A 70,863-nucleotide genomic window follows, 5' to 3' on the forward strand; every position below is an offset into this window, starting at 1 on the left:
GTTAGTGAGATTATGAGCTAGAATTTGTAGCAATTAACCAATAGACGCCGGGAAAGCATTGCGGCATTTCTACCGTAGACGCCGGTAAAGAGGATACGTCAATTTTCGGGGGGTATAAGGGTTCCTCGCGACATTGTTTTGAAATTACTTTGAGCAAACGGAGGAGTTTGACAGCGGAGAGATTTCTGAACGCAGTGATTTTGAGGAGTTTCGTCTTCGATGACGTCATCGCTGATAACTTCGAATGCACTGAACAAATCGACCGGGATTTATGGTTAAAACATAATTATGTTTGAAGACGACGAGGTCGGCGATAACGACGATAAATACCACCGTAATCGACGGAGTGTTTACAACCGTGCAAAAAGTGGATTTACCTGCAGATGCCACAGCGATGTAAGCATCATCACCGTCACATGTGAAGCAGACTGTTACAGTAATTCCATACTGTTCTTGTTCTTCACACTCCATCAGGACTAAATCAAGGCACTGACACAAGTTGATATTACTTTATTTTCTTACTGTTTTTTAATTGAAAATTGTTATTTACTATAATTTTTTTACATTTTTGTATCTAAATAAACTAAATTTCACAGGAGAGCCACAGGTGTAAGCTCTCAAATACTTTTTGAATTGTGTTCCTATATCTGCTACAGAGGCTGAGAAATCAGTTTAGTAGCCATTGAAGCTCAGGTTTTAGAGGCATTTTTTCCAGGCGCTTCAGGCCGTAATGGGTTAATCAACCAGAGCCATAGGTATACTTTGCACACTCATGCCACAACAAACAGGTTGTATATATGTTTGTTTTTTTTGTTTTTTTACTTCTGGAAAGGCTTTGGATGAAGACAATCTGAGAAAAGGCAAAACTACAGACGTCCATATGAAGAGGCATGGAGTCTGTGGTGACGGCTTCAATCAGCTTTACACACTGTACTGTGATGAGCATGGCAGTGTAAGACAGGTCACTGATTACTGAATATTCTTTTTGTAAAGCAGTGTTATGCTCAGAGGTTAATTTAAACATCAGAAGGTTCCACAGCACAATTTCATGAAACTTACAAAGATAAAAGTTGTAATGTGCATCTTTTACAGTGGGTGTGCTAAAACTGACCACACCCACTGTAAAAGATGCACATTAAAATGTAATTAACCCCTAAATCACCAGTATATGGGTATCTAGTATTGTTAGTCGTTGAACCAGGTGCAAATATTCACAGTTTAGTGTACAGTATTGAAATTATACATGTGATAAAAAATTATTTTTATCAAAATAATTGTTACTCTAAAATAAAACATAAAACACACACACGTATGTGTGTGTGTGTGTGTGTGTGTGTGTGTGTTCTTGTACTTGCGGCATACTGAGGACCAGTGAGGGTTTTTAACTAACAAATTGAGGTCATTTTTACGGAGTGAGGACATTTTGGCCGGTCCTCACTTTTTCATTGAAATCACTTCCTTAGGTTGCTATAACATGCTATACTCAATTCGTCAAAAAACGGGACGACATGATATAGTATGACTTTTTTTTGTGAAATTTTTTTTTCAAATTTTGGACCAATTTTTTTTTTTTCAAATTTTGGACCAATTTTTTTTTTCAAATTTTGGTCCACATTTTTTTTTCAAATTTTGGACCCAATTTTTTTTTTTCACATTTTGGACCAACAATTATTTTCCAAATTTTGGACCAACAATTTTTTCCAAATTTTGGACCAACAATTTTTTTCCAAATTTTGGACCAACAATTTTTTTCCAAATTTTGGACCAACAATTTTTTTTAGTAGCGTAACATAGTATAGCATGACGGGGTTTTTTTCACATTTTGGACGACAAAAAAACAAACATCGAAAAAGTTTTCGAGCCCTTTTTGCTCTGGCGCTCCACCTGCAGACATTTTATGGTACTGCAGCCAGTAGTTCTTTGTAGATATCATTCATGAAGTAGATATTTGTAATTGTGTTGATTTATAAAGTGGAAATGCTGGTCCTCAGTATGTGGCAAGTACAAGAATGTGTGTGTGTGTGTGTGTGTGTGTGTGTGTGTGTGTGTGTGTGTGTGTGTGTGTGTGTGTGTGTGTGTGTGTGTGTGTGTGTAAAAGTCACCTGCCTTTCAATTTTATGTGGACAGGGTGATGAATTTTACAGATTGGAGAGCATATCAGTTGCACCTTAAATTAAGGTATTAAATGTTGGGGACATGGAAAGGTTTTGGCATCTGTTTTTTTTTTTTCTATCAGTGTGCAGTTTGTGATTCTTATGTCTATTATCAGGCATCAGCTAATGGATGCCACTGTAAGACCTTGCTGAAGAGACTGAGGGGTCAAGTTAATGACTCACAGGAGGAGATGAGGCTGCACATCCTCTCTGTCCAGGAGCAGGTCAACAGCAGAATGGACATAATGGACCAGAGGACCAGACAACAGGTCTTGCCTCACTTTAATTTACACTTATATATTACACTAATATTACTATTGTTTTGGGATATTTGTCTGATGTTCTACTCTTTGGTTTGGACAGATTAAAGTTTTATGTGTCCTAAATCAGGAAAGAGCAGCAGCAGAGAGGAAGAACATGATTTACTGGATTGAGCAGAGAGCTGCTCAGGACAGGGAGAAGGCTCTGCAAACTCAGGTATCACTTGGAACTCAAAAGCTGACTCTGGATGTCTTATCATGCATGGGACTTGGGAGGATCTGATAGTTAGAGAGAATAAAGCACCAGCCTGGCAAACACCAGACTGCATCTAAATCTAATTTGAGAATGAGTATGAGTCTTTTAAAGGGTGTAGTCAACTAATGAACATAGATGTAGATGTCTCTGTGCTTAATTGGATATATCCAATCAGACCAATTATCCAGATGACATGCAGGGTCACAGAAAGTGCGCTGGCAACAACAACAACATGCTTGTTGTTGTTTCGTAGCAATCGCTGTCTAGTAATGGCATCTAGCGACTTTTGCCCGGGGGACCACCCGTGGAGCAAATCGCTTAAAATGGCCGAACAGTAAGACAACTGCTCTTTGGTGGCCACATGTTGGATGTATATAAAAGCTGCAAGATGTCCCTTTTAGCTTTTTATATATTTAAAATGAATAAATAGTGTAATGTTAAATTAAATTTTTCTGTCTCAGAGCTACATTTGCCCATCACCCCATACCTGCCGAACACAGAATACCAGGTCCTTTGTGTATAGTGTATTGTACACCGGTATGCAAAAGTTTGGGCACCCCTGTAAATTTTCATGATTTTCCTTTATAAATCATTTGTTGTTTGAATAAGAAATTTCAGTTAAATATTTCATATAGGAGACAAACGCAGTGATATTTGAGATGTGAAATAAAGTTGATAAGATTTACAAAAAGTGTGCAATAATTATTTAAACAAAATTAGGCATGTGCATAAGTTTAGAAAAAAAATAGTGCATCCTCCTTTAGCAGAAATAACAGCCTCTTAATGCTTCCTATAGCTTCCAATTAGAGTCTGAATTCTGGCGGAAGGTATTTTGGACCATTCTTCTTTACAAATATCTCCAGTTCAGTCAGGTTTGATGGTTTCCGAGCATGGACAGCCAGCTTTAAATCACACCACAGATTAAAAAAAATATTCAGGTCTGGGGACTGAGATGGCCATTCCAGAACGTTGTATTTGTTCCTCTGCATGAATGCTTTAGTAGATTTTGAGCAGTGTTTAGGGTCGTTGTCTTGTTGAAAGATCCAGCCCCGACACAACTTCACCTTTGTCACTGATTCCTGGAAATTGTTCTCCACAATCTGCTGATATTGAGTGGAATCCATGCAACCCCAACTTTAACAAGATTCCCAGTCCCTGCACTGGCCACACAGCCCCACGGCATGATGGAACACCACCAAATTTTACTGTAGGTAGCAAGTGTTTTTCTTGGAATTCTGTGTTTTTTCCGCCATGCATAATGCCCCTAGTTTTGCCCAAATAACTATATTTTAGTTTCATCAGCTGGCTTGTCCAAATGTGCTTTAGCATACCTCAAGCGAATCTGTTTCTGGCGCATGCAGAGAAAAGGCTTTTTCTGCATTACTCTTCCATACAGCATCTCTTTGTGTAAAGTGTGCTGAATAGTTTAACGATGCAGTGACACCATCTGCAGCAGGATGATGTTGTAGGTCTTTGGAGCTGGTCTGTGGGTTGACTGTGACTGTTCTCACCATCCTTACCCTCTGCTTATCTGAGATTTTTCTTGGTCTGCCACTTCAGGCCTTAACTAGAACTGTGCCTGTGGTCTTCCAATTCCTCACAATGTTCTTCACAGTTGAAACTGAGAGCTTAAATCACTGAGATAGCTTTCTGTATTCTTCCCCTAAACCATGATATTGAATAATCATTGTTTTCAGGTCATTTGAGAGTTGTTTTGAGGCTCCCATGTTGCCACTCTTCAGAGAAGATGCAAAGGAGGAGAAACACAATTTACAATTGACCTCCTTAAATACCCTTTCTCATGATTGGATTCACCTGTGTATGGAGGTCAAGGGTCACTGAGGTTACCAAACCAATTTTGAGTTCCAATAATGAGCGCTAATTGTATTGAAATCAATAAAACGACATATGCACATGCTTAATTTTGTTTAAATAATTCTTGCACACTTTCTGTAAATCATATAAACTTCTGAAATATCACTGCGTTTGTCTCTTATATGATATATTTAACTGAAATTTCTGGTCCAAACAACCAATGATTTATAAAGGAAAATCACAAACATTTACAGGGGTGCCCAATTCTTCATCAGCAGCAGAGAAATTTCCACAACAATAGTCGGGGAATGTAAATATCATATTTGGTGTCACTATCAAGCATACAATAGCTGTGTTTCTCATCTCAAGCAGGCAGCAGTGAGTCATGACCTGAAGAGTTGGTGGATGTCTCACCAAAAGGATATAGATGTCCACATCCCAACCAACAGCAAGTATTACAAACTCCTCCCCTCACCATCTGTGGAGCAGTCTGATGCTGATCTGGAGGCTGATCTGGAATCGCTCCCCTTGCTCTCTGTAAAATCTGGAGATAGCAGCACTTCAGTGGCAAACTATGTTAACATCCTGCCATCCACCAACAGCCTGGAGAGCATTAAGCAGGGGCAAATGGAGAGGAGGACATACTCTGAGATGAGAGTAGAAAGATCACCACCTAGACACTGGATGCAATAAACTGCAGCAACCAGAACTCTTCTCATAGCTCCAATGTAAGAATTTGTGATATTAGCCTGAAGTATGTATGGTTCTGCTCATGTATCCCTTTCCAAAGTTACCTGTACATACCATCACAGTCATCACAAGTGAAGTCAAATATTTATGGTAATCGTCTCTGGAAAATCACACGTGATATGTGTGTGTGAGAGAATGTGTTGTGTTCCAAGCCTGGAACGGCAGCGGCGCGGTCGCCGTTGCAAATCACTTCCATTCCAAACAATGAGAGCATTTCCACCAGACGCACTGCGGAGCGTCTCAGCAGCGTCCCAGAAGCGGCTCACCGCAGCGCTATTTTTGCCGTTGCCACTGCTGAACCTCGTAAATTCCAACAGAGTAGTTCGCACCAGACAGGAAAAGCGACACAGAATCAAAGTAAAACATTTCCGCCCCCCTTTCAAAATAAAACACAATACGCAGGTCATATATCCTGTCACAATTTCACATCAACATTACGTCGTGACCGGTGCTACCAGGTAAACAGTCAATTCCTCAGAGCGTCTCGGAGAGTCATAATGTACGACGAGAGACTGATTGTTGAAGTGGAGAAACATAAAATCATTTATGACACCAGATCAACAGTTCTGCCACGTCGGAGAATGAAAAGAAGCTGTGTTGTTGTCCTTTATACACAAAGTCTATCGCTGGATCTCGTGAACTCGCATCCGTTCGAGATTATCGCGCGATCTTCCGTGAATACTGCTGGCTCCCAAGGCTCCGCGCCGTTCCCGTAATGCGCCCGGTGGGGATTGACGCCGGGCAGAGGACGAAGCAGAACCGCGCCACTGCCGTTCCGCGTCCAGTGGAAATCCAGGGTTAGCCCTGGAGGTAATATCTCCCCCATAGTAAATTAAAATAATGATAGTAATAAAAACAAAAACTAACCGATGAACTTGCACTGCCGCACAACTTGCAAAAATTTAAAGAGTGTCCTTAATAGAGGACTGTGTTGCGGTGGCGCTGACTGACGAACTTTATCGCCTGTTCATAGACACTTTATGGCTGAACTTTATGTGATTGAATAAGTTGGTCATGTTGCCTTGAGGAGCAGACACGACAGCACCAGAAACTTTGCTAACAATTTCCTTTTGATCGACGTCCATCAAATTGAAGCCGAAATGTTTCCAGTTAACTGATATTTTCCTACCTTTGTTGCCTTTCTGTTGTGTTTTCAAATGTTCGCTCCTCATATTATTGATCCACACACGTCACTCGCTAGCTGCATCTGCACGTAACACTGGTGCATTCAAGGTGTTTTTGTAGCATAGGAATTTACATACACGCATCTTTTTATGATAGAAGAAGCCAAAACCAAAATCATGAATAAAATTCAATTTATCGTCCAGCCCTAGTTAAGACCCCCCTCAAATGTTGCATTTGAGGCTTTCAGGGGGTCTCGAGTGTTAACCAGGGGGGTCTAACCACCCCAGACCCCCCTGTATTTCGCACAGTGATCAGTGAGACCAGCACTTCAGTTTTGCAGCTGAGATAGGCAGAGCACCCCCCACGACCCTCTGGTGGAGGACAAATCGGTAGATGTTGGATGATGGATGGTTGATGATCTTTAATGGCATATAATGGTAATTTTATGACTAGTGCAATACCTGTTCTATATGTGTCAATATGTGTTTGTGAATTTTAGTGTTTGCATTTTTGTTTGTTTGTTTTTGTTAAGTGTATTCTTTGATGTGTTTGAAAGGTGACTGACAGACAGATGTGCAGGACCCTGTGTGAAAGGGGTGGAAGTGGCTCTTTTAGCAGTATACTCTGTCATACTCTGTTTTAGCAGTAAATCTGTTGCTTTTCTAATGATATCCCTTGCATTAGTTATCCAAACAAGGTCTGTATCAGCACTGGTGCCCTTAGCAAGTCACCTGGCATGTTTAAAACCTGTCAAGCAAACCATACAACAGTTATGTGATTAACAGTCAGACAGACATTCGGTGTATTTATAGATTAATGCATTTGATGCAATGCTACTTTGTTACATTACATCACTGAGTGCCTCATGTTTTTTCAATCTATTAGCAGTCTATTTTGTGTTTTTTCAATTTTTTTTCCCCTCTATCCTCTTTTCTGACAGATGATTATGAGAACACAGCCCTGTTTCCTCTGCCAGCCCACTGCACCTCAAACAGCCAGCTGGACTATACTGACCCCTTCTGGCAATGTGCAGGAGTGCAGGGCAGTCCCTTAGCAGCAGTGGTGCCTCTCTGTGGGGACAGCATCTCAAGTAACAGCAGTCAGTCCAGCATCACTGACCAGGGGCCTACAATGATCCCTCAACAGGACCACAGATATAAATGGCACCAGGGGAAACATTTCAGAGTGCTGATGAATTCCCAGAGGAATGACAGCAGCAGAACAGTGGCACGCTTCACTGACTGCACTCAGCCCTCATTCCACCAGGAGAAGAACAGACTGCATGCGATGGAAGTGAGTGCACTGATGGGTAGGATGAGGAACTATCCACTGTAGTATGTCAGCTAATAAAGACACAAGACAAGTAAACACATCACAATAACATGTCACAAGAGCTTAATTTTATATTACATGTCCAATATACAGTATGTGGGGATTGTTTCATTGGAAGCTATTGCCAAAATTACAGTATGTCATATACAGTCTCTTCGGTACATTAAGTTATGTTTCACGATCCAGACTTTTACTTGAATGGAAAGTTTAGGATGTTTTCATACTGTAGTTGTATGAGCTACTGACACATTATCACTCTAATATCACCAAAGTCCAGGGGTTTTTAATGTACTACAGCCTCCATCTGTGAGAAAAAAAAATTAATTTAAAAAAAGACTGGAGATACATTTAGACTAAAATAACCTAAACATCAGCTACATCTCTTTTCTTTCTCTCTTTTTACTTCTCACCTGCACAGACTCATTCAGACACACACAAATTACACTTAGGACAGACATATTTGTACATTCACACTGAAAAAACACATCATATGGTTGAATGTTAATAATGTTTGAAAACAAAATCAGATTTTAAACTAATCCCAACGCCTGTTCCCTTCCTGTCAGGTGACTCATCATTTCTTTGACACAATGTCGACTCACTTAGAGCATTGGTATGAAAGGAAACTTGTGGACATGGAGCAGCAAATGGAGGTGAAAGCCCAGCAGGACAGGAAGCAGCTGCTCCAGCGAATCAGCACACTGGAGGAGGAGCTTCAGAGGCTGAAGACCAGTGACACTGCAGAAATGTGACATTGACACTGACAGACACTAATACAAAGATGATGATGTTAGAAAGCCTTTCCTGTACTCTCCCGGTTACCCGACCCCTGCTCACTCCTCGGTCGAGTTGGGGGCTGGCTGTTTGGGTGGGGGGCAGCTACGGCGACTTAGGGGGTATCTTTGGATGTGGGGGGACCGGGTCGCCTACGCTCGGCTGGGGGGGGACTGGGGGGCATTGCTGCTGTCCATCACGGCGCACCTACTGGAAGGTGCGGTGGTGGGTGGCTGACTGCTTACCCAGCGGGGGCTGGCGCTGGGCATCGGCACTCTTGGATGTTTGGTGGGGCCCCTGGCTGGGGTGCCGCGGGGTCGGGCATGGCGGTTCCTCGGACCTCTGCCCCCGCCTATGCTTGGGAGCTCTGCCCTCGACTGGCTTGGGGGCCTTCCCGTCTTCCGTCTTCGGGGACCCCCTGGCTGGGGGTCCTGTGTGGGCCTCTACATGCCCCTCCTGGGGATGGGGGACGTGCGGTCGGTCTCTGGTGGGTGGGGGGGGTGGTTGTGGCAGGCTCTGCCCGCGCTGGTGTTGGGCCGGCCCGCCCCGGGGCGTTAGTGGGCTTTGGGTGCGGGAGGCCTGGACCACTTCAATCTACCTGGGTGTGGGGTGGCTGGGCCTCTGTCCGTAGCCTTGCCGCCGTCTGCCCTTGTGGGCTGACCCTGCGTGGGGGGGGGGCTTCCACCCCGCACCCCTCTGGCTGGTCTCCTGCGGGGTGGATGCGCGGCTATTCTGGGGGGCGGTGGCCGCAGGCTCCTCCTGCCCTGCACGACCGCTGGGTGTCCTTGGGGTCCTTACTCGCTCGCTGCTGGGGGTTGGTCGGACAATGACTCTGTCCCCCACTCAGATTCCAACCACATCGAATGACAACACCTGCACATTTACACACGCTTATGCTTTCTCACACACACACACACGCATCCCACTACACTATAAGATGAAACTGAACTGATATAGCTGTTGTAAACCTGGATACCCTCTCTTGATATGGTCGTTAACGATTACTAGGAACCATACCTGTTATGCAAATGAATGTCAATCAAATGTTCTGTGAAGTATGTTCAGTATTAATTTAATTGTTTAATGTTGTTTATGTTCTGTCCTGTGAAGCATGTTCTGTCTGTTTTGTATTACCTCAATTGTTTAGTGTTGTTTATGTTCTGTGAAGTATGTTCTGTCTGCATTGTACTGCTTTAACCATTTAATGCTACACAGCTAGACCCTGTCACTGTTAATGTTGTCTGCGCATCTCTCTCTCTCTCTCTTCCTCCTTATTTCTTTGTTTATTTTAACATTTCACAAAAAACTTTTTGTTGCTCCCCCTTTCCCCTCTAAAATGTGAGATACTCCAGTAACATTACTGAGTTACTGAGTTAATTAGAAGACCTCACAAGAATGTCAGGGGTTTGTGCTGATGTTCAACAACACAACAGACACTGTCCTGCTCTCAAAGCACAGTCCATCAGATGGAGCAGCTGCTGGTTGTGTAATCCAATGATCCTGGAATGACATCTGGCATTCAGCCTCAGTGACCACAGCAGAAGCTTCTGAAGGGAAAATCAAATCAATGCCACATTGACTTTCTCGAAGCATGATGGAAATATAATTAAAGCCCCTCCATACACAGCCAGACTTTTTATGCACTCGAGCACCATAGCTCTGAAATTAAGACACTGATATGTATTATTGCGGTTCTCTGAACACTAAGGGAGGGGCATGTTCTCGATTGACTTTTGTGTGGTAAAGTGAGTGGTTTACATATTCAATTGTCAGAAAAGCCTGTTGAACTGTGAGATTGTCAAAATATTTGTAAGATATTACGAAAATCATATTTTCCTTGTCTCCTTTGGTAGCCATGTTTTCACTGAGAGCTAATGCTGACTGTGTCTACAAAAGAAGATTAAGAGTAACATATGAAAATTTCATTGAAATATAAGTCAGATAAATTAGTTTACCACTTAAAAAAAACAAAAAAAAACTGAGCTTTCACTTTCATACATGAATGAAACTATATGATAATTCCAATATGATCCTGATGTGGGAAGAATTTTACAGCATCCCTGTACAGATTTTGCTGGATTACAGTCAGGCAGCAGGGCTGTTAGGCTTGACAATGCCCATCCTACACTAAAAAAGACGGCATGACATAATTTTACCTTTTTTTTGGTGTGACACCCATTAACATCCTCATGTTAATGACTCTAGCAACAGGATTTATGATAGCAGCAGTCACAAACATACTGTCAGAGAGGCTGATATTGATGGCACTGGTCGGAGATAGTACTGGCACTGGAGAGATGGGAGGGGGATGGAGGACATTGTCCTGTCAGGAGGTGATCGATGGTCACATCCTGTGAACCCTGCATGTAACACGGGAGAGCATTCCCAATACAGGCTGCTCCCACACACACTAACACATACACACAGAGGGACGACCGCGTCACAGCAGCAAAGGAATGCGGAGGTTTGGAGCAACACAAGAAGAAAACCTCCAAAAACCTCCATGGGGTAACACACAACATCATGGTCAGTTGTTGCAAACTGATGAAGTGCATCAAGGGACAAAGAGGAAACCTGTACCAGTGAAATGTAAGTGCTGCTAAAATGGTTGATTCCACTGACAGGAGTCATTTGGTGTTATGTCAAATGTGTACAGGAATAACTTCTCACATGTCCTACGCAGGAATTATGCATTTTGTACATTTACAGTATTGTAATTGTAAAATGATGAGGGAAAAAAATTATTTGCTGAGTGTATCAAAAAGAGTAACTCATGTTCAGTTTATTGTGGAGTTTTTCTTTTCTTATGGCATGTAATTTATACTGAAGCATTTTTTCTAGTGGAGGCAAAGCAGACAAAAATATAAGTTGCTGGCCCTGGCAGTGGCACACAGCTCCAGAGGGATGTTTAGCTTACTGATGTTTCTATCCACCACATAAATATATTGCTGTATACATCACCGCTAGGCTGACATTATATTATATATTACTTTGCCATTGCCATTACTATTATTATATATATTACTTTCTCTGTCCATATGTGGAGATACACTGTAGGTTTAAAAAAAAAAAAAATGAAGCAACCATAGTAAAACTTATATTTAACTTATATATTTTTAGCAACGTGTTCATAAATATTTATTACTGACCACTTTATTAGGTACACCGGACACATAATAGAGTGACAGGTGTGGACCTCTTCTGATGCTGTCTATTTGCTTTGAGCTTGGAAATACAGTGGTATGCAAAAGTTTGTATATTTTCATGATTTTCCTTTATAAATCATTGGTTGTTTGGATAAGAAATGCTAGTTAAATATATCATATAGGAGACAAACACAGAGATATTTGAGAAATCATATAAAGTTTATATGATTTACAGAAAGTGTGCAAGAATTATTTAAACAAAATTAGGCATGTGCATAAATTTAGGCACCCTTGTCATTTTATTGATTTCAATACTTTTAGCACTAATTATTGGAACTCAAAATTGGTTTGGTAACCTCAGTGACCCTTGACCTCCATACACAGGTGAATCCAATCATGAGAAAGGGTATTTAAGGAGGCCAATTGTAGTGTGTAGAGTGTTTCTCCTCTTTGCATCTTCTCTGAAGAGTGGCAACATAGGAGCCTCAAAACAACTCTCAAATGACCTGAATACAATGTTCAACGTTATGGTTGCCGGTAAGTTCTCTGCTTCAACCAGCTCTGTGTCCCCTCTGACTTATTATCTGCAAACACGAAGCTTCTCACTCTCATGCGAGAACTTGCGCAGCCAGACAGGATTGCTGCAAAGTTGAACGCAGGTGGAAAAAGCACAAGCTGCAGGTTTCTCGCTAAATCCTAAAAGACTGCTAGCGCTGCTACCAGAGCACTGTCAAAGCCCGCTTTGCTCCGCTGTCATATAGGGTTACACAGGGTTAAATTTTAGGAAAAAACCCTTATAACAGGGAAAAAATGTAGAAACCTTAGGGAGAACCACAGGTGAGGGATCCACTCCCTGGACGGACAGACGTGCAGTAGATGTTACCCAAAACATACAATACACAATTACAAAGATTTGTTGACATAAGTAACTTGACATTATGTTAAAGCACATTTGGACAAGCAGTTTCATTTTGGAATAAGGTGCTGTGGACTGATGAAACTAAAACAGAGTTATTTGGGCAAAACAAGGGGCGTTATGCATGGAGGAAAAAGAACCCAGCATTCCAACAAAAACACTTGCTACCTACATTAAAATTTGGTGTTCTTTTTCCTCCATGCATAACGCCCCTTGTTTTGCCCAAGTAACTTTATTTTAGTTTCATCATTTCACAGCACCTTATTCCAAAATGAAGCTGGCTTGTCCAAATGTGATTTAGCATACCTGTGACTCTGTTTGTGGCAGGTGCAGAGAAAAGGCTTTTTCTGCATTATTCTTCCATACAGCATCTCCTTGTGAAAAGTGAGCTGAATAGTTGAACGATGCACAGTGACACCATCTGCAGCAGATGACGTTGTAGGTCTTTGGAGCTGGTCTGTGGGTTGACTGTGACTGTTCTCACCATCCTTCACCTCTGCTTATCTGAGATTTTTCTAGGTCTGCCACTTCAGGCCGTACTTTATTTATTGTTATTTATACTTTCTAAACTTTTTTTCACTCCTTAAAAATCACTCTATTAGTCTCCTATTTGATATATTTAACTGAAATTTTTAAGTAAAATCATGAAAATTTACAGGGTTGCCCCATATTTTGCATACCACTGTATTGTGTGTTTAGGTATAGTCGTCTTAATGCCTTGGTTGTAATGAATAATTATAATTGTTACTGTCTTCCAATCTTCTTGAACCTGGTCCTTCTCCTCTGACCTCTGACATCAACAAGCATTTTCTTCCAGAGAACACCTCCGGGTGCAGACGTAGCCCAGACTAGAGCCGGGTGGTAGAGATCTTAATCACTTTCTGTTGTGCACTTAAAATTACCTGATAATTCAAGGTATTATTCAGCCTATGTTTGTTTTGTTTGTTTGTTTGAGAATGTATGCTGATTCTTTTCTCTTTTTTTGAAAGTGCACTTTACTATATTAACTGGTAATGTTACAGAAAACTTAAATAAAAGTTGCTCATTGTTGTACAACGTGTCAATGTGATGACGTCATCAAACCACTTGTTGACTTTTCCGTCAATAAAGTCAAAGTGGATCTGAAAAATTAGAAGTAATTCATTCCCTAATAGACACATATAACTGGCAGTGTATATATCTGGCAATTTACCAGGCAACTGGCATATGGTGGACAGATCGTGTGAACCAGAATGATGAAATCAGTCAGTGACAGGCAAATAGTAGAACTTTTTACTGGATCACCAAAGATCCTGGGGATGGCAGAGGTTGATCACTACTATAAATCACACTCAAGTAAGTGTAGAAGACAACAGATTCTGCTTGAAGAGTAATCACATCAATGAGGTACTATTGTTACAACAATCACACTTACTGGTGTCTGATGTCAAGTGTATGTATTTTAAGCCTTACTGTATTTTGAGACACACTATGGCAATCAATAAAATCTTGATTTCAAGTTCGGGGCATGATCATTGTAAGTTAAGTTTCTCCTTAACTGAAGCTGTGAATCTAGATGCCAACTTCAGCATTGTTACAGACTCTGCATTATCTTGTTTATTGTGTTATTATGATGTGTAAGTGTTCTCTTGAGTAGAATATGGCAAAGATTATCAGAAAGTTGAAGAAGTAATGCTGCAGGTCTGGAATAATGTCTGCTCCAGGTGTTTCCATACTTAAGGATCAGATATATTCATTCTGTCAGGTTCTGTATATTGCTCGATCTCTGTGGCTTTAAAGTGCGCAGTGAATTCTTTAAGCTTTAAAGAAGCTTTGCCCTCAACAGGGCACTATAGATATGTTCACCAGTGTTGGAAATGTTACTTTGAAAAGTAATTAGTTACATCTACTTCTCTCAAAAAGTAACTTAATTAGTTTCTGAGTTACAAATTATAAAAGTAACTTGGCTGGAATTGCTTGACACCGATGTGGAGAAGCATGTTTGTCCAGGGCATAATGTGTATTTAACATAATATACATTCTTTCCTTGTTGCTGGTTTACTCACTTGTGTCGATGTGTGTGCGCGACTACGCTTTGTGTGTCAACATCCGCCCATGCTAATACAAAGATAATGCTTTGTATCAGCATTATCATATGATACAAAACATCTACAAAGTACCACTAACTATGAGTACCTATCTCTGCTTTAATGCATGCTTTGTCTCCACAGTCTGAGAACATGTGGCAGTGAAGTCGAAAGAAGCTGACCATGGGTGACTGGAACCTGCTGGGCAGCATCCTAGAGGAGGTCCACATTCACTCCACCATCGTGGGCAAGATATGGCTCACTATACTCTTCATCTTCCGCATGCTGATCCTGGGAGCCGCTGCTGAAGACGTGTGGGACGATGAGCAGTCCGAGTTTGTTTGCAACACCGACCAGCCGGGCTGCAAAGCAGTCTGCTATGACCGTGCCTTCCCCATCTCCCTCATTCACTTCTGGGTCCTGCAGGTCATCTTTGTATCTGCACCTTCACTGGTCTACATGGGCCACGCCCTCTACTGCATCCGAACTCTGGAGAAAGAACGCCACCGCAAACGAGCCCAATTGAGGGAGGAGCTGGATGAAGCTGAGTTGGCATTGGATGACCATAAGCGCATGGAGAGGGAGCTGAGGAGGTTAGATGAGCAAAGGAAGGTGAAGAGGGCTCCTCTCCGAGGTTCTCTGCTGAGAACCTATATCATCCATATCCTTACACGCTCTATGCTGGAGGTCTGCTTCATCCTGGGCCAGTATGTAATTTATGGCTTCCAATTGGAGCCGCTCTATAAGTGTGAGAGGCTGCCTTGCCCCAATAGTGTGGACTGTTACATCTCCAGGCCCACAGAGAAGACCATTTTCATGGTCTTCATGATAGCAATTGCAAGTGTGTCTCTTTTTCTTAACATTTTGGAAATATCTCACTTGGGCTTCAGAAAAATCAAGCAGATTCTGTATGGAGAGAGGTACACAGAAGATGACAGTTTGATTTTCAAGTCCAAGAAGATGGCATCCATACCACATCTTTGTGTCGTGAGCAACTTATCACCCCACAACGGGCCTTTGACTCAGACATTCAAAGTGATTCCAGAGGTTGACATGAAGCCTCCTAATTACTGCAGTGGGTTCAAAGTCAACCAGGATGGACAGAGGCACAACAGTTTGGCTCACATGGGACACAGTCCGACCGGCTATATCTGCCCACAACCCAGGTTGCCGTCGAGGTTTGGCCGAAACTGTATAATGCAAGCCACTCAGCCCCATGAACGTCCAGAGAGCTACATAGCCATGGTGGACCACCACTCGCCCTGGACCTCAGCTATGTCCAATGCAGATGGCAGTGCAACACACAACCTAGAGGACATCAATGAGCGAGAGCACACTCAGTCCAGCCTAATTTCTCACAGCACCTTCAGACCCAGCACTATCAGAGACCATGATGAGAACCAGCGTAGAGAATCAGTAGGGAGTTTTAGTCATGAAGTCCTGATCCCCAGCCACAGAAAGACCAGCTTCATGATCAGACCTCCCTCTGAGAGCTTGTCCTCTATCAGTGACTCCATGAGCCCGTCCTTACATTCCTCAGAGGAGTCAGATGAACTGGGTTCGCTGCAGGGGGACATGGCCATGATGCCGCCTACTGGAGGCCGCAGAATGTCCATGGCAAGTAAAGAGGAAATAGTGTCACGTGTGTCAAAGGCTACATCCATACTATGACGCCATCATTTGAGAAAAGCCATTTTCAGACAAAATCAATCTTCAGAAAGAAAGAAAGAAATAGAGCTTGTGTATGTCCATTCAGTTTCACAGCATGGCTATATTGAGTATTTTAAATTTGGAAGTATAAAAGTAAAAGTATATTGACGGTTTTTCAGACAATGATATTCAGAATACATTTACCTGTGAGATTATATGAGCATATAATCAAAACAACTAATTACGGAAGCCCATAGCCAAGTGGAAAAGGAACTTGTCTTGTAACTGGAAGGTTTAAGTCCCAGCAGACTCCCATTGCTCCCTGGGCGCTGCTCAGTGGCTGCCCACTGCTCCTAATTCCAGGAGCGTTCCTAGATGGCATAAATTTGGAGAGGGATTTTACTATGGGATTAATAAAGTACCAATATTCTAAATCTAAAAACAGGGGAACAACAACTAAAATAGAGAGGTCAAATATAACTGACAAACCTTGTTTTTCATCTTGGTATTTGAAATCAGTTTTAAATATGGTACAGGACACAATTTCTGACTATCAGTGCACATTTGAATATATTCAAAAATTCAAGACTCTAAGTCAAGTATGTTTTGCAGTGCACTGACATAATCAGCAGTGACTGCATGTCAGTGCCTCATATAAGTACAGTTGCAATCAGAATTATTCAACCCCCTCACCTTAAAAGACATTATAGTGACGTGGATGAAAGATAATGACAATAAATGACCAAAAAACCTATTAATCATCAATAACAAAAATGTTTATTGATACATTATTTTGTTAACTTTTGACAACAGAAGTTGACTTAACTTTGAAGTTAAATGTAACTCTTTTAACACGTGCATGTGCAGTATTATTCAGCCCCCAGCGTCAGTATTTTGTGGTCCACCATTTAGCTTTTATAACTTCTTTTATAATGGTTTCTATAAGTGCTGAAAAGCCTTTTACACCTCTCAATTGGAATTATTGCCTAGCTAAATGATGTTCGATGGCTTCCTTGCTGTCTTCTTTATATCCTACCAAAGATTTTCAATTTAATTTAAATCTGGTGAATGAGAAAGACATTCCAGGCTCTCTTACTCAATCAAGCTTTGGCTGACTTGGAGGTGTGCTTGGGATCATTGTCTTGCTGGGCATTGATCAGGTTCAATTTGTTAAAAGAAGGCATCACATTCCTCTTTAAAAAGGCCTGGTATTTCTGGGATTCCATGATGCCAGGTACACGATCAAGGTTACCAGTTCCTGCCACAGAGAAACAGCCCCACATCATCAATGACTCACCTCCATGCTTAACCTTGGGCCTTTTGCACGCCAGACATACCGCTGATCCATATGTCCAAACAGTTCCAGTTTGGTTTCATCAGTCCAAGGAAGCTCTCCCAAAGCTCTGTAGTTTTAATCAAATTCCTCCTGGCATATTCTAGTCGAGATCTGATGTTCCTTGTGGTTAAGAGTGGAGTGCGTTATGAAGTCCTTGTTTATTCAGTGCACATCTTATAGTTGCTACTGTTGCACATGTACAAGTCATCCTGTAGGTGTCTTGCAGTCACACAGATTTCAAATTCAAATTAACTTTATTTATATAGCACCTTTCACACATATAAAAATGTAGCACAAAGGACCCTTGATGAAATGCGCCCCGCTGCCCACGGCCAGGCAGGTTCGCAGCTGTTCCATAAGTCTTAAACTTCCTTATCATGCTCCCAATGGTGTCTCTTGGAATATCACATTTTTTGGAAATTTTCTTATACCCAAGGCCTTTCAGGTGCCATGAAATAATCTCCTCTCTCAGCATTTGTGTCAGCTCCTTCGTCTTCAATTCACCTTGAATACCTTCATGGGTGGGGTTTTATGTATGCATCGCAGCTGAAGCAAATGAAGGATCATAATAGAGTTCCCAAAGTATTAATTATGCTTCAACTGCACTTTAGGCCATAAAAACTGTCAGGCAGCTTTAAAAACAAGAATATTATACAGGGGTTGAATAATTGTGACATGGCTTTACTACAATATACTGTTAAACACAAATACTACATTATGCTCTGTTGATTTTATGTATCACTCAACTCATAAGGTAGTATTTCAAGTATAGTAATAATTTCAAATAAAATCTTTGGGGGGTTGTATATTTCTGATTGCAAATGTACATCTGACTGGGTCACAAACCCAAGTCTTTTTGCTGCATTGGTAACAGCCCTAACCACTTTATTAACCATGTGGCCCCTGATTATTGATATATTAATAAATCAATTAATCAATTAATCTGCAACTGCTCTTATAATGGTGATGTTTTCTTCCTGCTACTAGCCAGGCTGAGACAATCTAGTTTTTATCTTTAAAAAAACCCAAAACAATACATTATATTGTTAGTTGAAAAGTGATGGTATGTGTTAATTATCATCCAAATAGTTCAGCAAAATATGTTTTTACTGTTGTGTCACTTTACTCCAATCACATTGATCACACTGAAGGATCATTTTACACATTTTGTGACACAATGTGAGCAATGGACACAAGTCACCATATTTTAAACAGAAGTACCATGCATTTCTTTTCACCATCAAACAATGTATTGTTGCACTCGCTGTTGTGAAAACATCTACACAGAAGACACCGCCATCTTGTGTGATTCCACAACACCATCAGTAGTTGGAAACAACTTGGCGAGTTTCACCCTTTACTTTGGAAGCCCCGTATGATTGAGGACTGCTTCCAGGGATACTTTCAAATGACACCAATGTAACACCCTGCCGGAAGCTTGAAATTATGAATTTGAAGTGTCAGCAACACTGACATTATTGAAGTAACTGAATGGTTACTGTTGGCCACAACCAAGCCAAAACAATACAGAAACAAGGCAATCAGAGATGGCAGATTTCACCCCATTCATGCAACAAGCCTTTGGCAACCTCTGTTAGACATATTGGCAACTGCATGTGTGGAAGCACAAACAAACAGACAGAACAGACAGAACTTCTGCTCTCATCCCAGCCACAGCTACGCACACACACAGCCATCTGCACCTCATACTCGATCAATACTCATCAATTTAGTTATATAGTCACAAACACAATTTGCCACGAAGGGCTTTACAGTCTGTTCATCAGGTGACACCCTCTGTCCTTAGACCCTCACAAAAAAAGGGAGAAACCTTAGGTAGAGCCAGAGACGAAGGACCGAGAGCCCCTTTTCCACCTATGTTCCTATCTCGCCTTGCCTTGGCACTGCACTGCACAGTTTAGGTTGGTTTTCCACCACAAAATAGTACCCATTCAACATGGGCGGCGACATCATTACACGGCTGCATGAAACTGCATGCCGTGACTTTGTTTTTACACGCGACACACACAAACGAGTGAGTAGTGACTTGTAAAGCAGTTGTTTTTAGTAACTGAATCATGAGAATCAGTTAATTAGAAATATTTGTTCAGTACTTCCTCCATGACTGGAGCACAGACACGTCTGACACAGTCACTGGACTGAAATACAGCGGCAGGATTTGGGATGCCGCTCGCGATTGTGAGCAGCAGTTGCTGTTGCTAAATACACCAGTCTCCTCTGTTAAATATTGAGATTTTAAACATTTTCCTGGATACCGGCGGAGAATTGGAAGGATTGTTAAGCCTTTTTAAGCCATCTACAATTCGTCAATGTTCGGCTTGATTCTTGTGTAGGATGTCTCTTCCTGTGACGGCACTCTGACCAATCAGTGGCTGGCAGTCTGGCGACGTCACACATAGTATCGAATCAGCTCGCTTGGAACCTCGCCAGAGCAGCACTAAAAAACGCACCTGGTACCAGGGACTATGCTAGTGGAAACGCAAACTAACTGTGCTGTGCAGAGGCACGGCGAATAGAGTTGAGTCGATGGAAACATGCCATAGGTGTCACATGCACAGAAACAATTTCAACAGATTACAGACAACAACAGTTGATGAAGGGTGGATCGGGATAATATTAATGTTTCGCAGTAATGAGTAGCTATATAATATATAGTAATGGTAATTGAGCTGTTGTGTTGAAGATCTGGTATCAGGGAAACCTGTGAAATAAGCATAGAAAGAGAGAGGAAGAGCACAACCTAGGGGAGGGAGAGAAAACACATTTATCGTCATGATAAAGTGTGACTGCTGCTAAGAGGAGGGAAAGAGTGAGAGAAGGAGTGAGAGAAAGTGAGAGAAAGTGAGAGAGCTTGTTCCCCCAGCAGTGGAGTTTCAAGTTGTATTTTAAATGTAGGGCGAGTGTCTGCCTCTTGGACCCAAAGTAGGAGCTTTTTCCAAAAAGGAGAGTTGGTATTATACTCTTAGAGACTCTAGGAACCACGAGCAGGCCTCTCAGTGCTTGTGAGGAGGAGGATTTTAAATTATATTCTACATTATACAGGGAGCCAGTGTAAAGAGCTCAGCACTGGAATAGTAGTGTTTTTATGTGGCAGCCATCTTGGAATCCCAAATTGGTGTTGGGGAGGTTGCTCTGATTTTTTGGGATTTGGAAATCTGACTTCAGTTTCCCTGAACTTGAAAATCTAACTACAAATGAAATGCACCATGATCAAAGTCTCCTGTCATAGGTCAGATTTATCACAGGCTGTAAACGTGTGATAAATCCAGAGGATGTGCAGAAGTCTAATTCTTTCTCACATCACGTAATTTACATGAGGCTGAAAGGTTACTATGAAATTATTGATTAAAAACCCTAAAAATATACGCTTACTCCAGCTTTAAATTGTAAAGGGCTTTACTCATCATTCGCTATGTTATTTCCAGATGCTTAGTGGTCCCATAAATGTAATCATTTAAGTAATCATTGAAGAACTCAATGATTACATTAAAAAAATTAACTCCATGAATCTTCATCTCGTCTTCTCTTTCTTAGAGTATGTTTCTGGATATCTCCTCTATCATGAAGAAGTGAAGAGGCCAAGCTACCTCCACGTGTTCCACAGCCCAGATGTTATCACAAACGTATGGGGTGGGGGTGATCAGTCATCCAGCCATCAAGTCACATGGGTCCAGTCAGCCATGAAGAGCCAGCCAAAGCCCAGTGTTGGACACTCGTGTTTGAAGCACCTTAAAACGCAACAAAGACTTAAAATACATTTTCTAAGTGGAAGAATTCGTCTGTATAGTCATTTACAGCAAGTTGTGATATACTTTGTTTGATATTCAAATTAAATGCTTCTTTAGAAATCAGCAGAACAGATTTCATCTGAATCATCCAAAAACCAAACATAGACTTCTCATGCTTTGTGTTTTTATTTGGCAACAAAAAAAATCTAATAGACAAATTGTTTTCTTTCTTAAAACTATTTTCATATCAAATAAAGAAAACATGACATGTTGCACAATATTGAGGAAGAAAATCTAAATAAAACATGTCAATTTTAACATTTAAAGATAAAAACTGCCATGTGGCAGGTACTCGAAAAAATAAAGATCACATGAAAAAAAATTACCCACCAAATACAATGATATAACCACCGTAAAAAGATAGAAACACAGCACAGAAACTTTTTTACATCTTTATCATACAGTCTTTACCCACAAAAAGAGGTATGCCGAATTATCCAGGTAGATAAGTGTTAAGAGTCCTTTCAACAAGGTTTAATAAAACAAAAAAATCACAATCTGAGATTCCTTAGTCTGTAGTCTGTCACTGATTCCAAATACAAAGTGCAAGCCTAGATTAGCACTGCAATCAGAGATGTCAGAAAATTGGGAAGTCAACCATCCTTTTTCTGAAAAAAAAAAAAAAAAAAAATTTCATAATAAAGTGATAGTTCAGTCTTTGTATGGTTGTGGGAGGTATGAACCTCACTTTAAACAGGGCTGCCAGTGGGAACACCAGCAAAAACAGATGTTAGCCACTAAACAAAAGACTTGCTTAATGAATTATACTTTAATTTAGGTTTATGATATGTTTTCTGCTGTTATATAGGCAGATGTTTGTAAAATGCAAATTTTCTCTAGGGTTTTGAATGTCGCTTAGTCATGTTCCTTCACTTCTGTCAGTACACGGAACACAGTGGCAGCTTTTTTTCTAGTCAGAGGTTTGTTCACATGGCAGTGTGAAGCAGTGTTACTGTAAACTGAGTCTCCTTGTTTTTACAGGCTCATCAGCAGTCAGATGTTTGACTGAAACTAATATGATGGCAATTTAAAATGTTTTTAGAATGGTCCTTCTTCTTTACAATCACAATTTAAATCAGATAATAAGCCTATGGACAACTAGTCAACAAATACAGCCAAATACTGAGGCAGATGGAGTTGTACATATGGTATGTGAATAATACAAAACTATCCAAAATTTAATTCAATACTTGATCCAAAAGTTAAATGTTTCCAATCTCCTGACTCTTTACAACACTTGTGACATGTGACCATGGTCCAAACGTTACATCTTTGGTCTAATCCCATTCCATATATTGTGCTTCTCTTGTCTCTCTGACTTGAAAATAATAATAATAATAATAATTATAATGATAAAAAGGCTAAGCAACCAATGTCAGCAAATCATTTTTCCTCACATCTCTGATTTGCAGTGCTCCTTTTAAACAATGTGTTTCATTTGCATTGAAGCACGATGAGAAAGAGTGAGGGAACGTGTGTTTGCTGAAATTAAAATGTCTAAATGAAGAACACAATAATTGCATGACATTTATACAAAGATACATCAGTATTTTCTTTTTGCACAACTCTGTGTACAATGGATTTAACCCCAATCTATCTGCAAGTGTAAGAACTAAATTGCATCTGATTACTTACAACACACCGTATTTTTATATTTAAACATATTGTTGTCTTAAATGGGGTCATTTGTTATTGTGTAAACACCTACAGTGGTCAACATTAAAGAATAAACTAGATGTTATGGCACAAAGAACTATAAATACGCAGAAAATATATAACACAGCCATGGACCTGTAAAAAAATGCAAAGCATTAACATTTGCCTGATTATATATTGAAATTAAATAAAACATTTAAAATATTTAAAAGGTATGGTATATTGCCATTGGGGAAATCCTGTGTTCCTTCATTGGACATTTTGGCCTCTGTAACCTGTAAGGCAAAAACTTGTAGCTGCACTTGTTGGATTCCTATTTGCTATCACTGAAGTCATCAACACATGTGTATGTGTGTGTGTGTGTGTGTGTGTGTGTATAAAACTGAGCTTTATAGCATACCTAAATTAATTCTCAGATCTTAATTACTATCTTTACAAAACAAGAAAAAAATGAATACACAAGTTTGTAAACACACTCACTCCCCTTTAGGTTCACATATTATGACTTGAAGTGATAGTTCAGGTTTTTTTTGTTTGTTTTTTTACATGGATGTGTGGATGTATGAGCAACTGACACATTGTGTGCACCTCTATGTGCCTAGAACAAGATTGAGACACGCTGTCACTGAAATCACGGCTGCCAGATAGCCGTTCAACAGCCTTTTCTGACTGAAAACTGAAGTCTGTATCACTTTGTAAACAGCCTGCTCCCCCACACAAAAGCTCATAGAGAAAATTATTGACTTGCATCACAGCACACAGGAGTTAATGATCCACTGTTGCATCCATCACTAAATTCTAATGTCATTTTGGGATTTCAGTGTTTCAAAATATTTGATCAGATTAATCAAAATGATGGACATTTGCCAAAAAGAGGCAGCAGTAAACCAGCAGCCCCTGTGTCCCCATGAGCTAAAAACACTGATTTTGTCTATGGACTTTGGTGTGGGAAAGTGAATGGCTCACAGACATTAATTTACAGTCAAAAAAGGCTGACTAACTGCAAGATACAGCTAAATACACTGGTTTGCCTACCTCATGTGGGTTCCAGTACTCATGTGAAAGATGCTAACTATGTGTCCGTACCTCATAATGTACCACCCAACTGTAAAAAAATATATATATATATAGATCCCTTTTACTTGTGACCTGCAAATCAGGAATTAGCTTTTCATTAAAAAAAAAAAAAAAAAAAAAGTGTCAACAAAAACATCATCAATAAATTCCTTCCTGGAACACCCCCACTCCCATTGCTCCCAAGACCAAAGTACAAAAAAACAGCAAACAAAAAAAAACAGCCTCACATTAAGAATTGTATAATCATCAGAGCAGTGTTAATAGATTGTTTTGAGAGTATTGTTGGCTGGCAGTTCCATGTGATATTATCACAACTGTGATCAGTAAATATGAGAAATATTGATTTTTAGGATGTAATATTTTTCTTTTCTTTTTTTGCAAAGGTAACGTTGAATGAAATAACAACTGCCATTTCACATTGTAGTTTGACCTTGGCACCCTGACCCCAGGGGATAAAATGAGACACACAGATGGCGATGCAGCAGCAGCAGCAGCACTCACTACTGCCACGTGCCTCACTATTGACTGCTCAGCAGCACATGAATTTGGCTTCTCACTCGGTCAATAATCCACCAGTGTGTTTGTTTAGAGATCTGACCATCAGAACATACACTGTGAGGATTGGTCAGTAGGAATAGATCTTTGTGTGTGTGTGTTTTTTTTAGTATGTGATTTCTACATTTTAAAATGCCTTACATTTTACACTGGTGTCTTACACCAGTAAACTGTAACAAACACTTCAAGTCAGGGCATTTGGTGTCTGTATAACACTAGAACAATGTAGCTACGTACATGATTGCCTTACAGTAAGTACAAACATTACATTTTCACTACTTTATAGTAAATAAATACAGTAGGTCAAAAAGAGCACTTATTTTTTGATTATTTCAAAGAATAAACCAGTGTGTTCGAAATTCAGCAAGTTTCAAAGGGATCCGTTGCATTTTTACTATGACTACCATCCATTTACCACAGTTCTTTGACCTTATTACTGGAAGTTATTGGCTTCCATTCATTTGTATTCACATACTGTATGCTGTTCATGTCTTATTCCCATAACAACTAACACTGTTGCACTCACTACTTAATCCAGTAAGAAATATTTATAGGGGTTCTGGATCAATCAAAGTTGTCCATAAAGGTACGAAGAAAGAAGATTTCCTCTTAAAGGAGGGATGATCCATCTGGAGCCAGAGCAAAGCATCTAAAAACCTTTGTAAATGACAGATTCTAGTTTTTGATTAAGATAAATTAACATTGTAATTGAGGGTAGATTGATGGACCAGCAAAACGATAATTTCAAAAGTATATTCACAACAAATTAAAGACAACAAAATATGCCCTGAATATTGTGACTCTTGAATCCAATGTTTTTCGGTTTGAAACAGAGGTTAAATAATGTGAGAAGTGCTGAAGCCTTAGAAAATGACTGACACTGGTAATGCTCCCTTTTTTTGCACACGTTTGAAGGCATCACCTTTTGGAGGCGCTAGAGGGCAGTGCTTACATCATTTGAAGTTTTATCTCCATCAAATATATGAAAAAGGCGACAATGTTTGGTAATGTCCATCTGAGTGCAGGGAAAAGAAACAGTGATATTTGTACAAAAATTAAGACATTGCATCATGATTATTCAGTTGAGTTTGTTCGTGAATGAAAATACACACCTTCGGTAACATTTTACTTTAAAGTCCTGTGTCACTTTTGGGCCATTTGAAATGTACAATTTGTAAGATTTTGAAATCTATTGGCAGAAATGTAATCTGATATCTGTAATGATGTTTTCATTAGGGTATAAACACCTGGCAGTGACAATCATATTTTCATGGTATGGGCCTTATATAATTTTTTACTTTTGTGGTTGAAGGACGCCCTGGACTTGTGATGAGTTAAGCTGAAGTAATGTAATTGAAAATACATGGCCACGGAGAACAGAGGCAACATCAAGAAAGGCATGTCAACAAAGGGGAAATATCTGTTTAACAGTGGCTGCAAAGATGACAAATATATATTTGAGCGTCAAAGAGCTAGCAATTCTTGTAGCTAATGCCACGCAGTCCTGTCATGCAACAGTCAGAGTCAAAACTACAAAACTAGGCCATTTTGGTGGAAAACCACACTGATCGATACATCAGGCAATTCTTTTTTATTGGTTGTATTCATAAAAAGTAAAGTAAATATGCTGTGTTCAATATTCTTTAAGTTAACAATGTTACAATGTACTCTCTTCCTAGTTTTCAATAAGCCAGCCCGACTGTCAGGCAAAGATGCAGAGTCGGTGTCTGCAGAAGTTACCAAGAGTATTCAGCGACAAATTATAGAATTTAGTGGAGGCTGTGTACAGAAGAATGCAGCAGTGATTTGCTGTTGTCACCTTTAAGCCAAAAGGGCAGGGTTCACCCTGGACAGGTCACCAGTCCATCACAGGGCTCCCTACGCAACACTTAAATTGAAATGTCTTTTTCATTTTAGGCCATGTTGAAAACCTCAGAGCTTACCACTAAACCAACAACTAAAGCACAATGTAAACATTTTCAATCGATATCAGAAGTCCAAGTCTCCCTGAGCAACAACTGACCAGGAGTAAAGGAGCTGGCTTATATTTTTGCAGAAGTTGTAAGTGATGGCCGTGCAATATATTTTCAGGTGTATTCATATGGATGCAGATTATTTCTGAAATTTACCCAAACCATCCTGGTTATGCATAATTTTATCTGTTAGCGTCATTTTTAAATGAAAACGTAATAGGATGGATCTAACCTAAGTGTCTAGCTCAAAATATGTTATGAGTTTTACTTCAATGTAACAATAGACAGAATACAGTTGCTATGAATTGACAGAAAGCAGTTAATCCAGCAGATGGCAATGCTCTGGATTTACTCATAACGCAAGTTAGTAGGTGAATGTAAAATCTGTCTAGTCATCGCTCCTAGAAAACTACAAGCACCTGAGTCGATACGTTTTCCATCTCTGCGTGGGGAGACGGTATCTCAGTGGTAGAGCGAGTCCTCGACAAGGCACTTCTCCCCACCTTGCTCCTGGCAGTGTGTGAATGGGAATGAAAGATGAGTGATAGGAAATGCACAGCACGTGAATGCACAGCACGTGGATGGGCTGCATGATAGTGTGAGTGAATGGGTGAATGGTAAAACTGTTGTGTAAAGCAGTTTTGAGTGGTCATCAAGACTAGAAAAGTGCTATATAAATACAAAACCAACTCATTAACCATATGTCAACTTGATCATTGGTCTGATTGGTTGTAGGTCTATCCTATTTTATACAGAGACATTTTGATCTACTTCCGTTGGTCATACCTCTTGGAAGTGACACCCTTTCCAGACTCATACTCAATCTCACAAGTATAATTACTAAAAGACAAGTATAATTACGAAGTAAAATGTTTTACTTTAGTATTTACACTATTTAGTATTTATAGATATAAGACATTATATTTCCCCCTGCTTCCAGTGATTATGCTAACAAAGCCTAACCATGTTCTGACTCCACCTCAGTGATGTTTTTAAAGAGTTAAATAATGAATATACTCATCTCACTCTCAGAGAGAAAACAAATGAGTTAATAATACAATTTTTGCCAAACAGTTCAATTATTTGTTAGTTAATGTTGAAAATGAAATCTAATATAGAGGTCAGATATGAATAACTTGCTACAAATGTGCCAAAGTAATGATGAAGATCACACAGGACTCATAAAGTAAAGTGCACAAATATGTTGACAGGAACATTACTGAACATTCTGCGGAATTCCTGAGTTTAAGCTCCCATGACATACGAGAGAACTGTTGGAAGCTGACAGGATGAAAATATCAAGATGAGAGAGAGGAGGAGAGAAAACTCCCAGTGCTTGTTTTTTTTATACCAGTCCAAAATGTCTGTTGAACAGTATTGCTCATAGTGCTTGTATCACCAAAACACGGAAGAAAAACAATACTTCAAATATCAAGGTAAAAACAAGACCAAACTTCCACCAGACTCTAAGTACTGTCCTTCTGCTTCTTCTGTTCCTCTGTAGTGCACTTCTCAGTCATTTCCTGACAGAAGGCCACAGTTACAGTGGGGCTACATATTTCCTCAGTGGACTCTGAGTTCTCCTGGCTCAGACCTGACACCTCCGCACCATATCGCCTTTGCTCCTGGCTCCGATTGAGACTCATGTCAGACACACATGCAGTCTCATTGTATAGTGGCACGGGTGACCTGGGCTGGTAAATTGTGTCTTCAGAAGAAGGCGATAGTGGTGTGGATGTTAGGTCAATGCTGGTGGGAACAGGAGGCATCTGGCTGCCCTGCACATCCCTACACACTTGATGGGACAGGAAGGAGAGGTTCTGCCACAGCTCAGACATACAAACCTTCAGCTGGTTGCGTTCGCTCATCAACTTCTGCTTCTCATTCACCTGAGATCACAAGAAATACTATCATTAGCTTATCACAGTACAAAGTAAGCTAGACCAGTCATTGTCAGGTGGTGGTTTACTGAATTGAGCGAAATATACAGTGCAAAATGAAGACTGGATTGGACAACATCGTTTATACCAGTATACGAGGGTGGGCTGAAAAGTTCATGGGCTAACCATGATGTAATGGTCAAATTTGACCAAATGCGGTTTATCTTTCTTCATAGTACCCCCTGCAGACCACATACTTTTTAAACTGGTGTTGCAGCTTTTGGATGCACTTGGAATAGTCAATAAAGTTCTCAGCAGCAGGTATTTCCAGTGCATGGTCTACCTTTTTGACCCAGGGCACTTGAAGTGCTCTTCTCCTGGGTCAGGAAACATTCAATAAAAGCAGCTGGATCTGTTTGAAAATGTGCCAAGTTCTCTTGCAACATGACCAGCGTGGTGTGCTTCAGGGGTCAGGGGTCAAAAGCTGTAGCACCCACCAAGTGTCAACCTTTTACATGCCAAGTTCACTGTGTAGAACGTTTTCTACTTCTTCACGGGCGATCCTTACAGCAGTAGCGATCTGACTAACAATCAAACGTCTGTCATCCAACACCATCAATGTTAACTTGGGTAGTGGCTGTGGCAGTATTTCTGGTACCTTGTTTCATCTTCAAGTCTCTACCTGCCCCTCTTGAATTCACCTGCCCTCTATTGCACGGAGCAGCATCTTCTATTGTACACACTAAGAAATCAAAGTATGAGACTGTACCTAAAAAGGTACAAATGCTTTGTTGCCCCAGTTGTACCCCCTATCAGGGGACAAGCACTATACCTTTAAAATTAGTACATTTTTGTACATGCTTGTTTGCACCTTTAAAGAAACATTTCTGCACCCCTAGTGACAAAAATGAAAGAAAGGTACAGTGCTTGTACACTGATAGGGTACAACTGGAGTCTCGCACTGATTTCTGTGTAGCAACCATGTCAGCAGCAATGTCCTTGGGGGCTAACCCTGTTTTCTGCAGATGTTTGGTAACACCACAGTGCCAAATTTTGTCCATGTTTACAAAATATCTCTAATTTTCAAAGTCTAGCTATCAACTGTGGGTTTAGTATAGTTGAATTGAATGCATGCCAAGTTTTACTGCTCTGTCATTAATCCTTCTGATTCTGATTCTTAGTTAGCCTATGAACTTTTCAGCCCACACTCATAGTTTGATTTATCAACAGTATAATTTCTACAACTACAACTACTCCTAATAGTCCTACAACTACAACTAATATTAATAATAATAACAACAATGATAACACTTTTGATTCGTCGTTCCAAAAGACTGGGTCTGAACCCACAATTGGGTTGCAGGGTATCTTTTGTTGGGTCCCATTTGAGAATTATATGTAAATGTTTAAAATAACATGCATCATATGAAGTTTTAATTAATTTACTAAACATCTCTTGGAAATTATTTATTTATCAATTAAATTCTACTAGGTGTTAAAGTATGGCTGTAAATTGGTTTGTCAACTTCACCATAAAGAAAGAAACACTATTTTATTTTTTAACTTTATAATTATAGTACAGTAACAACATGGTAATAATCTCATTATATAATAATAATCTCCCCACCATTGAAATAAGATGGGGAATTACCATAATATTACCACATTATGGTAATTCCCCATCTTATTTCAATGGTAATAGTGTCATAATGACAAGATGATACAATAATACAATACTGTGATTTCCTTGGTAATGAAAAATTACCATAATATTAACAAATTATTACTGCGTTGCAAGATGCTTTACAACCAATAAACAGTAGACTACAAAACATGGAAATATAAAAAAAGACCTTAACTAAAAAGACTTAACTACTACTAAAATATTGGACAATGTGTGCAATATTTTGAAAAGTTGTCTATCCCAAGGGAACTGACTGAAGTGTGTGTGCATGGGTGTGTACGTGTGCTTATGTTTTATGTTTGCACCAGTTTGCGGATCTCTCCCTCCAAGTTCTGGATGCAGTCGAGTTTTCTCTTGCGGCAGCGCTGGGCGGCGATACGGTTTTTGCTGCGGCGGCGGATGTCGTGAATGAACTCCAGCTGCTCTGAATTCAGCTTGTGCATCTTGATGAGGATCTGGAAGTCATTGCGTGGCAGGTTGGTGATGTGGTCCACTGGGAAAGGCAGCTTCACCTGAAAGGAGCACAGGAGGTTGTATTAGCTTACATTTTACCATAATGACTGACTGGTACCACATTTTTGCCCAGTGGTCTATGTTGAACTGAGGTAGAACAAACATTGCCATGCTATGCTACTGTTTAATTTCAACAACAACCTTGGATTGGTTGATTATATGACAAACAAATACCACAGTATTTTTAAAATAGCCATGGTATCAGTTTTTTTTTTTTTTTCAGTTTAATATCAATAATGATATCAATAATATCAGAACCTTAAGTATCTACTGATACTGTTATCGCTCACATCAATGTTGAGTTAACATCTTAACAGCTGTCACTGACACGCATGAGTCTATTTGACATACAGTAAATGTAAATACTAGGGATGAGCTGAGTTGATACAGATTTTATTTAGTATCTGTCTGCTGAAATATGTGCCACCAGAAACTGAATTTGAATCATTATATTTGAATTGCTAAATTTGAATAATTGCATTAAAAAAACTGAATTTGAATAGTATAATTTGAATTTGTATTGTTTAATTTGAATTATTGCATTGGAAATCTGAATCTGAATAGTATAATTTGAAATTGGATTGTTTAATTTGAATTATTGCATTGGAAATCTGAATCTGAATAGTATAATTTGAAATTGGATTGTTTAATTTGAATTATTGCATTGAAAAACTGAATCTGAATAGTATAATTTGAAATGGAACTTTTCAAATTCCACACTCCAAATATCTTCGCATTCAGTAGTGGCGGGCGGATCGATCTTAAAATATCGATCTAACGTTGGTATTGATTTTGATCAATACCAGGGTAATAATCTGCACTGCTGCGACCTGTCTGTTTCTGCGTAAGTGTCGCAATTTTGAGTGCCGCTGCTGCTGTCACAGCGTGGAGCACAGCCAGGCAGGCACACTCTCCTCTGTCCTCTTGTGCTTTATTGTCAGTTTGGCATATCCAGGTAGATAATAGTGGTGAAAGTAATATTTTGGCCATCTTTGACATTGACAAGTATTATCTGGTAATTTGTTACTTTAGCCAACTCAATAAAGTATAAAGTATGCCAAGACTTTGAAATAATACATTTATCCCATTGAAATGTGTTATTTTAATTTTGCTATATTACTTTTGTATTCTACTTGAAAGAAAATAATTAGTTTGTAACATTTGGTGTGCAATAAACTTTGTTTATTTAAAGGTGAAGTAAGTAGTTTATAGTGCCATCTAGAGGAGAGGCTGAAATTTACAACAAAGACCTGCTGCTCTGCTCACCCCCTCCCTTCCCTGAGCGCTACGGTATCCGCAGCCGGTCAAATTTCGTCCTCGTCGTCTTTCTCCGTGTCTGCGGCCGTAGCAGACGAAGCGGAGAGAGAGGAGGCGGGACTTCCGCTACAAGTAAAGAGACGCTTGATTTGTTCTCTCGCATTTGTCCTTACAGGCTCCGGTAGAAACATGGCGTCTCGCTGCTAACAGTGGCTATGCAACCACGGCCCGCGACCGTGTTATTTTACATGACTTTTTGAAACACTACGAAAATGAAACAAAAACTATTATACATCGACTAGACAATGCAGGAGCACATACTATGTATAAAAAAGTGGATTTTGGGTTATATAAACCCATAAATACTGCATAGTGTCCCTTTAAGAAAAGAAGTGCACTGAAGGGAGATAATTTATTTTAATTTGTTCTCAAGTGACAATTGTGTGCACTGTTTTAAAGCATTTTACTTATAAACTGTCCTGGATGGATTACTATTAACAAATAATTAACAAATGAATTATCCAAACGAAAGGACAGAAAGGAGCGCCGTAAGTATCGGTATCGTATCAAAATCGCCGATACTGACTGGTATTGGATCGGTATCGGATCGATACCGAAATTTGCCCACCCATCGCATTCAGTTCTCACAATTCAAATTCAGTTCTCAAAATTCAGATTCAAATTACTGTGACAGACATCCAGGTAGTTCAAGGATGTAGTAAGAACAATCGAGCACAGAAACAGGATCTGCCGGCTTGGCGTTGATAACAGCTGCCATGAACGGCTTCCGAACCACTGGCTGTTGCTGTATCCCACCGGTGAGTTACACTTTACGTTAGTTTGTTTACTTGACTGGGTTTGTTTATGTGCTACTGGTTAGCAGATGAGAGGTCTCTCATCTCATCTCTCATTGCTAAGTTAACGTTAGCCTACATTTACGTTACCTTAGCTGAAGCAGCCAGATAGATAGAGTTTGTCAGTCTCTCATCTGCTAACCGTAAGCACCTAAACAAACCCAGCTGACATCCATCCATCCATTATCTACCACTTACCCTCCACCGGAGGGTTGCGGGGGGTGCTGTGCCTATCTCAGCTGACATTCAAATTTAAAATAAATAAAACATTCATACTATACAGACTAATTTCTCGCCTCAAATGATCTTAAAACCGCGTTCTGGGACACAGAAAAATATTTATTTCAGGTTTTTATTTGTTTTCTCAGCTGCTGTGTTCTGGCGATAAACCAAATCGATTCTCCTGTATCTGTGCTCGATTGTTCTTCCTTCATCCTTCAACTACCTGGATGTCAGTCACAGTAATTTGAATTTTGAGAACTGAATCGGAATTTTGAGAACTGAATCTGAAGATATATGGAGTGTTGAATTTGAAAAACTCCACTTCAAATTATACTATTCAGATTCAATTTTTCAATGCACAAATTCAAATGATATGATTCAAATTCAGTTTCTGGTGGAACATATTTCAGCCCATAGATACTGGTCAAAACTACTGGATCAGATATTGGAAAGAGAAAAATGATACGATACAAAATCCTTTAAATTGTACAGCTCTTTACGGCTGATTGTAAAAATTTAAATAAATATAAGAAACAGTATTTCAGCCCTGTGATGGACTGGCAACCGGCAGCAGAGAAGCCGAGACATTCCTCTCCTCGGCCAATTCATCCAGCTCTTCCGGGGGAATCCCGAGGCGTTCCCAGGCTAACAGAGAGACAGTCTCTCCAGCGAGTCCTGGGTCTTCCCCGAGCCTCCTCCAAGTGGGACATGTCCGCAACACCTCACCAGGGAGGCATCCTAAGCAGGTGCCTGAGCCACCTCATCTGGAGAGCCCAGACACCCTGCGGAGCAAACCTATTTCGGCCATTTGTATTCGCGATCTTGTTCTTTCAGTCACTACCCACAGCTGATGCCATCGGTGAAGATAGGAGCATAGTTTGACCGGTAATTTGAGAGTTTCGGCTTTCGGTTCAGCTCCTTCTTCGACAAGACAGACCGATAAAGAGCTCACATTACTGCAGACACCGCACTGATCCATCTGTCGATCTCTCGCTCCATCCCCGAGTCCCCAGACTCTGCTTCCTCCTTGGAAGGCGTGTCAGTGGGATTGAGGAGGTCTTTTCGGTCGATTGATGGTGCACTGCTTACCCCTCCTGAGTCGCCGGATCGCCGACCAGAAACTCCTCGAAGCCGCCCGGAAATCGTTCTCCATGACCAAACTCCTCCCACACCCGAGTTTTGCCTTTAGCGACCACCGAAGCCTGCCGGTACCTGTCAGCTGCCTCTGGAGTCCCACTAGCCAAAAAGGCCCAATAGGACTCCTTCTTCAGCTTGACGGCATCCCTTACCACCGGAGTCCACCAACCATTCCATACCAGTCCATTCGGACTCAACATCTCCCACCTCCCTCATGACGTGATCGAAGTTCTGCCGGAGGTGGGATTTGAAACTCTCTCTGACAGGGGACTCCGCCAGACTTCCCAAGAGACCCTCACAACACGTTTAGGTCTGCCAGGCCTGACTGCCATGCATCAGGTGGTGATCAGTTGACAGCTTCGCCCCTCTCTTCACCCGAGTGTCCAAGACATATGGCCACAGGTCTGATTACACGACTACAAATTCGATCATTGACTCACGGCCAAGGGTATCCTGGTGCCAAGTGTATATGGACACCCTTATGCTTGAACATGGAGTTCGTTATGGACAATCCGCGACGAGCACAGAGGTCCAATAAAAAAGCACCACTCGGGTTCAGACCGGGGGGGCCGTTCCTCCCCATCACAGCCCTCCAGGTCTCACTGTTATTGCCCACATGAGCATTGAAGTCCCCCAGCAGAAGGAGGGAGTCCCCACCAGGGGCACTTTCTAGCACCCCCTCTATGGACTCCAGAAAGGTTGGGTACTCTGAATAGTTGTTTGGTGAATAGGCACAAACAACAGTCAGCACCCGTCCCCCCGGCCCGACCAACAGACGCTCGCCATCATGCCCTTCCCCCATGCCTGGCTCCAGAGGAGGGCCCCTGTGGCCCCCTTCCAGACGAGGGAGAGTGTGGTCCATTTATGGTTTTCTTTATGAGGTCTTTGAACCGCTCTTTGTCCGGTCCCTCACCTCGGACCTGTTTTGGCATTAAGCCCCCGACATCTGAGCTCCTGGATCATTGGGACAAGCAAGCCCCTCCACCACGTTAAGGTGGATATATATATATATATATTTGGGATGCAACGTAAAGTTTTTCCATGGTTCTGTATGCTTCACGGTTTTGGGGCCATGGTAACGGTACAGTTTTGATATCTTAAAGGTCACATAGAGTGGTCCTGTTGCACATATATGTGAGTTATGGAGGTCTACTTACATATATTAAGTTGTTTTTATGGTCAAAATCCTCCTAGTTGATGTAAACGAGCCGATTGAAATCTGTCCTTTTCGAAGCGCTTGTCAGTCGCGCTATTTCAGCCATAAATCTCGCCCGAACGGAGACAGAGTGTGTTGTGATTGGCCAGCCAGCGTAGAGCCTTCCCATCTGTGTTGTGATTGGCCAGGTATCTGGAAGTGACGTAATCTATCACGTCAGCTCTCAGAAGCGCAGCTCCCTCTCTGGAGCGGTGGATGCATTGCTACTCATTATCAAAACATTGTTTTAACAGTGTTTAAAAATAGCTTCGTCACGACTCCCCGCCGCAGTCCCTTTATGACTTTAAACCAGAGTCAGACCCAGAGTCAGAAGACACTGTTGCTCGTGAAACACCTCCACAACGGACGTTATTCTTCTTCTGCGGTTCAATGTACGCAACCGGATGTGCCCGGACTACCGCCCGGAGCAGGACGATCGGTTGTTCAGCTGCTTACGTAACTATAACGGGATTTTCAGTGATCTCGTTGAGCCCCCAGATTACAATAAAACACAACATTCTCAGCAATGGCTGAACTGTTTGTTTCGAACCGTCAGGCTTCATAAACAAGGTAATGATGCAGATACACACCAAAAAAAACAGCGAACTTCCGGTCTAGTTCCGCTTTAATATAAAACTGCTCAGACTAGCAAAGGCAATATTGCATTGTAAAAATAACAAACATAAAACCACACAAATTAAAAATAAATATAAAGTTAAACAACATTTTAACCCACTCACAGAAACTACTTAACACCACAAATACAATCAAATGTGAACATGACACCCAAGGCATTTTTAAGGAATTTGGGGGCCCCAAGCAAAATGGACATCAATCAATCAAATTTTATTTGTATAGCCCACAGTTTACAAAACATAGTTTGTCTCATGGGACTTCACAGGGTTGGTAACATCCTCTGTTCCTTAAACCTTCGACCAGGGTAAGGAAGAACTACCAGGGAAAATACCCTTATAACAGTAAAAAAGAAAGAGGTAGAAACCTTAGTGAGAACCACAGGTCAGGGATCCCAGGGTCCGTGGACGGACAGACGTGCAGTAGATGTTACCCAAAACATACAATACACAATTAGAAAGAATATAAAGTAAAAAGTCTTTGAATGGCAGGATCCATCTGGATCACTGGGTTTGTAGCAGCCTGTAGCGAAGGTTGTTGTGGTCAGAGACTTGGGGATGAGTCCTCTTTCCTGTCCTGACATGAATGCCCCCAGCCCCACCACACACACGCAAAGCCTACAGGAACTACAGCATATCTATACAGTTTAAGTTCACCCACACTTTATATAAATAACAAATACTGCTATTGCATACAGTGCATAAGATTTGAACATTTTGAACATTTGCAAAAAAAAAACACCGTACCATAAAGTTCAGTTCACACACAAAGTGAACTGTTCATGTTCATAGTTCACCATTTCAATTTTGAACTAGTTCAAAGTTCAGTTCATTTTTTTTAGGTGACAAATGAAAATGAAAGACTGAACTTGTTTTTCAAACTATGACTTCAATCACTGATTGTTCTGGTCTGGATATCATCTTCAGGCAAAGAGAGCCCAGCAACACAGACAGTGACATCATGAAGCCCTCTAAATGCTCAGAAGAGACCATCCAAGAGATGAGCACACCTGCCACTGGATGTATGCAAGGACCAAGTTGCACATTACCCAGTGAAGACAGGGAGAGGATGCTGCAGACACTGCAATAAAGGATATGGCAACACACAATACAACAAGTGTGATGTTCGCCTTTCCTTTTCAGAGGACAAGAACTGTTTTTAGGACTTTCACTACCAATGACAGTCAGTCGTGAAAAGAAAAAAAGCTAGAGTTGTATCGTCTTTATTTAGTTATTTATTTTTAATAAATGAATTCATAAAAATATGACTTATGTGTAATTATATATGTTTATGGGGCTAAGTAAGCAATCAACCCTGCAAATGAACCCTTAGTTGTTGACAAAGTGAGTACAAATATAGAAATTCTGCTCCCACCTAAGCCCAATGTTGCAAAATTACAAAATTTCTCTAAAACTGTACAGAAACATTTTTTTTCTCAAACATTATTTGAATTCTGCATCAAAGGGCTCCTACAACAACAACTGAAAGGTAAAATACTTGGACTTCCTTTGAGCTAGTTCAGTATCTGGAGCATCACATTTCTGGGTTCAATTATACACTCAAAATGTCCATAAAAACAAAACTTTCATGTGAAACTCGATAGTCTATATGAGTTCTATTCCATGCGAGAAATAGCCAAGAAACTTAAGGTTTACGCCAACAGTGTGTATTACTCCCTTCAGAGAAAAGCACAAACAGGTTCTAACCAGAGTAAAAAGAGAAGTGGGAGGCCCCGGTGCACAACTGAGCAAGTAAGACAAGTTCATTAAAGTCTCTAGTTTGATAAATAGGCAACTCCCAGGTCCTTAACTGGCAGATTCATTAATTGGTACCCGCAAAACGCCAGTGTCAGTGTCAACATATACAGTCAAGAGGCGACTCTGGGATGCCTTCTAGGCAGAGTGGCAAAGCCAGTCGTTATGGACAGATGAATTGAAGTTTGTGGTGTTTGGATCACACAGAGACGCATAACAAGTGAAAAGATGCTAGAAGAGTGCCTGACGCCATCTGTCAAGCATGGTGGAGGTAATGTGATGGTCTGGGGATGCTTTGGTGCTGGTAAAGAGGATTTTGAATAAGAAAGGCTGTCACTCCTTTTTGCAATGCCATGCCATACCCTGTGGACACTAATTTCATCCTACAACAGGACAATGACCCAAAGCACACCTCCAAATTATGCAAGAACTATTTCAAGAAGAAGCAGACAGATTCTGTCTGTAATGGAGTGGCCAGCGCAGTCACCAGATCTCAACCCCATTGAGCTGTTGTGGGAGCATCTTGACTGTATGGTACACCAGAAGTGCCCATCAAGTCAATCCAACTTGTGGGAGGTGCTTCAGGAAGCATGGGGTGAAATTTCTTTAGATTACCTCAACAAATTAAAAGATAGAATGCCAAAGGTTTGCAATGCTGTAATTGCTGCAAAGGGAGCATTCTTTCGACAAAAGCAAAGTTTGAAGGGAAAAAAATATTATTTTGAATAAAAACATTATTTTTTTGTATTATTATTATTTCATATATTGTATATGTCTTGACTATTATTTTATATTCATTTTGCAACTCTTTTGATGAATAAAGGTGTGAGTTTTAATGGAAAACACAAAATTGTACAGGTGATCCCAAACCTTTGAACAGTAGGTATTATGCAGAAAATGTGTTTGTTTCCAGACTGGCAGCTGGACAGATGTGTGATGTAAACTCCACTAGGTGTCAGCTTTGAGCTGCTCTTTAAGTCAAGCCGTCTTGACAAAAAGGAACACAGCATGAGCCCTTTGTTTTTCAGTTAGTCAGTCATTTTTTTTCTCTCAGTGGTACACTTGAAATGTATAAATGTATTAATTGTATGTGTTTCTTTATACTTTAATATGTACATGTACATCCTTGTCTTACCCAATATACACTTTGTATATTAACACTACACAAGAGTACACCTCTTTGTACATCCAACCTTCACACACAGTCTCATTTGCCCATAACTGAAACATCTTCTTCAGATCCCACAATAGGAATACATACTTCCTACGGGCACTGAACTAGTCTGTATGATATAAGATGTTTCTCTATTTTGGGCTTTTATGTATTAGTATGTGAGAACATGTGTGTATAAACAATAATACTTGGTCTGTAATAGTACTTGGTCTGTATTTCTAGTACCTTTGTGTTGGACCATTCACACTCGTAGCATCTACTGTATACTGTGCATCTATATACAGTGCTTTCTCTGTCCTATATCATTTCAGTTAGCACACTGCCAGCAGAGTTGCCAAGAGCAATATATGAAGTTAAAGTAGGCAGGAGCTGGTTGGCTCAATATTCCATGGCTACCTCTCAGCATAATGTACACCAAGTAATCTGAGGGAGAGAACAACACTTGATAGGAGTGAAAACAGTTAGGATTCCTTTAATACTGATAGTGATACTGATACTAGTACTGCTTATTGATAGTGATACTCTTATTTATACTATTTTTGTCCTGAAGACACCATGATGTCAAGTTATTGGGGATGATGAGCTGTGAGGGAAAATAGCGTATCATTATTCCCTCACCACCAGAGGGCAGGCTCTTCTTTTTAAACCAATGGACTCCACAGTAGTGAAGGCCGAGCTTATTGCTGCCACACATACAAAAAAGAGTGGGGTGCTCAGTATTACGTTATAATGAAAAACTATTACGTTATAAAAAAGAAACTATCACGTTATTTCGAGATAAGATGTCTTCTTGTTATAACGAGAAACTATAACGTTATTTCGAGATAAGATGTCTTCTCGTTATAACGAGAAACTATAGCGTTATTTTGAGATAAGATGTTTTGGCGTTATAACGAGAAACTATCAAGTTATTTCGAGATAAGATGTCTTCTCGTTATAACGAGAAACTCTAACGTTATTTTGAGATAAGATGTTTTGGCGTTATAACGAGAAACTATCACGTTATTTTTGAGTAAAGACTGCCTTCCTCAGTTCACACTGTGAACTGGTAATCAATTGAGCTAGTATGTTGACATGGCTGAAAATGTGGATTCTTCACTGTCATGATTCCTTCGAGTTTATGGTGTCCCAGAAGACTGTCTCGTTCGCATGGAGCAAGTTCATGTAAGTGTATTATGATAGCCCATCGTCTAATCAAATGTTGTGTGTTAGCTTACAGTGGCTACTTTGGCTAGCAAATCGATAACTAGTATAGCAAGCATGCCTTTTTTCCGCCTTTTTACGGATACTCCCTTGTCATTGATAAATATTCATCATTAAATATTGTTCACCACTTGACTAATGTTTCAGCCAGTCCCACATTTATACTAAAGAGCAACTAACAGCTGCAGTTAAAGGGATAGTTTGGGGTTTTGTGAAGTCTGGCTGTACACATCATCAACATTGTCTTTGTCCACGAAGCAGCCTGTGTTCGTAGGTTAGCACGTTCGTTACGTTCACTACGCTAATTAGCATATAGTGGTGTCCCAATACCACTTCCCTCAATGAGGGGAATTTATGGTTGAAGACACTCAAAACCAAGGGGAAATTTTAAGAGAGAGGTATTGGGACAGAGCCTTAATGACCTCTGCAGTCTGTATCGGTATTGATATCGGCCCAAGCACTCTGATATATAGGCATATTGGATATAAGCACTTGCAAGTACAGGTGCAATGAGCCCCAAGGACAGATTGTTATCCGATCTCCCAGAGGTGGTCGGTGACTTATTGTGACAACATTGAACACAAGTGTAAATGCATTGTGTGGCAATATTGTATCGCTTTTGGAAGTGGATGATTCCAATTAGATTTATCGAGAGGGGAAGGTGTGGACTGCACTAAGCCAAGAGGAGCTCACTTTTCCTCGTTGTATTTTGTGATTTGTAGTTGCGTTTAATTTGCTTTTGTGTTTTCTTTGTTATTTGTTAGTGTTTTATACCTATTTGTGGTGGTGATTTGCACTTTGGGGCTACCGTAGAAATGTCTACATGGAACACTCCATATCTAATAAATCCATGTCATTCGAACAAGTAATAAATAAATGACAAAACTAACCGATTAAGCTGAAAAGTATAATGACGTTATTAAAGGTTAAATGATCAATTTAATGGTTTATTTAATTGACAGTGGCGATTAGTTTATATGTGTTGTTACAGGAATCATGTTGTTTTTGCCTGATTTCCCGTATATAAATCAAATCAAAAGTTGATTTTCCATTCACTGATATACTGTATGCTAAGAATCAAACATTTTGTAAAATACAAAGTCTCCTCTCATCAATAAATCCACATAGTAGCTAATTTATACATTGAAAAGTTTGCAAATAAATGCTAATGAGCGACAAATAAATATACTTTATTTGTCACTAATTGAAATAGTATCAGGGGATGAAAATATTTCTTAAATCTCCAGTGGCTTACTGCAAAGCCTGCGTCTCATCTCAACTTTGTCAGCCAATCACAGCAAGATAAATGATCTGCCATCTGTTTCTACTCCTTCCGTTTCCACTATACTTTATCTCTCACACACATATATTTTCTTCACACATGCATACATTTTCTTCTTATATACATATATTATTTAAAATATTACTATTACTAACATTATGACTACATGTGCATTAGCTCAAAAATTTATAAATATGTATGTTAAAATATAGAAATATTAGAGCAAAATATATTTGTGTGTGAGTTAGAAATATAGAAATATGAGAGTAAAACGTATGAATGTGTGAGTCAAAAATATACAATTATGAGAGTAAAAAAAATATATTTATGTGAAAGGAGAATGTATGTATGTGATAGTGAAAATAAATGTCTGTGAACGGAAAATGTATTTATGTGAGAGTGCCAGAATGAATAATGTCTATACGACCCCTCATAGTTTTGTAATACTGCCACCCATTCCCAAGTGTGCAGGCATAGGACATGTTTAAAGGAGTCATATTATTTATCCAAGTTAACCTAGTTCCCTGGCCAAATAATACCATAAGGATAAGCACCATAGCAGTTCAGAACACTCTAATCTGTTTAGGTCCACCTTAAAAAAAAAAAAAAAAAAAAAAAACTTAACAAAACTTAAGGGACAGGAAATTACATCAGTCACAGAGGCTACTGGGAGCTAACAGCAGTTAGCATTTGGAAAAGTGATAATTTGCAGGCTCAATTTGGCACATTGCCATCATATATAACATGTATCCACAGGACAGATACATCCTCTCAGACTGGAAGTATGTGTAGGACTCTGTGCTGCACTGTGGAGCCAAGAATATAACTTTTTGCAGACTTCACGGACTTCCAGTTTTCGGATACTGTTGCCCTCGCCAGCACTCTTGTGTGTTTTACGGAGCTCCGCGAGACAACAAATCCAGGAATTTAGCACATTGTGACGGCCCAATGAGTGCGAAAGTCAACATCGCGTGTTTCATCTCCTGTACTTAACTGAAAAGTTGATTTAGCATAATATGCCCCCTTTAATAGAGGTGCTAACTGAATAATAGGGACTCCAATTGTTACAGTTTGATTTGAACACTTCGTATGATCTATAGGTCAGGGTCAGATATAGTTGAGGTTAAGTATAATGCTTTGTCAAGGCCAATATTTCTCAATTCTGGTCCGCAGAGACCACTGCCCTGCATGTTTTCAAATGGTCGTCATCAAGATCTATGCAGGGCAGGGGTCCCCAGGATTGAGAAATTCTCATCTCGGCTGTCAAATTAAAGGTCAAGACAATGCAGTGTCCTAAGAAGAATAGCTGCACAAACCTGTGTGGGTGTGTTGCAGTCTGTCCTTTACTCCATAGACATATATTTATAGCTCAATGACTCTCAGCAGTCACCTAATAAGGTTGAAATGACAAAGTGAGCCTTGGATGGTCATAAATACCCCAACCCATCGTCTGTCTCTCTGGTGTTCTGGTTTCCATTTTTAACATTGTGTGTGTCCACAATTATATCATTTTTGCTGGTTTTAAAACAGAGACAGGTTATTGGAAGTGCTGTTGTATGAGGCACGAACACATAGTCAGTGTTGACTTTGGGGTAGTATTGTCACAATACCAAAATGAGTAACCACTGTACGATACCAGACAAAGTATCACGGTTCCGGGTAGTATCAGGATACTGCAGCCTTTTTTTAATTATTATTATTTTTATGAACTGCAATGTATTTGTACAAGTTATAATGGTTGAACTATACTCAACAAAAATATAAATGCACAAACTTGAAATGGTGAACAAAAATAAAATGTCATGACATTTGCTCAGATTCTTGATGCATTTGTTTATGGAATGATTTGTTTTGCTCAAACCCAGTAGTGCAGTGTCACTTGGCCACTCCTATTGACTACAATCTCAGGCTGGCTTTACACGACAACAATCTGAACACAAACCGCAAAAGTGGCGTTGCGTTCCCACTTTTTATTTCGTCTTTGGGTGGAAATCTGCATGCACACGGTGACGCAAAAGTGTGTGAAAGTTGATGTAGTATGCATGCCAGGTGGCTAGGTGGCACTGTGAAGCACTGCCATACAACAACACGAGGAGCGTGCGCATGCGCTGAAACGTCCTTCTACTTCTCTCTAGTAGCGCTGAGTAGCCCACAGTCGAAAACCAAAACATTAACTCGGCGTAATTGCTGAAATGACTCCTGGATAGGTATCAGAGCAGCTAAGGCAACTTGAATGTTGGACTGATGGGTGTAATCCGACATGTTTGTTGTTGTTTGGCTGTACTGCACATGGATCTGATGTCAACGCGTACAGGAGGATAGCCAGCGTGACGACGCTGAAGTTGGCACCACATTCGCCCCCGGTTCTCTTTAGAGAACCTGAGGTGCCAACTTCAGCGTCGTGCCAGCGTGAGCAGCTCAGAAAACACTTTTGCGTTTTGTGGTGCCAACTTCAGCATCGCGCCAGCGTGAGCAGCTCAGAAAACACTTTTGCGTTTTCAACCCTTTAGACGGGAACGTGACAGCGGAGCGTTTTTAAGATTTCCACTCTGGAGGGTGGGTTCATTTTTTTGCGTTTTTAAGCCCCAAAAATTCTGTCGCCGTCTAAGCGAAAGGCACATCTGATAAAATATTTTTTCGGTTTCACCCGGGAGCGTTGCCGTGTAAAGCCAGCCTCAGATTGACACACAGACACTACTTATGGTCTGCTCAATAAAAGGGCACACCAAAATGTGGACTTTTGTCACAGATGTCACAAATCATAAAGGAGCGTGCCATTGGCATGCTGAGTGCTGAGTTGAGCGTTACAGCTGTGGCAACACAACTGAATGACGCAGTATTCACCAGACATGTCACCTATCGAACACCTGTGGGATGTTCTGGATAGGCGTATCCACCAGCGGGTTCCAGTTCCAGTTCCCCAGAACGGCCGCCAACTTCAAGTGGCTCTGCAGGAGGAATGGGACAACATCCCCCAGGCCACGATCGACAACCTGGTGATGTCCATGCGTCGCCGGTGTACCGCAATGCGTGAGACCATGTTTTGTCACATAACAATAAAAACTACAAGTTTTTCTTTGTGCTTTTATATTTTTGTTGAGTGTAATAATAATCATTCAGTTTCCTTTGCACATTAATTTATATTTAACCAATATAAATAATCAACTTAGCATAACAAATCCACTGTCTTTAAAAAAAATCTATTTGACAATAATGCTTCTTCTCCAACATAATTATCCATTGAGGACAAAATACAATAAACAGGAACTGATTCCCTGTGAAAACTTAATGTTTTATGCATTGTCTATGTGCTCTATACTTTGACATCCTGTATATGGAGCATATAGCCTAATATTAGCCAATGAGAAAATAAACAGTGCTTACTAACCTGGTATTCGACATATAAATCTGGGTGACAACACTGCAGGTGTTTTATGAGGCTGGAGGTGTTCCCTCCTTTGCCTCCTATAGCTTTGTGGCAGTGCCTGCAAAGTGGCCGGCCATCGTCTATTGCTTTACTGTCTGTGCCTTGTTTAAAGCCAAAATAGTTCCAACTGTGACTTTTGGAGTTTGGTTTATTGAGCAAAGTTAGCGGTGCCACTGATGATGCTGCCAGACTCGCCATTTGGGCCCAGTGCTTCTGCCATGGTGAGAGTGTTGTTTAGTGTTTGTGACTGTAAAACGTGCATGCGTCTGGGTGAGACAGAACTTTAGCTTGTTTGTTTTTTTTAAGTGAATTTCATTCGAAGCGGAGCTGTCTTCATGGAGTTTGTTCTTGCCGGCAGAAACACACAAACAGCCAATCAGCTAACAGACAGGCAGACCCAGCGTGCGGAAACAGCTTATCATATCCCCGGACGTCACCAGTAACAGGCACAACAGCCAATCATTCAGCAGCTGTGTATTTCGGTTGCAGTAGTTGCAATGTGGGTTAGTTTACAAGGGAGTAGCATGCAGTGAGAAGTCGGGAGGCCGGGAGGAGAGTAGAAGCGGCCTTTGTAGTGGAAACTGGCACCAGTATATCGTAATCCATGGTATTACCGATGTGTATAATTTCTAGTATCGTAGGAACCTTTACGATTTGGCACCGCGGTGTACCGTTGGTATCGTGCAACTCTACTTTGGGGCAACCCCCCATATGAGGAACCGGCTTGAGACACAGACCCTGGCCCACACTGAAAACATGGTTGCCAGCAGTAACACAAGGATAAACAGATTTTAGCCACATAATATAATCCATGGGGGCCACGCAGTTTGTGTCGTGGTTCTCACTGTAAAAACATGGTAGAGTAAGTTAAGAAGAGCCCTTGCCTAAAGTATTACTATAAAAACCAAACGATAAATTTAAAGTGATTGTACCCTGAGCAAACAAGGTGGGTGGGAGATTATATTTCTGCCAGTAAATCCTCCTAAATGTTAAGCACTGGGACATTGCTTAACAAGTGCACAGTTTTAAAATGTTCATTGCTTTATCTTGCTATTAGACAATCTTAAGCATTAAGAATGAAACATGAACGTTTCCATCCATTTGTAAACCACTATCCTTCCTGCACCAAAGTCCATTGAGAAAATTATGATTTTACATCACAGCACATGAGTTATAAATTGTAAGCTGTCGCCATCAGTAAGTTGATGTATTATTTTGTGATTTGGTGTTTCAAATCCTGTATATGTTTATGAAACGGACACAAACTTGATAAATAAAGGCAGCAGTCGGCAGCAGTCGACAGCTCTGTGTATATCATCCATCCATGTTCTACCACTTTATACTCCACATGAGGGCGCTGTGCAAATCTCAGCTGACATAGGGAGATAGGCTGGGCCATCACAGGGCCACATATAGAGACAAACATCTATCTACTCTCACACTCACACCTATGGTCAATTTAAAGTGTCCAATTTGCCTAATCCCCATATTGCATGTTATTGGACTATATGGGGAAGCTGGAGAAAATCCATGCACACACGGGGAGAACATGCAAATTGGGTTATGATCCTGGGTCTTCTTGCTGCAAAGGTAAGAGTGCTAACCACCACATCAACCATGTGGCCTCCTATGTGTGAGCTGAAAATGATGATTTTCTCTATAGACTTTGGTGCAAGAGAGAGAGCGGTTTACAAACTTCATTTTTTTTGCTTCAAGGCCATCAAGCAATTAAGCAGTGGTCATATTTTTCAGTGCCAGGGGCTCATTCAACCAAACTTCAGAAAATCTAAATTATCGCTTCAAGCTATAGTTTTGCTAATATTTTAACACCCAAACAGAGGGGCATCTTCACAGTCTTAGCCCAGTCTACCATGAACATTACAGTATACAGCTTACAACTGATAGCCCATAGCCAAGCAGAATGAGGCTTGTGACTGAAGGGTTACCGGTTTGATCAAGGGCAAGGGCTGGGGTATCCAGCGTAAAAATCTCTGCCAAATTAATCATGTGGTTCAGAAGTGGACAGAAAAATAACTACATAATACATCATGACCATTCATGTATTCATTTTTAACCTCCACCTACTGTTTATTTCATTTTAACGTTTACCTGTAACTTTTTAATTTGTCTGTTTTAGTTTATCTTCAATTCTCTGAGAAATGTGATACATCCATTTAGTACGGTAATCAATGGATGTCATGAAAACTGAAAAGGCTCATGATAGGAAATAAATTCCAGTTTCCCTGTGCTGCAATGATCTAATGACATTATTTCCCAGCTGGAATACAGTTCACGCTTAACTAGGAAAATATTCAACAATTACAACCCCCAAATAATAACCATTTATATTTGTTCATGTGAAGGGGAATAAAACAAATTGCAAATTAAAAAGTTCAGTGGAGAATTGGATCTCAAGAGGCCGATCTAATAATGGGAGCGGGCTGATCTGGGGTCAGGATCAGCAGATGGTGATGGGAACATGGAAAGGACAACTTCCACCTGCCTACAGGCCACCGTGGGCGTGTGTGTCCAAATATGGGTGAAACAATTAGGTCAGGGCAAAAGAAGTGGGTCAGACCAAAATGATATATGACATGTGTATATATACAAACACTGTGTGCACACAGAATGAAATCCCACAGTATTGCAATAGGGATCACAAGCCAGAACAGTGCACAGGTAGCATTGTTGCTAGCCACTGTCTGTTGCATGCAGTTTCATTAGACAACCTAAAATAACAGTATAGGTGTGAGTGTGAGAGAGAACAGTTGTTCATGTCTGGATGTTTGCCCTGTGATGGACTGGCAACCGGTCCAGTGTGTACCCCAGTGTTCATATCACCTGGGATTGGCTTCACCCCCTCACGATCCTGTGTAGAATAAAGTGGTAGAAAATTATAATCTATCCATCTGTGCTGCTGCATGGGAGGTGTTAGAGCACAATATCAGTATCTGTAACCAACGCCCTGACAACAGACACATCTGTGCACTCAGAATGGTTTAGGAAATCTTCTGGTCTTCCTGCACAAACATCTTGTGAATTAACATTAAAAAGCATCCTCAATGCATGTAAATGGCAGATGTGAACAGATAAACTGATGTGGTCTTATCGCTTAGGATACATGTTAATAGCCGGAGAGAACAGATAATAAATATGTCTATGTGCCCATTTTTTTTCAGAATGGGGGGGGGTCCAGACTTATTTTTGAGTACTTACTTACCCGGATTCTAACTCATGCAACCCCCCGGCAAATTGAGTTTGAGACCCCTGGATAAGACTGATCCGCGGTGAGCAGTAAACAATAAATACTGAATGGCCCTCATTTATCAAAGTGATCTCACAACAAAAATCATCATGCAACCAGGTTCACATGTGATTCATGAACTGATTGAACACTGATAAATGTGTCAACCAAAAACATGTTTCAGATGCCTCAACCCCTACATGTTAATGACATGGAGAAATATAATCTGGGCAAGAATAAGATTTTCTCCGAAGTGAAAATGCAAACTTTTGGCATCACATGTTTTATTTTGGCAGACAAAAGAACTACAAACACAATATGAAATTAATTCACCGAAATATACACTCGCCACCCACTTAATGAGGTACACTTGTTAAAGTGCTTGTTAATACAAATATCTAATCAGCCAGTCAAATGGCAGCAACACACTGCATCTATCTTGAAACAGATGGGCTACATGAACAGAATAACACACTTTTTCTACTATTGGACACGCTACCAGGTATAGTACCTACAATGATGTCCAGCCATCATTCCATCCAAGCCTTTGCAAAATACACATACTTTAAATGATGAAATACAGCAGAGTATTCTGTCAGCGTCTATGGCCTTATAGCCTGAATTACTGCTGCATTGCAAGTCTGTGCTGAGCAAAAAGATAAAAGAGCAGACTTTATGTGAGATTTAATTGTTGCAAAATTGTTGAACAGCAGGATTTATGTAATGAGATTGACAAGATGAAAGTGAAGTAAGTGTTAAGTTACTATTTTTCAAAGGTCCCCAATTCTGCTCAAACTAAACTGGGTAAGTCCTGGATATTTGAAGTGAAAACAGAGCCAGCAGCATTTTCATCTCATCGTCTCCCTCTTTATCCTCCACATGAGGGTTGTAGGGGGGAGTCAGAGCCAATCCCAGCTGAGATAAGGCGAAAGGCAGGGTAGGTTTTCGACTGTGGGAGGAAAGTAAGTACCCAGATAGAAAATCCAGAACGGTAGTGTGTTAAACAGCAACCGAACAGTGCTAGCAAGGTACTCCACCATGTGGCCTAACAATATGTACTCAACAAAAATATAAACGCACAAACTTGAAATGGTGAACAAAAACAGAATGTCATGACATTTGCTCAGATTCTTGATGCATTTGTTTATGAAATGATTTGTTTTGCTCAAACCCAGTAGTCCAGTGTCACTTGGCCACTCCTATTGACTACAATCTCAGATTGAGTATTTCAACTCACGAGAGTCATGGAGCATGGCAGAGTGGTGGTCAATATGCGTGACCAGTACACAGACATTCCTTATGGTCTGGTCAATAAAAGGGCACACCAAAATGTGGACTTTTGTCACTTGTCAATATGCCACAGATGTCACAAATCAAGAGGGAGCGTGCCATTGGCATGCTGAGCGTTACAGCTGTGGCAACACAACTGAATGTGCATCATTCCACTGTCAGCCGCCTGTGGACTCGTTTCAGAGAGACTGGAACGACAGTCTCCAGACAGTTCCAGTTCTCCAGAATGGACGCCAACTTCAAGTGGCTCTGCAGGAGGAATGGGACAACATCCCCCAGGCCACGATCGACAACCTGGTGATGTCCATGCGTCACCGGTGTACCGTGATGCGTGAGGCTAATGGTGGACACACACGTTATTGAAGTTTGTGAACTTGGATAATGGACCTCCATTGTGTTCTTCCTGCCATGGCTTTTGTTTTGAATTAATCCTAATGCTCGCAAATTAAAGCCACTTTATTGATAAAGTTATACTGTTAATTTTGGATAGTTACTCGTTTTGTCACAAAACAATAACTACACGTTTTTCTTTGTGCGTTTATATATTTGATTTATGTTTTCGAGTATAGTTTTTCTCGTTTTAACAAGATGTTTTTTCCCCCTTAAAGTTGGCTTTAATGATTGATTGTTACGGGATGTTTACATCAGGGAGGGATGAGTCTAAAGTTGTTGAGGCTCTGTTCACAACTGTAAAAGGAACTTTACTTTATCACTCCTCCTTTGTTTGTACATTTCAGTTGCAACTGGAACACATACAGAGGATCTCCACTGGTGATGCACAGGAGTTAAGGACAACTGATTATTGTGATCAATCGCTGAACATGTTTGCAGTTTAACTCAAACGCAATTTCCCTTGAGCGGAATGTTCGTTTTTGTACAGTACAATGTACTTTTTTGCCGTTTCCATTATATATAGTACCAAAATAGCCAGCCCCTACTGCTCCATTTTTTGGCACCCTCCCCTTGGGGTAGTAAAATGGTACAGTAACGACACTACAGTGAGTTGAATGGGTCACAGTGTATTCTCATACAAAGCTTGGCATCTTGTTTAGAGAAACAGACACAAACAGAGCAAGATGCCCTCCATTGTAATTTGTTGTCTTTGATACATAGCCATCATGTACAGTCCACACCCCACCTACCACGTAAATGTACTTTTCTCAGTCAAAAAGCAAGCCTGACCCAGGGCTTTACCATTCCAAACCGTACCATACTGTACCAAATTGAACCATGATGGAAACACAGCAGGAAGGAACTGAGTAGCGAGAGAGTTTATGTTCCCTGATGTAAACATCCTACAACAATCAATCTATAAAGCCGGGAAAGAAGTGATCTTATTATGAAAAAAAAATCTTATTATAACAAGAAACTATCTTGTTATAACTAGATCGTCTCAGGTTTTTTTCACATATGGCAGGTCTATGCTTCTGTACCTAACAGGAATATTTAACATAGCAGGAGCAGAATGCAATTTAGTATTGTGGTTGGTTTAGTGCATTGGTTCTCAAAGTGCGGCCCGGGGGCCAATGGTGGCCCGCAGAAACATTTCTGGCGGGCCGCAGTGAATTACAGTTGATAGGTTTAATCTAGGAGGAACTAAGCTTGTTAAATGTTTATTGGACATTACTGGATACAGACCAATAAGTGTAAACAAAAATACTGGGTATTTACCTGGTTTCTATATGGTGAATTTTAGTGTATTATTGGGTTATAAGCTGGTAATAAGCAGGTAGCTACAGCCCCCAATTACTAGCTATTTACCCAGTGAATATATGGTAACAGAAATGTGTTACATGGTATTAACCTGTAATTAGAAGGTAAGAACAATGGCCAAAATACTGGGTAATTACCCAGTAAATTATAAAGCTTTATTATATTAATGCTTAAATTACATTATATTAACGCTTATACTACTTAACGCTAAACTACAGAACTGCAATCTGGTCATTAAAATTAGTACAAATGGGATTTCTTTCTGTTTTTTTTCCCTTTTTTTTTTCTTTGGCGGCCCTCAGTCCAATCCCTCAGTTGGGTTCCTAAATTGGCCCTCAAGTATCAAAACTTTGAGAACCCCTGGTTTAGTGGTTAGCGCTCTTGCCTTTGCAGCAAGAAGACCTGGGTTTGAGCCCCGAATGGAATACGGGCCTTTCTTCATGGAGTTTGCATGTTCTCCCCATGTGTGCGTGGGTTTTCTCTGGGTTTTCCAGTTTCCTCCCACAGTCCAAAAACATGCAATATGGGGATTAGGTAAATTGGACACTCTAAATTGACCGTAGGTGTGAGAGTCAGAGTGAATGGTTGAATGGTTGAATGGTTGTTTGTCTCTATGTGGCCCTGCGATACACTGGTAAACTGTGTACCCCGCCTATCGCCGTATGTCAGCTGAGATTAGCACAGCACCCCCTGCGATCCTCCTGCAGAAGATAAAGTGGTAGAAACTGGATGGATGGATTGTCTTAGCCTTGGTGGAAAAATACAGTTGTTCTACATATTACAATATAGACATGTATTGTTATTGTTTAATTGTTAGCAGTGCCGCAAGGTAGATAATCTGGTATATTTGACACAGATAAAAAGCTGAAACTAAAATGTAAAATGTCTGAACACCTTACAGTAATTAATCTCTCATCTTGGGGCAACGGTAGCTCAGTCGGAGAGCAAGTAAATTGTGAGTTCGATTCCCGGCTCCGCTATCGCTGATGTGTTGCTCCTGACAGTGTGTAAGTGGGTTTGAAAGTGATAGAAAATGTGCTGCACATAGATGCACTGTAGGAAAGTATGTGAGTATCAAAACTGTAGTGTAAAGCAGCTTTGAAGCTATATAAATACAAACCATTTATCTTGACTGACTCATCCACAGGAGAGAGGACACAACTCAAATCTCAAATACTCAAATTTAATAAATATCCATATCCTGTATATGTGTGAGAGAGAAAGAGGAGATACAGAGAGTTGTGCTTAGGGATCACCATGACAACCATACAGCTCTTTAATTCAAAGGACCAAAGGGTTTGCAACATTTCTCCGGAGAGAAAAAATTATTTAAGAATAGTACATATTCTAACATGTCTACATTGCACCCACTGATAGAGGCTGCTGTTACAGCAATGTGTGCTTTTAGATCTTACATTCAAAGAGGTGAACTTCAATGCTGCCACTTAAAAGCACAAAAGACAAGAAAAAAGTGAATGTACGCATGAGAAAGAAGAATTGTATGAACAAATTGCATGGTACTTGTTAATAGTAAATTATGATCCTTCATTGCTGTAGTCATTCTGGAAGAGTTTAAAGGTATTCTATTAACTCTATGAGCTAAATCATAAAACTGTACAATAACTAAACTGGTATGGGGTGGGGCAGACTCTTACAAAGGGAATCAAGCCAGGGAATCAAGATGCATTAACTGAAAGATACACCATCCAACATTAAATGGGGAATTTGATTTTTTGGTGTCTTTGTCCGAAAATTGTGTCTTACCTCGTTGCAGAAACACACAAAAAAACTGACATAGTAGATGTCAGGTCGGTAGATGATGGCACACAACACCTCAAACACATTTGCTTCAAAGCTGGAAAAGGAGGACTAGACAGCGCGCGGCCTACAATTAAAGTCATTTTTACAAACGCCGTTTTTCTAAACGCTGTTCCTCCTCCACGACCCAATGACCACGGGGAGTTAAAATAATAACAGCCAGCCGGTAGAAGTTCGTTCAGAGGGCTGCACTCACCGGCACCGATCCACAGGCGGCCAGCAAAACACAGCGGCGCCATCTTGCGATAAAAACAACATAGTCACGCATACACATTGTTCACCGGACATAGAGTTAATTTCTATTAAAGCCTGTCCTTTTTTCCTGCCCAGAGAACTAAGACCACCCCAGCCCCCAACCACTGACTGCAAGCACATGAAATGGAACAGATGCTAAGCAGGGTGAACCCCAGGAAAGCTTCTGGACCTGACGGTGTTCCAGGGAAGGTGCTCAAGGCCTGCGCCGCACAACTTTTGCAGGTCTTCAACACAATCTTCAATCCCAGCTTGCCTGAAATCAGCAACCATCATCCCAGTTCCTAAGAAATCAACCTCCGTCAGCCACAAAGACTTATCGCCCAGTTGCACTGACACCCATCATCACCAAGTGCCTGGAGCGGCTGGTCCTAACCATCATCAGAACCTGCCTCCCTCCCTCCTTTGACCCTCAGCAGTTCGCCTACAAGAGCGAACAGAGGATGCAATAGCCATCACATTCCACACCACGCTGAACCACCTGGAACACCGGGAGAGCTACGTCAGGATGCTTTTCATTGACTGCAGCTCAGCTTTAAACACTATCAACCCTGAAATCCTGGCCAGCAAACTGTCTGACCTGGGACTCCCCCCCATCCACCTGCTCCTGGATTAAGGACGAAACATTTCTTTGTATATTGTGCAATGACAATAAAAGGATTCTGATTCTGAGATCTTTACACCGACTCCCTGTAAAATGTATAGTAAAATTTAAAATCCTCCTTTTCACATATAAAGCACTCACACACTGTGATCAGACACCACGTCACTTGATATGAGGGTCTAAGGATAGAGGCTGTCACTTGCTGTACAGACTGTAAAGCCCTTTGAGGCAAATTGTGTTGTGTTGTGTTGATATTGGGCTATATAAATAAAATTGACTTGACTTGAAGTTAGCAGTCCCCACAAACATGAGTAGACCAGTGCATGCGAGTGTGTGCGGCTGCACCAGTGTACACACCCCCAGCATCTCAGTGCAGAGAATGCTGCTGAAATTTACATGATTTGAACACTTTTTAAACATGTGGTAGATCTTTTCATTATTCAAATTTGGCAGTTCATGACAAATTTTCATGTGGATATTACTCACTGTAATATTTTCAGTCATTTAACAGTGACTTACAATATTACAGTGAGTATTGAACTGAAGGTTCAAATATGGAAAATTAAATTTAGATATTTTTCTAATACTGGTCAAGAAAGTATAATGCAAGACAATACTGACCTCAGGCCCAGAGATTCTTGAGATGCTACTTTCACTGTCTCCCTCTGAGAAAGAGCCCGATTCATCACTGGAGTTGCCACCACTGGCACCAAATCCCTGCTCACTTTTGATTGTGGTACAACCCTGAGAGAAGACCATCTCCCCACTTTGGAGGTTCCTCTGATCTACCACCCCTGCCAGGCAGTGAGACAGTCCAGAGATGGATCCTGAGATGGGGGATGAGGAGAAGTCAAACTGTGGCAAACTGGAGGAGGAACTACTACTGCCTGCATCCTCTGGGTAAGAGCATGAGGACCGTGAGCTAGACGTCTGGATTTGGGGCTCAAAGGGAGGAGGAGAGTGGGCTGATGTCTTAATGGGAACAGGACAGCTGGAGTTGAGGCATGGCCGACCAGAGGAGAGAGGCTCTACCTGCATTAAGTTTGAGACTTTGTCTCTAAATTTATCATCCATGTAAGAATAAGCCAGTGTCTGTTGCTCTCCAGCAGCTGAAGAGAAAATTACACTGCGTCTGTCTAATTCTCTCTCATGTTTAGAGCAGGAGGCTTTGGACACTGGTCCATCCATGCTCTCACCAGTCCCAGTCAGAGCAGCTGGCAGCACATCTGCAAATCCAATTTTGAAGTCCTCGTGCCCTAGAGATTCCATCTTATCCCTCTTGACCAGTTCCCTATAGTGGTTGAGGGACAGTCTGTTGGTCAGTAGCTGCTGGATGGTAGAATTGGGCACACTGCTCAGATCCAGGCCACCTCTCTGGAGGTAGGAGCGCAGACAGGATGAGGGTGAGCTTTGGCTTGGCGAGTGCTCAGCTGCTACTGGAACCCCTTCCACCTCTAGCTCCATTTCCAGAACCTCCTCAGAACATAGCTCTGTGTTGCAATCATTGCTTTCATCTCCTTCCTCAAACGCAAAGGGTTCCTCTTTGATTCTAGAGGGTGTGAGTAGAGTTTGTTGAGCAGCACTGATGTCAATGAGCTCTGAGCTGACTGAGGTATGAGTGGGCAAAAGGACATCATCACTACCATGGTGGATTTCGCCATTGATCTTGTCAAAGATCTGGGAGGGATATTTTCTGTATTTGGGACTTTGTGGAAGATCACTGGAGAGTGGCATAGTGAGTGCTACATGATGTTTTGTGTCACCGAAGGAATCATCGAAAGATATTGGCTTGGAAATCACTGTGTCCTTGGCCACAATGTCATCATCATATTTCACCGTGCCATTACTGGCATGTTGGCTGTCATTCTGTAGCTGTTCTTGAAGGAAACGGAAGCACGAATCCTCCAAATTGTAAACACCAAGAAAGTCGGCACACAGGATGACCTCATGGATATTCTCCCGACTTAAAACAAGCTTGGCTGTGTAGGCAAACTGGAGAAGTGGAGCAAAACCCTTCACTGTCACCTGTAGAGAAGAACAGAGGACAGACTTTGGTTAAAACTAAGAAAAATAATTGCTTTATTGTCAGTCTTAACATGATAGTTCAGGCTTTTTGAAGTGTGGTTGTATGACAAACTGACACAAAGTCAACACTAATTTTGGCATATTCTAGCTTACGTCTACGGTATTATGTGCAATATGTTTCGCACTTTATCTTGCCATGAGACAGCCCTTACAGGTTTCTGGTAAACTGGTTTGTAATTCATTTACTATTTTGTACCATAATGAAAACTCAATGGTACCATTGTAGTCCATAGAGATCATAATTTTTAGCTTTTGGCATCAGAAGAGCTGCTGGTCTACTAATGTTAAATCTGAACACAAGATTCCAAACATTGAAGTCACAAAATAACACTTTGAACATACTGATGGAGGCAGCAGTGGATTGCAAATTTTCTCAACTTGGATGTGCATAACCCTGGATTTCCACTAGACGTGTTACAGCCGTTGCAAATAGCGTTCATTCTAATCAATGAGAGCATTTCCACTGGGCGTGCTGCGGAACGTCTCAGCTCTCAGTTGCCGCTGCTGAACCGCGTACATTTCGACAGAGCAGATCGCACCAGATATGAAGTCCGACACAGACAAGTACATCACTTCTGCCCCCCTTTCAAAATAAAACACAATACGCAGGTCATATAGCCTGTCACAACTTCACATCAACATTACGTCGTGACTGGTGCTGCCAGGTCAACAGTCAATTAATCAGAGCTCTCGGAGAGTCATAATGTACGACGAGAGACTGATTGTTGAAGTGGAGAAACATAAAGTCATTTATGACACCAGATCAACAGTTATTCTTCGTCGGAGAATGAAAAGAAGCTGTGTTGTTGTTGTTTCCTTTATACACACAGTCTATCACGGGATCTCGCGAACTCGCGTCCGTTCGAGATTATCGCGTGATCTTCCGTGAATACCGCTGTCTCCCAAGGCACCGGGCCGCTGCTGTAACGCGCCCGGTGGGGATTGACGCCGGGCAGAGGTCGAAGCAGAACCGTGCCGCTGACGTGCCACGGCTGTAACATGACCAGTGAAAATCCGGGGTAAGAGTGAGCAGTTTACAAAGAGACACAAACTTCAATTTCCACTTAGAAAAGTCGGTTTAACAATGAGATAAAGTGGTGAACATATTCTAAAGATACCATAGACTTAAGCAGGTATAGATTTTATTGGGTCAGCCTTGGGGTGAAGACCAATATAATATGTCCAGCTCAGATTATTTTACGAATGAAAATTAGGTTGTAGTTTGTTTTCTACATTATGATAATTATATTTCATCATGTAAGGTTGAATTTGTGAATTTCTTTGTACCTTTCAGTGTCTGAAATCCAAAACAAGGTGAGGTTGGATTTAAGTAAATAAACGGGACATGTTTGCCACCCTTAAACTGTGCTCTCGAGAAGGGAATTAAAGGAATTACATCTAAACCACGGTTGGTGTAGTGGACCCGGGTTCCTGGGTTCGATCCCCGTTTGGAACAACTTCGGAACAAGGGCCTTTCTGCAATGAGTTTGCGTGTTCTCCCCGTGTGTGCGTGGGTTTTCTCCGGCTTCCTCCCACAGTCCAAAAACATGCAATATGGGGATTAGGTGAATTGGTCACTGTAAATTGACCGTAGGTGTCAGAGTGTGAGTGAATGGTTGTTTGTCTATGTGGCCCTGCGATGGACAGGCGAACTGTCCAGGGTGTACCCCGCCTATCAGCCAGTGTCAGCTGAGATAGGCACAGCACCCACCGCGATCCTCCGGTGGAAGATAAAGCGGTAGATAATGGATGGATGAACATCTAAATCTCTTTAGATGAGGACTCACTTGAAAAAGAGGTTCTTAATCTCAATGGGACCTTACTGGTTAAAGAAAGGTTAAATAAAAAAATAAAAAAATGTAATTCAAGAAAACAGAGCAGAAGATTATGTTTTGGTAAAAACAATCTTGTTAAAGGTGAAGTAAGTAGTTTATAGTGCCATCTAGAGGAGAGGCTGAAATTTACAACAAAGAACTGCTCCTCTGCTCACCCCCTCCCTTCCCTGAGCGCTACGGTATCCTCAGCCGGTCAAATGTCGTCCTCTTGTCTTTCTCTGTATCAGCAAATGAGGTTCGTGAGGCGAGGGAGAGGGCGAGCTACTGCGGCCGTAGCAGACGAAGCGGAGAGAATGGAGGCGGGACTTCCTCTACAAGCAAAGAGACACTTGATTTGTTCTCTCGCGTTTGTCTATACAGGCTCCCGTAGAAACATGGCATCGTGGCAATGCAGTAGCGGCCCGCGACCATGTTATTTTACATGACTTTTTGAAACACTACGAAAATGAAACAAAGAATATTATACAGCGACTAGACAATGCAGGAGCACATAATATGTATACAAAGTGAATTTTGGGTCATATAAACCCATAAATACTACACAGTGTCCCTTTAATTCAGGAAAAAGAGAGATTTTTTTAAGATGAGTAATATGCTTCAATAAATTTCACGTGTTTTCATCATTTACAGCTTTTTGATAGGATCCCTTTGCGTGTTCATTCTTTTCACCCACCCTTCTACCTTCATTGTATTTGCTACTGTTGTCTGTACAGGTATATGGGTTTCATATGAATGTATGTGGGTTGAAGCATAGAGTACTATAGTGCTCATGTAGCTACATAAAAATGTGTGAATGTGAGTGTGTATATTAGTGTAGATTATATTTTCAGTTAGCATCAGCAGCTGCTGTCTTCAGTGACATAAAAACAGAACATGCAAACTCCTTGCAGAAAGGCCCTTGTTCCAACAAAAAAAGAAAATCACTATAGGTGAGAAACAAGGAATCAATATAGCAAACAGAGTACAAAAATATGATCACATATGATTAATTAATGAACAATCTATTTTTAGTATTTAATTTTACATTATTTTAAGGAAAAAATATTTTGTGCAAACATTTGGGGAATATAAAAACTGAAAAAAAAATTGAGTAAAGAAAATCCATCAATACATTTCCTCCACGCGAGGGTCGCAGGGGGTGCTGTGCCAATCTGGACAGTTCAGTCAATTTATTTTGTCCAATTTACTTAAGCCCCATATTGCATGTTTTTGCATGTTTTGCAGAAAGGCCCTTCCGACCGAGGCTTGCACCCAGGTCTTCTTGCTGCGAGGCAAGAGTGCTAACCACTACACCAACCGTGTGGCCAAGTAATCCAATTTAAAGTGAAAATTAATTAGACTTATGCTGTGCAGCAGACACACAAGACAAAAGGCATCAGCATTGCAGCCAGTACACACTGCTCACACATCCAGTGTGGACCTGGCTTATATGTCTGGACTTCATAAAAATACATTTCAGAAAAACAGAATTAATCCGTGAATCCCAATTTAAAACAAAAACCTTTAAATTTTAATTTACCAATAACCAAAAAGAAAAGAAAATACAATGTCTTGAATATTCCAGATTGCACATTTGTTGGGCTCCTCCGAGCTAATCTAAGTTCCAGTAATGTATGAGAGGGGAGTGAGTGGACAGTTGAGAGGATGTGGATAAATTAAGCCGTGCTTCATAGAATTTGATTTGTAAAGTGGTGCAGACCAGTGTGCTTCACTGGTGTATAAGATAGAGTCACATTAATCATGATGACAGATCTGGAGCATTATGAGGTAATGCCAGCCACTTGGCTCAGAAGAAGTTCACTGATTAACCCCAGTGGTGAAGAGAAGAGGCAACTATCAGGGGAGAGGCATGAATATTAATCCACAAAAAGGTTTTCATAAACAAATCAATTTGTGTCAACCGCTGCTGCTGTTTCGATATATGCCCACACACTTTTGTTTTCACCTCAAGCAAGGTCATGCTAGCTCAGTGGCTTTGGCATCCTCCCTCTCCTGCTTTATATCCTTATTACCCTGCGCACTCACACTGGTACATCCCCAGAATCAAAGAAGGTAAGGAAAATTAAGGTTTACAGGTTTTAAAATAGACAGTGAAGACCAAGGGTCTCAAACTCAAAATGAACTGAGGGCCACTGAGTGTCCAGTATGGTCAAAAAAAGTCACAGTAAAGTGAAAAAAGGCAAACTTTTTGAGAAAAAATATCAAAATAATAATATTTATACTGATATTGCTAAATATAACATATTATATTCATGGTTAAGTTAAGTTAAGGTAGCCTTATTGCCATTTTGCTCTGAAAGAAATGTAAGCAAACAAATCACATTTGTGAAGGAATTAAAATAGGTGACTAATTAATTTAGTAATTGATTAATAATAAATGAGTGAATTAATCATTACCGCTCTAGTAACATGTATACTTTACTCCATGTAGAATTGTTTGCCTATGTATTCTTGTTTTGGTTCTTTACCTTGTCTGGCAGGTCAATGATGGGCTCTGCCTCGCCTGGCGATGTGCAGTGCCCAACAAAGGCTTGCAGGAAGTAGCGGCTACTGGCAGCAAGGACAGCTCTGTGTGCGCGCACCTCCCTGCCCTCCACAAGCACAGTCACATCGCAGAGGATGCCCTGCTGCCGCTGCTCTTCCAGGCTCAACAGCACGTGGGCACAGTGGACCTTCGATTCGTACACGTACATGGGCGACGTCGCCTCACTTTCCTGGTCCTCACCTGCTGACATCACTTCCTCTAGGACTCTGCACAGAAAAAAAGACGGAAAGAAACAATGTCAGGTGGCTGCATGTGTCCCATGTTTGAAATGTGAAGTCACATTACACTATTCCATGTTCCAGTATCACAATAATAATAATAATTATATGATTCTACAAAGCATAGATATTTGTGAGCTTATGTTTCTGAATGAAAATTATTATATGAATACAGATTGACATATCAACTTTTTTTATCAGTTGTGGTGCTTTTGGATGTAATGAGAAGGAGGGAGAGAGATAACAACCATATCCTGATTATGGATGTGATTAGATAGGCACAAAACAAGACTGTTAGTGCTAGAAAATAAAAATCATGGTTCACTCACAGGGTCAACATCCTATCCATAAAACACACTCATATACCACAGAATCCATAGAAAACATGCCAGACAAATCAAAATAAAACTAAACTGAAATAGTCTTGAACTGTGGTCTGCTGCTTGATGGAGACTCAAATACTTGAAAAAAAAATGTCACTTGTAAATGTGGTTATGAGTTCACATATATTAAACAAATTTGACAAACGCATTTCCCACTGTTTGCAGAAAAGTGAAATAGCAAAATTTAACTTAAAATTAGATTATTTCTCTCATGCAAACCTTGCCAAGATTATGTTACCTTTTAGGCAATAACAATAATAACAATAATTAAGTCATAATTTTCCCTTGAAAATCAGTTTCTGCTGTGTAGATAATCAATAGTCGATATAACGTAGGCCTCCACACTGACTTCAATCAGCTTCACCCAGAGGATTTTCATTGTGCTTCATTTCAAGGCCACAGTACATAAAGCCCCAACACAGACAGCTGAGCATGCAGTCTGTCTGTCTCATCAGCCATGAGCTGTGTGTGTGTCAGCAGGGGGAGATGGGGCTGCTTTCTGCTGAGTCATGGCTTTCAAATTGGCAGCGCCCCACACTGGGGGCTTGTGTTGTGGCTTTTCTTCCTGTCGCCCACAGGCTAATCATCATCTCAGTATTATACATCATCTCATGCTTTCCCTCAGGAAAACTTCACACTCTGACCATTTTCCCCTCTGCCTTACGACACTTGCAGATTTTGCGAGGAAAAAAGGCAGGAAATTGATTCAATATTACTGCTATTAAACTGATGTCAGATTTGATGACTAATATTGTTTTCTCACTGAAAAAAAAGTGGGGTACTTTCAAATAAAAGTAAAACATACATTCAATTTACTGAGAGTTATTTTAAACAAGGGGTGGGCAATATGATGATATTAGAACATTAAGGACGAGAACATGATGATCTGCCAAAGCAGAGGGATGGTAGTATGGTCTATATAAGGCACACTATTTGCTAGTCCGCCCCCCATGAAAAAAGTGATCAAGCAATCATAGCAAAATATGGGCAATGCCATGGATTTGTCATTCCCCACCCAGTTTGATTCAGAGTAGCAGAAACCATGAAACCAACCACCAACCAACAAAATGGAAGAGTAAAAACCTCCACCTGCAGTTATATGGTACTGGTTTTGCTTTTCCCCAAATTAGAACACACAGACAACAGTTATTTGCAAAGTTTGCACAGACAACCACAGCTAGCAGTGGAAACAAGTAACTTTAGACCCAAACAAACGACTTCAACACAGGCATTTGATAAAGACTAGTGATGGAAAGCGGTTGAAGCAGTTACAGTTTACCTCACATTGCACTGTTGTTTACCTTCATAAATAAAATAACATTTTTGAGTAAGATGTCTGACTCGATGATGAGATAGGAAATTGTAAAATAAATAGATAAGTTCAAATTGTGACAGATAATGTTATGATCAAGAGCATGAATGAAACAACAGTTCCAGGTGTGATCATAAACCACAAAATCTGCTGGAAATTACAGATAACATATACAGTATGTACACACAAGTTTGGCAAAGTGTATTGGAGTTCTAGGCAAAGTCAGACCCATGGATCACAAAACATTAATGACACATAATGTTCTCTACTGCCATATTTAAACACTTACAAACTCTGAGACCAATGCAAAAAATTAGCATTTAAATTTAAAATACCGCTATTCTCTCAACATGTGGGTATCAGTTTATGGAGGGATGGGTTTTTTGGCATGTATTGAAAAAAACAGTTTAAGAAGGTGGACAGAGATTATATTTGCAAAGTATGAGAATGAGACAGGGCTGCGCGGACCAGTGCAGCACCAGGGCTGAGTGATGTGCCATACAAAGTGTTCAAATACTGCCCGAGACTCCGAGAGAGGTTGTGAAAGTTCATCAGGGTTATATGGTGGGGGGGGGAGGGTAGCCAAGCAGTGGAGGCATGCAGAAGGTGTCTGGATAGCGAAGGAGTAGAACGCAAGTGACCAGTTCCCAGAGAATGACATTCAAGCCAGCCAAATGCAGGTCCCTAGTCCTGAGGAAAGGGAGAGTGGAGTGCAAGTACCACTGGATGTCCAATTCCATTGGTGTCAGAGAAGCCTGTGAAGAGCCTGGGGAAGATCTTTGACGCAACTCTGACGGAGACGGCATCGATCCAGTCAGCGCACACAGAGCTGAAAATCTGACTGTCAGCAGTGGACAAGTCAGGCCTTCCTGGGAAGTTCAAAACATGGATATATCAACATGGTATCCTGCCAAGACTTCTGTGGCTATTGTTGATGTACCAGGTCCCAATAACAACAGTGGAGGGCTTTGAGCAAAACATGGGCCAGTTCCTGCGCAGGTGGCTGGGTCTGCTTGTTTACATTGTTACGGGGTCATATGACAGGAGGGAGAAGCACGTTGCGAACTTCAGATGCATTGTGGTTCTGTTTTGTGTACATCTACATGTGATATATATATACATTTTAATATATTTCATATTTGTATATGTGTTTAAAATAAATAAACAAATACAAATATCAAATTGGGGGGAACAAAGTGTAGTGTAGAGCTAGGGTGTGTGCACATGCATGTGATCAAAAGTAAGTAAAACAGCGCTGCCGGTGTGCTACACGGCTAACATTGTATTTCGATAATGGTAACAAAGTACAGACACGGGTATATGATAATTGTCATTTTATTCCAAAACTGTTAACTGATCAAGTACTTAAAATAAAGCTGTAGAGGGTTGGAGAGTGACACACTGTACACATCAAACAAGGTGAGACAGGGCAGTGAAAATACACGTTACTGCCGACAGCATTAAAGGATCAGCATCAAATTTTAATAATTTTAATCCTTATATCTGGGACTCTGGAGGCCCTATCAGTCGGCGTGTGGAAGTGTGAAAAAAGGTGACACGTTTTTGTGGTACTCCTCTGTCTTAGTACAGGAGACGAAACACGCAATGTTGACTTTCACACTCATTGGGACGTCACAATGCGCTAAATTCCTGGAATTGTCTCGCAGAGCTCCGCTTTGTCTGTAAAACACGCGACAGTGCTGGTGAGGGGAATGGTATCCGAAAATCGGAAGTCCGTGAAAAGTTCTATTCTTGGCTCCACAGTGCAACACAGAGTCCTACACAAACTTCCAGCTTTAGAGGATTTATCTGTCCAGTGGATACACGTTATACGACAGCAATGTGCCTTCTGGAGCCTGCATCACTTTTCCAAATGCTAACTGCTGTTAGCTCCCAGTAGCCTCTGTGGCTGATGTTATTTACCTGTCCCTTAAGTTTTGTTTTACTTTTTTTTTTAAGGTGGACCTAAAGAGATACTACTAAACTGAGCCTTCTGAACAGGGCTGTTTTGGCAGGGTGATTGAACTGCTGTGGTGCTTCATCCTTATGGTATTTAGACCAAAGCATGTCACAGACATGCAGAACTAATGTTCATTAGGACACTAGGGAACTAGGTTAACTTGGAGAAATAGGGTATAATATGTCCCCTTTAAGTTAACAAGGCAATTAAATACTATGATATGAACAGCACTCGCACTTCTTCATGTACTTATACCCGGAGTGTCAAACACCTCCAGATCACAAGTCAAAACACAGGAAAATGAATCCCAGATCTCTCAGGTAAAACTCCTCTTAACAGGAAAAAATGGGAAAAAAGAGAGCCCGTTAATGACTGCCGCTGTTGGTTTTATTTTACTTTCAAGCGCTGCTGTCCTCACTTCCTGTCGCAGCTGTAAGGGGGGGCTATGGACACTACAACATAGTAGCCCTTTATACACCTATACTCTTTGCCGGAGAAGCACAAGCAGCGGTCTACTCTGAAAATGGCAAATGCAGGTGAACGGAGAGACGTTACAGACACAGAGAACCCAGGCGACACCGGCTCTTATGATTATTTCCGGACATTTTACTCATTGGCTCGCAAAGACTCCGATGGTAAAAACTTAACCTTTCTGCGCAAGTTATGTCCACCTGCGCTGGAAAAACAAGTTTGAACGTCATCGAACTCAATTTCAAATTTGAAAGTCATAGTTTGAAAAACAAGTTCAGTCTTTCCTTTTCATTTCTCACCTAAAAAAAATTAACTGAACTTTGAACAAGTTCAACATTTAAATGGTGAACTATGAACGTGAACAGTTCACTTTGAACATGTGTGAACTGAACTTTGAACTCGTTCACGCAAAGTGTGAACTTCCACAACACTGCACAAGACCTGGCATTCTATTGCTTGGCAATTTCTTTTATTTTTTTAATTTGTGTGCAGAAAAAAACATCCACAAGCAGAGGAGAAATCTGAGAGAAGACATGAAGCGTGTGCAGAGAAGCAGCCCCAGTGGGAAGAGGAACACTGCAGCTGGAGTGCACACATTCTGTGAGCAACAACATATTTGAGTCCAAGCAAATGGTTTGAGCTCAAGCAAAACAAATGTTAACACGAGCACAGTGTTTGAGGGAAGTCACAAAATCTGAATGTGAAATCAATAAGTCCTGTTTAAATTGAAATACTACGCTCTTGAATATTGATAGAAAATAAACTCCATAATGGGATAGGGAGTGTCAGCGGTGAGTTTTCACAAAAGTAAGGGAAAAGCGGTCAGACAATTAATTGATGTTTACAGACGGGTCCTATGATTTCCGAGTTAACGTAATCGTGGACGGAAATCGTGGAAAAATATGTACTCCAAAACTGTAGAGGGAGCTCTGCAGAGATGAATGCGAAAAAACCATGAGGCTAGCAAAGTTCCAGTTTAAAGCGGACCTAGACCGGAAGTTCCAATAGCTGTTTTTTTTGGTGTGTATCTGTGACATTACCTCGTTTATAAAGCCCTGAAGGTTCGAAACAAACAGTTCAGCCACTGCTGAGAACGCTTTGTTGTATTGTAATCTCGGGCTCAGCGAGATCTCTGAAAACGGTTACGTAACCAACATTTCTCCTGAACAGCGGATCCTCCTGGTCTGGGCACTAGTCCGGGCACATCCGATTGCGTACATTGAACCGCAGAAGAAGAATAACTTCCGTTGTGGAGGTGTTTCACGAGCGACAGTGTCTTCTGACTCTGGGTCAAAGTCATAAAAGGGACTGCGGCGGGGAGTTGTGACGAAGCTATTTTTAAACATGGTTAAAACAATGTTTTGATAATGAGTAGCAGTGCATCAACCGTTCCAGAGGGGGGAGCTGTACTTCTGAGAGCTGGTGTGCTAATTATGTCACTTCTGGGTATTGGCCAATCACAAGACAGCTGGGTCTTTCAGTCTTTCTTCTGGGTGTGAGATTTCAGTCTGAAACACCGCGGCTGAGGAGAGTGTCAGTAAGGAGAGATATATTTCGGCTCATTTAAAGCAACTAGGAGGTTTTTGACCATAAAAGCAAGTTAATGTATGTAAGTAGACCTCCATAACTAACATACAGGACCACTCTATGTGAGCTTTAAAGTTCTCAACCCGGATGAGATGTGCTTTCTTTAGCATCAGGCATTCTAGCCGCTGAAAGTTTCATACCAACTACATCATGATATGACGCCACTGCGCTTTTGGAAGTGAATGTGGAGGAGCCAGATGTTTTTGCCACTGTTAGACCAGCTAGTCTAGCTAGTATACGTTTTTGATAAACAAACATTTGACAAACAAAATAATCTATCAGATTATCTATCTATTACGGGCGATTGATTGAAATTGTTTTTTGGGAAAATACATCAATTATAAATTTTCCATAGATCCCAATGTTTTGAATGGCCATATTCTGGCATATAAAGCTATGATGCGTATGATGTGTGTTTAAACTGTAAATTCACAGGCAGTCAAGGACCTCCGAGCTCCGGTAAACAAGACATTGCCTGTGGTTTCATCATCTTGTCTGGCATGTGTTTTCATACGACAGCATACAGCTAACTAATATCCATAATTCCACCACCACCACAATCACAAGCTTTAGTGTTGAAAGCAAAAGATGCGACTAATCCTGAATAGTCACAGCAAATTCTCAGATTAATTAGTTAATTTGACAGCTCAACAATAATAAAAGCACATCTCAAAAGTGCACCTGATGATCAAGACACCAGAAGAGCGGAGCAGAGCAGCAGGATACTCCTACAGATAAAGTGGCAGAGCCAGCACTTTCCCATAATGCTGCTTAGCCCTGACCACTCTGGCTGTGAGTACTTTCTCTCTGTTAGCCTTCATTCAACCAACCTGGCAGAGGCATCAATGAAACCAGCTTGGTACGGTCAGTCGAGCAAGCCAAAGACGACACCAAAGTGGGCTCACATACACTCACGAAAAACGCTGTGGACACTTGTAAACAGAATGCCATTATCCTAACTGTAACCGTCACAACTAAATACCTAACATTGACCCTCAACCTAAGGGTTGCACGCACGCACACACACACACACACACACACACACACACACACACACACACACACACACACACACACACACACACACACACACACACACACACACACACACACACACACACACACACACACACACACACACACACACGCACACGCACTAGGGTTGGGTAACGAAATCTGCACTTTTTGTATTTGGTACCGATTCCTGTCTGTTCAAATTCACTTTTAATGAATCGGTGCCAAATTTTGACACTTGAAATGTCTGCATTTCACACAATTAGAAAGCATGCAAAATGCAAGGTGGGCCGGGGAAACACCTCAAACCTAATGAAGCACCCGGAATTTAATTAAAAGCTGAAGAATGTACCGGTTTTGACTCCAGGAAAGTGACGCAACACCCCTAAAGGCAGTCAAGCTGGAAACATTGACGACGAAATGAGCGATGAATCCACCTCATCCACCTCAACTGAGAAGTGTAGACTTTGTTTTACAACTGAAAAACATTTTAAAAGTACCGAAATAAGGTACCGGTTGGTACTAGTATTGAGGACACTCAGACATTGCATTGATTTCCATTAATTTGGAGAGCCTTAACAAAGTGTTATCATGAACCTTAACCATAACCAGTTAATGCCTAACACAATGAAAACTACTGGTCCTGACAAGGTCAGCGTTTATGACCCAAAACTTGCAAAAAGAAGGATTTTTTACACACATGGGGACTTAATGAGTAGCTAAACCCCTTGTTTCAGGTTAAAACTAGTGTATATGGTTATCTAGTAATATTATTCACTGATACAGGTCAAACTCTTGGTAGTTATGTGTAAAGTATTCAAATTACGTATTTGTGGCCCACCACAGCCAAAGAGGGAGCAAGTCGGCCCAGCGCAAAACGAGTAAAACATGAAAAAAAAATGTTTTTCAAAATGAGCGATTTTCATTTTTTTCAAAATTGTTCAACTTGATGTTTGTAAGAAGCCACTACATGCTTCAAATCACAGTATTGTGGGTCTTAAAACCATAAACTGTATTTTGAATTGTATCAATTTTGTATTGTATTTGAATTAAGGTTGTTGATCGCTGTGAGTTATTGCTAGTTTGGGTGTGGCGATCTCACATTCCAGAGCTTTTGTTGTTTTTTCGGCCAATAAGCTGACGGTCACAGAGAATACACATGGCTACTTAATATGCACAGAGCTGGCCACGCTGGTTCTGTGTGTGTGTGTGAGTGAGAGAGAGAGAGAGTGAGAGTGTGTGTGTGTTCACCATTGAATGAAATTGAGGAATAAGATAAGACAAGGAAAAGGCTGTACTTCTTAACAAAGACAGAGACAGGTAAAGATCTCACTTTTGCTATGTTAGTGGACTTGTTAGCATTTTAAGCTAGCAATTTTTGTGCTAATGTGTTAGCAGACTTCATCCTCACAAAAACAACAAACAGATGGATTATTCAGACAGCAGGACAGGACACAGCCTTTGTCTGAGATGATGACGTGACGCCAGCACCTCTCTATCTTCTTATGGGTGAGTTTTCATGAACGTCGTTAATCTACATAACATTAGTGTTCAGTCACATACAGGGATGTTTTTTATTTTATAATAATCCACAGGGCGTTTCAGAACGTTTTGTGGCTGCATTGTTATTAACTAGGGCCGGCACAAACATGCTAATGTGCTTGAATCATGTGTTAATGACACAGCTTTGTGTATGAAGTATTGACTGTGATGCTAATGATTTAGCACTAGCTGAGAGTTAGCATATCATCAGCCCATTCAGTAACATCCATCCCATCCACACTACACCACAGAGCCACTTCAATGTATTTCATTAGTGCCTGCGTTGGCAAGGCAGTTTGATTTGATATTAGAAATATGTGTTTAGGCTAGGGATCGACCAATTATCGGTCTGGCCGATAATATCGGCCGATATTCGGCATTTTTGCGATAATCGGCATCGGCCGTTTTTTTCACCGGTAACCGATATATTTAATTAATGTATTTTAAAACGCGCTCCTTTGGCTCTGATGCACCGTCTCTGCCTGAAGTCACCACTCTCTTGGTTGTGTAACAATGTCCCGCCCACAACCCTCACTGATTGGCTACTTGGCGCAAGTGAGTCAGTGACAGCCAATCAGTCCACACTGAAGCCTCCATGCAGCGCACAGACTCGGAGGAGAAGCGGAGGACTGCTTCGGTGAGCAGCAGAAAGGTAAGGCAGTGAGAGTCAAAGTTTCAAAGCATGCAACTCTAGGATGAAGTTTTAAAAAATACCACAACCTTATCCTCTAGTACAGGGGTGTCAAACTCAAATACAGAGTGGGCCAAAATTTAAAACTGAACAAAGCCGCGGGCCAAGGTTGAACAAATTAACCTTTTAATAGGGACCCAAACAAGTTTTGCATTGAATATTGAACAAGCAAGGCTTATATAACTTTATAGTGACATGCAAAATCGAGTTTCAAATAATAATAATAATAATTAAAAAATATCAATGGCATATCAAATAAAATTTAAATAAAAATTGAATGCACCCTAAATACAGGATAAGCGGTAGATAATGGATGGACACAAATGTAATGCCTCTTTTCTATTTGCAGCCTTCTGAGGTAAATATCAAAATAAACTTTTTCCACAGGCTAATAATAAATTTGAAAATAAAATAACAATAATGAATGAATCAAACATTCAAGCCTTGAAGTAGCAAGAGAAAGTGCATGAATAAAATGTTAATTATTGCTCAGTTTGCTACACTGATTTGCTTTAACACTGAATATGCAACAAGCAACGCTTATATAACTTAATAGTGCAAAATCAACTTTCAAAAAACAAACGAAAAAACATCAATGGCATATTAAATAAAATTTAAATAAAACATTTAATGCCTCTTTTCTATTTGCAGCCTTCTGAGGTAAATATCAACATTAACTTTTTCCACAAGCTAATAAATTTGAAAATAAAATAACAATGAATAAATCAACCATTCAGGCCTTTTTACTGCTCAGTTTGCGACACACTGATCTAATCTGATGTGCCCAAGCCAGATGCCTGGCATCTTTTCTTGGATGCTAGTTCATAAATGTCGGGGTTCAGGCTTTGAGCTGAGGCAACCTTCATTATCGAACGAAGGTGTTCATCAGTCAGACGTATCCTGTGAGACGTTTAAGTGGTGTATAATAATACCGGCGGGCCAGCTCTAATGTTAATTTGATATTGCCTCAAGGGCCAAATGAAATTACACGGCGGGCCAAATCTGGCCCGCGGGCCAGAGTTTGACACCCATGCTCTAGTATAAGGGAGGAAAACCTGCGCTTTGGCTCTGGAGATTAAACTACTTCAACACGGTGTACCGCTACATTATAATTGCCGCGACCGCTTTAGAGCTGGGGCCAGACGCCCAATAATAATAGGAGACCCTTACGGTTATCATTACTTTGTGGGAATAATTCATCTCCTAACGTGTCTCAACCTGTGGGGCGGCTCCCGGTTTATCTATAAACACCCGGTGATTATAGCCTATAAGTTTAACAGCACACGCTAAAGTGTCCTTGTTTGTTTTCAGTCGCCTCTCTCTCAGCGCTCTCTTTTTTCAATCAATAAATTTACCGTCGCGTCTACAACTCACGAGTGTAAAGTCGCCTTTATTGTTTTGATTTCCAATTGCCAAGTGCCTTATTCGTATGTAT

At 40.8% G+C, this 70,863-nt stretch overlaps 2 protein-coding genes across 2 annotated transcripts; one reads left to right on the forward strand and one right to left on the reverse strand.

The window, feature by feature from the left end:
- Positions 1-14,776: 14,776 nt before the first annotated feature.
- On the forward strand, positions 14,777-21,173 carry LOC310942500 (gap junction alpha-10 protein-like; the record flags this gene model as incomplete). The annotated part of the gene is made up of 2 exons (XM_083907895.1): positions 14,777-16,210; positions 21,135-21,173. The coding sequence occupies 2 exons, from the start codon at positions 14,777-14,779 to the stop codon at positions 21,171-21,173; spliced, it is 1,473 nt and encodes a 490-aa protein (XP_083764021.1).
- A 6,942-nt stretch (positions 21,174-28,115) lies between these two features.
- LOC310942406 (transcription regulator protein BACH2-like) lies at positions 28,116-60,440 on the reverse strand (the record flags this gene model as incomplete). The annotated part of the gene is made up of 4 exons (XM_083907786.1): positions 28,116-28,538; positions 30,519-30,725; positions 54,407-55,810; positions 60,174-60,440. The coding sequence occupies 4 exons, from the start codon at positions 60,438-60,440 to the stop codon at positions 28,116-28,118; spliced, it is 2,301 nt and encodes a 766-aa protein (XP_083763912.1).
- Positions 60,441-70,863: the final 10,423 nt, after the last annotated feature.

Source organism: Microchirus variegatus, assembly GCF_963457635.1.
Source record: "Microchirus variegatus genome assembly, chromosome: 21".
Taxonomy (NCBI): domain Eukaryota; kingdom Metazoa; phylum Chordata; class Actinopteri; order Pleuronectiformes; family Soleidae; genus Microchirus; species Microchirus variegatus.